The 72,089-nt window shown below is 39.7% G+C and overlaps 1 protein-coding gene across 1 annotated transcript; it reads right to left on the bottom strand.

The window, feature by feature from the left end:
- Positions 1–32,331: 32,331 nt before the first annotated feature.
- On the bottom strand, positions 32,332–40,255 carry CBLN1 (cerebellin 1 precursor). Its single transcript, XM_063438431.1, has 3 exons — positions 39,573–40,255; positions 36,810–36,929; positions 32,332–33,655 (listed from the first exon to the last, which is right to left on the bottom strand). Exons 1-3 carry the CDS (start codon positions 39,828–39,830, stop codon positions 33,458–33,460), a joined length of 576 nt encoding a protein of 191 aa, XP_063294501.1. The 5' UTR covers positions 39,831–40,255; the 3' UTR covers positions 32,332–33,457.
- Between the last annotated feature and the right edge of the window lie 31,834 nt (positions 40,256–72,089).

Below are 72,089 nucleotides of genomic sequence, written 5' to 3'. Positions count from 1 at the left end.
TCAGTGTGTATCAGGGGTTTTGAGGACAGGTGTCAATCCATATCTGCCAAGTGACCCTATGTAGGGGGAACAGTCTCTATTCTGCTCTGTGTCAGTGTGTATCAGGGATCATTAGGATAGGTGTCAATCCATATCTGCCAAGTGACCCTATGTAGGGGGAACAGTCCCTATTCTGCTCTGTGTCAGTGTGTATCAGGGATTTGACTATCTTTATTCAGATTGAAAAATTACAATTCCAGGAAAAATTTAACAAACATTTACAAGAACATGTTATGCACATCATAGAAACAACGTAAACCTCTTTAAAGCCACAAACTTAAGACAAAAAATACGTACACACAATGTGTAAGGGTTTGAAAGAATATTCTGAATCCTTACACGTTTACTTTATCGTTTGTTTGATTTTTGTGAACCATATATAAACTACAAGCAGTGTGAAAACTATAAAAACTCAAGTGGCCATGCTGATCAAATTAAATAGTATGCTTTACACAGCGTATAAGGGTGATGTCACAGCACAACGGGAATCTAACAGGGGAAGAGGTGAAAGTCATCCTCCCCCTCCCACGACCCCGCCATATCTGCCAAGTGACCCTATGTAGGGGTAACAGTCTCTATTCTGCTCTGTGTCAGTGTGTATCATGGTCTCTGAGGACGGGGAACAGTCTCTATTCTGCTCTGTGTCAGTGTGTATCAGGGCAGGGCTTTGAGGACAGGTGTCAATGTTAGGTGATTTCTGCCCTTTATGGATTAAAAGCAGACTCTGCATCAACTGTGCAATTTTCCATGGGAGTTTTGCCATGGATCCCCCTCCGGCATGCCACAGTCCAGGTGTTAGTCCCCTTGAAACAACTTTTCCATCACTTTTGTGGCCAGAAAGAGTCCCTGTTGGTTTTAAAATTCGCCTGCCCATTGAAGTCAATGGCGGTTCGCGCGGTTCGCCGGTTCGCGGACATTTGCGGAAGTTCGCGTTCGCCGTTCGCGAAACGAAAATTCCGGGTTCGCGACAACACTAATAAACACAGGTTACTGGCTATGGTGGGGATAATTTATAATAAACACAGGTTACTGGCTATGGGAGGGATAATGTATAAAAAACCCAGGTTACTGGCTATGGGAGGATAATGTATAATAAACACAGGTTACTGGCTATGGGAGGGATAATGTATAATAAACACAGGTTACTGGCTATGGGAGGGATAATGTATAATAAACATAGGTTACTGGCTATGGGAGGGATAATGTATAATAAACACAGGTTACTGGTTGTGGGGGCATAATGTATAATAAACACAGGTTACTGGTTGTGGGGGGGGATAATGTATAATAAACACAGGTTACTGGCTATGGGAGGATAACGTATAATAAACACAGGTTACTGGCTATGGGAGGATAATGTACAATAAACACAGGTTACTGGCTATGGGAGGATAATGTATAATAAACACAGGTTACTGGCTATGGGGGATAATGTATAATAAACACAGGTTACTGGCTATGGGGAGGATAATGTATAATAAACACAGGTTACTGGCTATGGGAGGATAATGTATAATAAACACAGGTTACTGGCTATGGGGGGATAATGTATAATAAACACAGGTTACTGGCTATGGGGGGATAATGTATAATAAACACAGATTACTGGCTTTGGGGGATAATGTATAATAAACACAAACACAAAAAAAAAGAATGCAGCTTCAGAATTAATCTAAATTGTATGCTGTCTAGGAGGTGGGAGGGTCTGGGAGGGAGAGTCTGCTGCTGATTGGCTGGAGTGTGTCTGCTGACTGTGAGGTACAGGGTCAAAGTTTACTCAATGATGACGAATAGGGGGCGGACCGAACACCGCATATGTTCGCCATCCGTGGCGAACGCGAACAAACTATGTTCGCCAGGAACTTTGTTTTTTCATATATAACCGTTGAATTATGCTTAGTATTGTAAATTACTTTCATGGTACAAAGTGCCCTCAAGCATCCTGTTTTTGTCGCTCAAGTAACAAAGCTATATTATCTTGCTCTTGAATTAAAAAGCAGAAACTTTCTTTGATACACAACTGCTGGTGTCTTCTCTGAGCGTGCTTGAACTGACAATTTGGTTTCCCCTGAACATATCCTTTGATTATTTTTGTCCATAACACACAGGAGCTTAGTGCATCTGCTGTGGAGGCATCAAAGGAGTCGTAGAGACAATTGGTAGAGTGGGGGCTCTGTTAAAACCCTGAGTGGTACTAAAAATTATCAACTAAAACAGTAACCGCTCTAAAACATAATCAAACATAATGAAAACATGGCAATCAGATATGTGATGAATGGGTTCTGGATCAAGTCACTGTGTCTCTCTCTCCTCTTTGCACGAAAGTAGGCAAAGTGTTGACATTCCACTAGTGGGTGGTAAATGGTCTCTTCGCGGTTGTGTCTTGGTTAGGAAGTCCTAAGGTGGTAAACAGTGCCGTGCCTTCTGTGGGGTTGGTTGCCATGTATGTTTTCCCTTCTTTTTTGACCCATAGTGCCCTGGGGGAGGACCATCAGTATGCAAGTCCTACCGTTTGGAGTACTTTAGTAATGGGCTGCATACTCTTGCGCCATAAAGTGTAGAGCAACTTAAATCCTGAAAGAGTGAGATGTTGCAGGATTCATAGTCGTATGGTGTCTTTCTTTTTAACTCTGACATCAGACCCAGCTTGTCTGCTAGTGTTTGACATCTCAGCATTATGTCACGAGGTGCAGCGGTAACTTGGCTATCCTATACACACCATCAAAGGAAAAGTATTTTTCCTGTTTCGGTGGTAAGATGGAGGACGGATAAAGTGTGGGAGTGTCAGGGATCTTACCTGGAGTGGGAGTCCGGCAGGCAGAGTTAAGGCACCCTTTGCAATTCGGCACAGACCGAGGGGACTCAGGACAGAAATCCCCAAGGGTGTGACACAGTGCACTGGGGCTGAAATAACCAGTGCTTCCTGGAACGCAGTACAGACAAGGGAAATCCAGAAGGGTAGTCGGTAACAGAATCAGAAGTCAGGGCTGGCGGCAATCAGGCGAAAACAGTAGACGAGCAGGAGATCAAAACCAGGAGTCAGATAAACAGCAGTGAAACCAAACGGAACAGGAAACACGATCTGACAACGAGGACCAGACTTGCGGGGTTTAAATAGGAAGACTCAGCCAATAATCATGGAACCAGGAACAGGTGTGCAATCCCAGGCAAACAGGCTCAGACTACAGGATACCAAGGACATGTAGAAACAGTCAAAGATGCGTGGAGCCCAATGTAAGGATCCTGACTGGGATGCAGGCAACTCAGGTTTGATCCCAGCCAGACCCAAATACACAATATTGTGTAAAACCCAATGATGATCCTGACAGGGAGTTCTCCCAGTGGCACCAACTCCTGTACGCCCCTGATCTTTATATTTTTCCTCCTGCCTTTATCATTGAGCAGGTCAACGCACTTGTATTGTTTGCATGAGTTGCACTGTTTCACTAAGGACTGTTAGGCCTTTTCTCAGATCTGTTACTTCTAACTCAGTGGCTTGGATGCGTGTGGCCTGCATCTCTGTTTTTAACCCGCTAATTCAGCTGCCATTATTAGTTGTATGTTTTGCTGGGGGTCTGCCAGCATCTGGTGGATATCTTTCCTAGGCAGGAGCTGCATCCTTTGTCAACAGTGGGGCGGTTGTGAGCTGTACCTTGTTGTTGATCTGCTTCCCACTGCTGGGGTGTGTGTTGTGTCTCCTTTTGGGATCTGCTTCCCATCTGATCTGTGGCGTGGGGATTGGGGTTTTGTTCAGCTGCTCTCCGATCTCAGAGCCCTCCGTCCCGCTCAGGAAGCTGTCCTTCCATGCGGTAGGCCTTAAAGCCTCGAGTGCGAGTCCTCGAGTCTATGGCTAAAAAGAAAGGCGTGTGCAGCAGAATGCCCGGCAGTCAATTCTGGTGGTGCTTTGCGCGTGTGAGGGGGGATGCAGCTGATATCAGTGGATTTATAAGGTAGTCGCCTGGAGCTGTAGGAAATGGCGACCACTCCGGTGCTCTGCCAGGTGCAATTATTAGGTGACCAAGCATAACTTTCTTAGTATTGGATACGTTGTTGGGGAATCTTTTAAACAAATCACAGGTGAACAAGTTTCAATAGTGTCTGTAATGGTATTAGTTAAGTTATGCATTGAATCACAGAAAGATGTAATTTTAGGGCAAGTCCAAATGATATGTGTTAGGGAACCTATCTGTCCACAGTCTCTCCAACATAGGTTTGATTGGGATAGTTTTAATATAAAATAATACATTATAATATAATACATGTATTTATAATAATACAATTTTAAAATAATACATTGATGGTATCTAGCAGGTGTGAGATACCATCAATGTATTATTTTTAAATGGTTTTCTAATAAGGTTGTGCATTGGATGATTCCTTTTAGTGATAACGAGAAAGAGAACCATTCTTCTAAAGTGATAATATCTAATTCCCTTTCCCATTTTTGTAGTGTGTCTAAATTATAATTTGTCTCTTCAAAGAAGTTTGAGTAGCACAGAGAGATAAGATGTTTTCTTCCAGGATCTGAATGATAGATTCCCATTTCCAATTTGTTTCGATTCAGATCCTAGTCAGAAAGTCCAAAGTGATTTTTAATTAGACTAACAATTCCATAATATAAAGGAGCATGTGAATAATTTAAATCATATATATTTTGAATTGGGAAAATTAAATAAGATAGTTTTTTTTAAAAAATAAATAAATTATTAATATGAGTAATGGAATGTGTCTTCAAGTAATATATTACATTTGGGAGATCAGAAATCAAGACTGATAAGGAAGTTGCTCTAGGCTAATTGCTATTAGGACAAATGTTTTTGTGTAAAGTGTCCCATGCTTTCAGGGTAATTTTTGTTGGGGGAAATAAATTAGTAATTTGTGGCCTCCGCAAAGTAGGTAACCGAAATACATCGCAAATTGAGTAAGTAAGCATCTTGGTTGCCTCCATCTTTAGCCATTGTGGAAGATCCTTTTGTAAATTAAATTTGAAAGCTGCAGCAGCATTAGCAGCATAGAAATAGTGAGCAAAATTTGGTAAACCCATATTTTGCTCACTACAAAAATACTTATTCTACTAGGTTTCTTATTCGATTCTACCTTCTTAAAGAAAGATCATAGTAAGAGGAATTGCTCTAGAAAGTATCAATTTTTTGGGACAATAGTAATTTTGATTGAATTAAGTCTACCTGCCATGATATTTCTAGACTACACCACTTTTCACCACAATTTCTTCTTAATTTAGGCCAACATGTTTCCAGGTTGTAAGTATGCATCTTAGACATGTTCTTGCACATGTTTATGCCTAAATATGAAATATAGGAGTCTCTCCAATCAAAGGTAAATTTATTTTTAAGGATATGCGGTTCTAACCATGGAATATAAAAAGGGAGGGCTTGGGTTTTGTGTGTGTTTCATTTGTAATAGGACATTTCACCAAATTCATGCAAGATAGACAACAGTGGTGCAACCAAAGTAATCATGTTTTTTAATGAAAGCATGATGTCATCTGCAAAAAAAGGACTATTTCATGTTCTTTATCCCCCAACTGCAATATCTTCAATATCCAGAGATGTTTCATTGTTTCAGCCAAAGGTTCCACTGCCAATGCAAATTAAAAGTGGCGACAATGGGCAACCCTGTCTAGCACCATTGGACAATGTAAAACCATCAGAGACAAAATCAGTTGCAGAAACTTTTGCGGATGGATTACACTATAGTGTAAATACTGATTTAATAAAGGGATCAGGAATATTAAATCACAACATAACGTCTCCCAAATAACCCCAATGTACTCTCTCAAATGCTTTTTCTGCATCTCGTGAAAGAAGCAAGGAAGGCGTTCGAATTAATTTTATTCTGGTTAATCAAATTTATATAATGTCTAGTACTGTCTGGCGCCTGACGATTCATAATAAATCCTACTTGACCATTGTTAATTAAAGAAGGGACATTTTTGAAAAGTCTATTAGCCAATATTTTTTAATACATTTTAGTATCAACATTAATGTTTGACTGTATTTTCTTACCTAGTTTTGTGTAATTTGTTTTGTCATCTGCACACACTGACAAAACTTTCAATGTAAAATATAATCAAATATTACAAAACAAATGACACGTTATAGCATTAGATAAAGTATGAACCGCATATTAATGATACTATGATATGCTGGTATACAATAGAATATAAAAATGGTGCAAGAGTTACAATCTGTACATGATTGTACAGTGAGCTGGAAAAAAGAGTAACTGTTAAACTGACAGATTATTACTCAGGTATGTATGATGTTAGGGCAAATTTACAGCTGGAATTGTCCCTTTGCCACAGCAAGCTTTATGTTTTAATTTTGGACCACTGAAAATATAGTGTTTACTTAGTTAAATTCCTTAGGCTTAGTTCTGTGCCTTCACTGTGTATCTACTTATTGCTAAATAAAATCCCTACTTATTTATTGATGATTTAGGTAACCCTTCATTGAGAGAGGATTTTCATTCAAAGTTTTAAACGCTTCCAGTTGCATACTATTAATACTTAACATGACCTTGGTTCTGGTTGGAGTTTAATTCCTATATTTATATATTAATACATTTTATATAACCATATTTGGTTTGTTTCTCTACTTTGTATAAGTTTTTGGTTCTACTGTTTGTGTTTGTTTTGTAGCTTTCCATTACATTGACATCACATTGTAAAAAATAAAATATTTAAAACCAAAATACAAAATCAATCTGGAGCAAAGTTTTTAATTTTAGATGCTAGCAACAACCATTTTTCTAAGTACAAAAGTCAACAGAAAAATTGGTTTTCGATAAAATTCCTCAACATGATTTAACATATGTGACATTTAAAAACACATTTGACATGTAAGAAAAAGTCAAAGGATTGATACAGCCTGTCTTGTTTTATTAAACTATGTATAAATATTGCAAAGATTAAAAATATCAAACAGTCAAAACTCAAAGAGTATTTCATTTCAAAAATACAAGACAGTCATGTAGTTTTAGGGTTTTTATAACATTTAAAGATAAAGTTAAGAAAAAGGAAAGTCACGATCTGATTATATTCTCATCTCATGGTATCTGTTATTTTATAAATAATAGTGAAAAAAACAAAACCATATTTTTTGGATTTTGACTGCTTAATGGAATTTATAATTTTAGATATCTTGTCTCATTGTTTTAGAACTTGGTACAGTGATCATTAATAATCATGTAGTATAATTTGAGATGTAACCTGCACTCTATTCCACCCTACTCCCTTTCATAATGTTATATGAAATATTTAATACTAATATGACAAGAAGCAGAAATCAGGAATTATAAAATGTAATACTGTAACGTAATATATTATGCTAGCAAATTTGAATATTTTTTACAAGATTCAAAATAACAATGAGAAGATCATTTTAAAGTGACACACTGTAAATACTAAATACCACATTTTTAAGTCAAGTGTATGTAATGTTTATGTAAGGAATAATTGACTCCAGGCCGTTGAATTATTAGAAAAATAATTCAACGGCCTGGAGTCAATTATTCCGCTTATACTACAGTTACCACACCTCAAAACATTGTTCAGATGATATATTTCAAGATGTTTGTCAAGTTTTTGTCATTAAAACACTCTTGTATGTAGGACTAATTTCTTACTCATCAATTCCCATGCCTTCGTTGCTAATTCCAAAACCGTTATTACAGTTGACTACGCAAAGTGATATGGAACTGTAATGCGGTCAAAACCTGTCTGAAACTACTTTAGCCCTGCGTCTCCCTGAAAATAATGCACACCTTTGAACGTCCGTAAACCAATCAGATTCAACAGTCCTGTAGTATAATATGAACTTGTGCACGGCGAGTCCATTCAGATTGCCTACACCATTTATTTTTTCAAATAATAGGACATTTATGAAAGAAGAATCAGAAGAACGAAAAAGGAACAACAAAACGGGGCAATAAGTGTGCGGCAGAATATATACATAATATAATATTATGGATATATCTTGCAGTATCCTGATTGGAGCATTTGCCTGCCATTTGGTTCACAGATTAATAGAGAAAAAGTAACCAATAGAGAGAAAAATAGTAGTTGCAGTAAAATATATATATATATATATAATAAAATATATAAATATAGATTTTTTTTTTAATGCTCCTCTTTTTCCCTCCCTCTATTGCTCACTTCTCACTTGATCTGTGAATTATTATTATTATTATTATTATTATTATTATTGCCATTTATATAGCGCCAACAGATTCCGTAGCGCTTTACAATATTTTGAGAGGGGGGGATGTAACAATAAATAAGACAATTACAAGAAAACTTACAGGAATAATAGGTTGAAGAGGACCCTGCTCAAATGAGCTTACAGTCTATAGGAGGTGGGGTATTAGAAACAGTGACTACCCCCTAGCCATCATATATTTTTTGGCACTGAAATTCAGAATCACGACCCCGAACCAAGCATTTTCAACATTGCACAATTCAGTTCATCCATGATTCGGATACATTTTGAGACAGAATTTGGGAATTCAAACCCGATTGGCCCGAACTTGTAAAAATTGCACTACAGAATGAAATTCAAGTCTAATTATTAATATAATTAATATAATTGTTTAACCTGCGTTGCTATATAATATTGTCTTTTTTTTTAAATACATATTCAATAGAGGCAGGAGAATCGACATTTTTTTGGATGGAGCCTCATTTCTATAGTGTCAAATGATATGTTGCTCTTTGTTCAGTCACATTAATGAAGAGATCACAAATAACTCTTTATATTAGGATTGAGTGTAAAGTGGGTGTGTGTAATCTTGTAAAAAAAATTGTCAAATTTGCTAGTAGAATATATTACATTACAGTATTTAGAAATCCCAAATGAAAAAACCATAAGGTGTAAATGAAGCTTCACTAACAATTGGATGATACTAACAAATAGTCATTATCCAATAAGTCTATTTATTTTATTTAACTGAGTTTAAGCAATAAATAATATCAATAGTGTCACACCAACATCAACTCACCAGGAGAGAGGGATCAAACAACCTAATCACAACTTTTGCTGATTGGTATTTTAGTATCAAGACATGTATTCAGAAAACCGGGTTGGAATTACCAGCAGAGAGGAAGCTTTATATTTCATGGTAGAGACACTGGTTACAATTGTTCCAGACCCTATTAAACTAGCTAGAAAAAAATAATGTGGATAAAAGAGTTGCTGCTGAATGCGGTGTATCAGATAGCAAGTGTGTACTAGGATTTAAATGTGTTGGATAAAATTGTGTTCTGTGACTCCAGAAAGCGGGAAACAGAAAAAGTCTGGCCCGCGCAAAGGGACGACATGGAGAGATGGTGCAATTTAGAAATTTCATGGTTTGGTAGGATCAATTTGGTTAAAATTAATATACTTCCAAAAATATTATAATTTATTAGAGCCATACTGTAACAGCACCCCCAGGCATAAAAGAGTTAAACCGCCGTTTAGGAGATCTTCCCCTTCCAGAGATACAGGCACAGCTACTGCAGAACACCAAACTTTCAAACTGGATACAAAATAGCACTCCAACTCCCGAACTGAAACCTCACTAATAGCTGCTAGCAGACGGACAGGAAAAGCAGACAATCAGCCTACACTCCTGGCAATCAGTCTCTAACAGCATACAGTAAATCCCCCCAAGAACGAGACAGAGCTCCGTGTTGAGGGTCAAGCAGTGGACAGTTTTAATTAACACTCACATACTTTTATGCAAGTCCCCATGCAAGGGGACATCCCACAGAGAGGGACAACATGTAACCAATCCTGTACAGTAAAACATAAAACACACCCAGCACAAACACATAAAACCCTCCCCTCTGCCTGTGATATAATTACTGAACACAATGGGTTAATGTAATTTATCACAGGCAGGAAAAATACAGTTTTTACAGCATATTCATAACTTCTAAAATATACATCACATTCACGTAAAAATTATATATTCACAATCAATCCATTCAGGGGAACATATCAAAAAATGGCATGAATCAGACCAGGGGTTCAGAAGTTAGTAAAGTATCTTTTGGGGCCTGGCTGGCAGCATAGCTATCTGGCCCAAAACGGTTTTACAGAGCCCTCTATCCCGGAGACAATGGGGGAAATAATCCAATTATATCCAGGGATAGAGGCAGACTCCATTGAGCACATGTTACCAGTAAAACACAAAAGGATACAAAAATACACAACTCCTATCATACTGAATTGAACGGGCCAAATCTCCCAGGGTCCATAGTCACAGGGCAAGAGGCGGGCAACCAGGCTCCTCCAATGCAATGTGGCGAGATTGGTCTCGTCACACATACTCCTTACTATTCCTCTGTCATTTTTTAGAAAAGTTCATATTACCCTGTTGACATTTATTTGGAATAGAAAACTGGCAAGAATCAAATTATTTGTATTGCAAAATCCTAGGTTATGTGGGCATATGGGTTTGCCAGAGTCTGCTCATTTTTATCATGCTACCAATGCAGCTGCTGCATTAAAATTTAGCTTAGATACTGGACAGCCCCAATGGCTCAATATGGAGACAACTAAAATTTCCACATCTTATTAAATAAATAGTATGGCTTCCTCCATGTCGACGACCACGTTACATAAATATGTTTCCATCTATAAAAATTACTACAAAATCATGGAACACATTATTAGAAAAAAATGAACCCTTAGTAATTTGGTCTAGGGCAACTCAATTATAAGTTTTAATTTATGACACCCCCAACTTAAATTTAGATTACTGGACATCACATTCCATCACACGCGTTGATAATTTCTTTATAATAAACAAAATTAGCAAATTTGACCAAATGAAAAACAAATTTGATTTCAAAATGTCTGATTAAATAATATACAAAAAAAATTATTATTCTTATTATCGTTAATTGTGGACTTTATGACAGTATATGAACCAAAGTAAACTGGAATGATCAAAATTAGAAAAAATATACTATTCGAATCCTGCTCGGAAATGAGCCATTTCTATATGCTACACTCATTTGGCATGTGGAATTAAATAAAGCATTTGATTCAATGATAAAATGGGAGGGAGAACTGGGTAAAACATTTAACATCACAGAATGGATTAACTTTGTAAATGCATTGAGGGGTATTACACAGAGTGTGGCACGTTTAGAGTCCCATTATAAAATGTCATACAGTTGGTACCTTACACCCTCCAGATTACACAAATTGAATTCATCACATACAAAATACATGCTGGAGGGGGTGTGGAGAAAGGGGATCTTGCTGTAGTCGTGCCCTAAAATTAGACCTTATTGGAATTCGATACATACATTAATTAAAACTGCTGACAATTTATTTGATAATTTGACACCAGAGCTTTGTCTCTTCAAGCAAATTCCTGTAAATGTACCAAATTCTAATAAAATTATACTAGGCCATATTCTAATTTCTGCAACGACAATTATCACCAGACACTGGGAAGCTCTAAAATCAACACACATAAATGAGGTCATTCAGTACATATTTGAAAATAGACGTTGCAAACTAGCTTTCCAACACCAAAAACTGAAATTTTGAAAGAAGAGTGGCTTTTAATGGAAGAAAATATAAGAATCAATTAGTATCTTATTTCGTAGTTCGTCCCTGACCGGATGATGATTGCTAATATTTTTGATTGCAGTGGTGTATTTGTATGTAGTGTTGCCATTTAGAATGCACGGGTATGTTTGTGTGTACGGTTGGTGTTTAAATGCTCAGGTGCAGGGGCGTATTAGCCGCGAGGCAAACAAGGCATTTGCCTTGGGCGGCATTTTTCAGGTGGCGGCAAAAAAAGCCGCCCCCAAATGCCCAAGGCAAATGTCTTGTTAGCCTTGCGGCTAACAAGGCATGCTGGGCTGCCGGCGGGCTGCTGGGCAGTGCGGGTGGGTGGGCGGCCGGCGAGGGAGCACTTCCTCTGAGCGGTCTGCTCAGCTCCCTCGCGCGCCGCAGAGTGAGGCTGGGAGACGGAATATGACGTCATATTCCGGCTCCGCCTCCCAGCCTCACTGTTCGGCGCGCGAGGGAGCTGAGCAGACTGCTCAGAAGAAGTGCTCCCTCGCCGGCCGCCCACCCACCCGCACTGCCCAGCAGCCACTGGACCACCAGGGAGACAGATACCCCCCCCCCAGCATTCCCAAAGGTAAGGAGGCTGGGGGGGGTTAAATTTAAAAAACAAAATATTAAATATGTGAGTGAGTGTGTTTGTATGTCTGTGTATGTCTGTTAGTGTGTTTGTATGTCTGTTAGTGTGTCTGAGTGTGTCTGTGTATGTCTGTTAGTGTGTCTGTGTGTGTCTGTTAGTGAATGTATATGTCTGTAAGTGTGTGTGTGTCTGTTAGTGTGTATGTATGTCTGTTAGTGTGTGTGTATGTCTGTTAGTGTGTCTGTGTGTGTGGGTCTGTGTGTGTGTCTGTTAGTGTGTGTGTGTGTGTGTGTGTATGTCAGTGTGTGTGTGTGTGTGTTAGTGTGTGTGTATGTCTGTTAGTGTGTCTGTTAGTGTGTGTGTCTGTTAGTGTGTGTGTCTGTTAGTGTGTGTGTGTGTGTGTGTATGTCTGTTAGTGTGTATGTCTGTTAGTGTGTGTGTCTGTTAGTGTGTGTGTGTGTATGTCAGTGTGTGTGTGTATGTCTGTTAGTGTGTGTGTATGTCTGTTAGTGTGTGTGTGTATGTCTGTTAGTGTGTGTGTATGTCTGTTAGTGTGTCTGTGTGTGTATGTCTGTTAGTGTGTGTATGGCTGTATGTGTGTGTCTGTTAGTGTGTGTGTATGTCAGTGTATGTGTATGTCAGTGTGTGTGTGTATGTTAGTGTGTTTGTCTGTTAGACTGTGTGTGTGTCTGTTAGTGTGAGTGTGTGTGTGTGTGTGTGTATCTGCTAGTGAGTGTGTGTGTCTGTTAGTGTGTGTGTGTGTTTCTGTTACCTAGTGTATGCGTATTTGTCAGTGAATGTGTGTGTGTGTATTTAGAAGGCGGGGCGGGGGAAGGGTTGGGTGGGGGTGGCGCGGGCGGGGGGAGGGTTGGGTGGGGGTGGCGTGGGCGGGAGGAGGGCGCCTGAGTTTTGTCCTGCCTAGAGCAGCACAAAACCAGGATACACCACTGCTCAGGAGTATGCACATATACACATACACTGCCACACACACAGATATACTAACTTTGCCACACAAACAAGGTTTCTCACACATACTGACACACACAGATACATACAAATACACACATACACAAATGTATATACACATACAGATAGATACACATGCACCTGGATACACAGACACATAGAAACTATATTATTAGCATTTTTAGCCACCCTCCTGTTTCTATACCTTTTAAACGTAGATGAATGGCTTCCCTGGAGCCAGAGGGACTGCTGGGTGAGGAATATTCTTCTTGTGGCCCAGTGGGTCTGCAGGCTGAGGCTGACGCTCTGTGGGGTCCAGTGGGACTGCTGGCTAAGGATGATACTCCATTGTGTCCAGTTGGACTGCTGACTGAGACTGATGCTACCCGGGGACCACTGGGATTGCTGGCTGTAGCTAGTGCAAGCTCTCCTCCCCCCCCCCCCCCATCCTCATCTGTGCCAAGCCTGACCTGAATTCACTTCTTTCCAGCACTGCGAATCTGGAAGAAATTATCAAAAATGTATTTTGGGAGGCACCCAAGTGTAAGGGGATGTTGCTACCAGCACTACATGTGTGGGCATTCCTACATTCAAGATTCCATCCACACAGAAGGGACTGTTCCTCAGCCACTTCTAAGCTGACACTGCTGCTTCTTCTCTCAAATGGAGAAATATGATTGTATCTGGACCATTCACTGATTTACTAATACGTCTCCCTCCCCAGATAAACATATGTTACCCAACTCTATCCATATATGTTAATGAGGTATGTACCATAGGGAAATGGTTCAAGGTATACATGTATGTAGTTGGTGCTACCATTCATTATTGCCTATTTGTTGCTGATTTATTTACCTGGATTGTTTCTCCAAACCTGAGCTTGTCACGGAACCCTATTCCAACATGGACCTTTCTGTGAGCTGTGTACACCCTCTGCCTCCCAGCTGGAAGTATGGACCTCTGGGCATCACCTGGACCCATTCTACACATCAAGCACTATAGAACTGTTTCCCGGATTGGGACTGTGTCCCGCGATCTGGTGAATCTTTGACCCATTATTACTCGGTCCACGACCACCAATTAGGGCACTAGGGGACAATGAGGAAGCTTAGTGACAAGATATCTAGTGACATATAATGTGTTGTTATGTGTGCAGTGCTGCCGAAGGAAACGGGTTTTGGGAGGATTGCCCAGGGAAAGAGGTTTTTAGGGGACATTTTGTAGATATTGGCTCTAGGTCTGGGAAGGCATAGCAGGAAGTATATCTTGTTAGCTGTGAATGATGAAAGCAAGACCACACACATAGTGGAGCGGGTGGGCGAGGTGGAATTTTGTAAGGGTCATTGCACTGCCTCGTGTGCTAATCCACATTTTTATGTATAAATAACTGTATGCTTACAATAAAGCTGCATTCTACTCCCCTATATTCAGTCTTGACTAATGTGTCGGTACAATCTATAATACCTGCTTTAGGAGAGAGGGCCTCCAGAGCTATACCCACTGCAGAGAGCTATAACCCCTGCAGATAACTCTACCCACTGCAAGGGGCTGTTATCACTGCAGGGAGCTATAACCACAGTTGCCTGATCCAGGGCAGAAGTATCCACAGATCCTCAGTCCAGCTTCTGGGTCTGCACCTGGGTTAAATATTTGTGGTTTAATTAATGGTGACATCTAATATTTGATAAATAAATTCCTGTGTGTATGATAATCCTTGAGAATTGTCTATGACAGTCTATGGTGACTTTTGATTAAATTGTCCAAAAATGCACTTATGTTATTTAGATAATTCTAGAAACTGCACCTATGGGAAAAAATATAACAGTATAACAGTAAATTACTCTCATGAAGGAAATTAATTGCCTAAATACACACTGACAAACAGGAGCTGTAAAGGCATTGATTTAAACAAATCCCATTGCAGTTTTCAATCATGGAATGTAATAAATAACTCCATGAAAATAAACTTCCAATTACACCTAAAAAGAAGAGACAAAATAGTAAAGTAGTATAGATTAAACATTATCAGGTTGATTTACTACAGTCTGTTGCCAAAAGACTGACACGTGCGTCTGAAAATTTAAACCAAAATTATATTTACTAGCTTGCCACTATACTATAAAAAACCTCTACATGTGATTGCAAAAATTCTTATATAAAAACATAGAAATATATTAATAAATATTTACAAGAAAGACAAAGGGACTAAGGCACAGAAAATTTAAAAGTTTTGTTTGTTTATGACTGCTCCGGAAAAACAAATTGGTAGGAATAAATGGAAGAGAGGATTTTATAGCTATTTTCAAGGCAAATTTTCAAGTCCTATGGTGTGATAAATATCGATATATTTACACCATAATTACATTTATCAACTAATTAATATCATAACAACTTAACAACAATGTATTAAGTACAGACACTTTATGACACGTTATACATCTTTAAACTAAAGATTATCATATCCTGCAACATGGGAACTATATATCCAACATCCATATGACAGACACAAACAACATGCATCATCCAGTCTACATGTTTATATTTGATCTCATGAAAAAAGAAGGTTGCCTTGAATGATGATGCAAGCATTGAATGATGTCAATGCCAATATTGCTGCTGGTAAGAGTGCTAATGCTGCCAACATTGTTTCTATTGAATCAAGACTGCTATGCCACTACCAACATTCCAGCAAAGGGGAAGGATGTGGGCTAGGAAACCATATATGCCAAACAGATGTCGATAACGGAACAGAAGTTCACAATCTACTGTCATCTTACACCAAACATAATTTTACATTGTAAGACCATATTAAGCATGGCAATGATTCAATTTAAATTATGTGTAAAATCCTGGGATTGGAATCCTTCTAGGCAACCATCAGAATATCCTTTGGCATATTCCAACCCCTAATCTTTAGAATCCTTCCTGGGGTGCTGGAGGAATTAAGAAAATGCCCACCAGCATAAATACATGCCACCATCCCATTCAGCAAACATGGCTTATCATGGAAGCTAATTCCATATCCAAAGAAACTCAAACAAGCGTGATGCCATGGGAGGTATTCTTATTGTGATGGACCAATATATTTCACGTGTTGTCATTGTTCTACTCGTAGGATGAAGAACCACAAATTCTACCAGTCTACAAACTCCCAAATGTGATCCCAAAATGAGGTTAAACAATGTGGTTTGAGGATTCATAGAAATTGCCCGTGATACCTTTATCTTCAAACTTCAAGGATTGCATTTTACTGAGGTGTGATATTTGGTTACGTGACCAATGTAAATGATAAAATGTAAAAAAATAAAATGACGACTTTAAAGGTAGTTCTCTGAAGATTAAACATTTTTTTTGCTCTACAAGTGCTATTGGTTATATATAGAACACTAGAACATGGTTGCTGGCCTCATGTGTTTGCACCATACTGGTGGAAACATTACAAAAATATAAAGGTATTCTTTCCTAAAATGCAGCAATTATCAGTTCACACTCATTTTACCTCAATTCTAACCTGGGCCATGACATTGTAAAAGTTAATGGATCAACAGATATAGCTATAGAATAGCTGTGGCACAGATAGAACTGGACTTACATGCCATTGCTGAACTAGCAGGGTGAGTCTGTCTTTCACTGTCTTTTTTTCAAATATATTCTCTTGTTCAGAACTAGCCATCTGTATTTGTCCACCACTTCCCTTGTGTTTAGGCTCTATGAGGCCTTAAAGTTTGATCCTGGTTCTCCACCTGTCTTGATATACACACAAGGTACCCGAATCAATATTAATTGGATCCCCATTCAGTACACATAGCTATTGGACAAAATACTAAAAAAGAGAAGGCAGACAAGCCGAGATTAGGCATGAACATAGTGGACTTATGGCGGCAGGCAAATGGCGCCTCACAACCTAAGACGCCATCCTTCCTTGACAAAAGCTCCAACTTCTCAGATGATCATACCCTGGGGCCTGAAGACCTCCACATACCTACCCTACAGGTAAGCTGGACTCACCACCAGTAACCAGGGCCGACATGCAAGAACTTTTGGCAGGCCTCCGGTGGGACATCCCCATGGATGTATCTGCACTCCGCAAAGACCTACAAGGCCTGAATGGCCACATGGGCACTCTGGAAACCGACTCCCATGACGCCAAACAGCAAATTACTCACCTGCAAAAGGAGATGCAAATGCTACAAAGACAGTATGTCATGATCATGAAAGATTCCAGATGAAGCCGCAGTGATGGGCGCCCTCAGGGGGGCTGTCTCCTTACAACTTCGAGAACTCTTCACTCTCCTTCTTTGCTGACCTATCGGGAGCACCCTGGTGTGGCGAAAGTCCTTGCAGCCTCTCACGTCACTACTCCGGGCGCACAAACAGACCTGCATCCACACAATTGGGCAACATGGCCCCCTTCGTGCCCCGGAGGCCACCAGTGGACACTTATGTGACGGTCACTACATGACCTCCAACAGCTGGTCTCAAGGGACAGACCGCAAGTTACATATATTTAGCAGTCTGGGCTGTGTCTGCTGCAGCCTACCTTCTCTGATTATGTTTAATGTTTAATGCTGTTATTTACATGTTCTCTCATTTTTATTTTTACTTATTTTTTTCTCTGCTTATGCTCTCTTACCCTCTGTCTCACAGCTGACCATGTGCCCACGTTGGCTCCGCATAGGCTATCAGAGAAAGGTAAAATAATAATTACCAAAAAAACGCGCTAAATAAATCTGTAAACATAAAGAAAACAAATAATAGTGCAGACCATCTGGTAATGGTAATATGAAAGATAGGAGTTACCTATTACCATTACCAGATGGTCTGCACTATTATTTGTTTTCTTTATGTTTACAGATTTATTTAGCGCGTTTTTTTGGTAATTATTATTTTGCTTTTCACATTTCTTGTGCATTGTATTTTCAAACGCTGCCATATTATCTGCATGGGATTTTAGCGCTCACCTATTGGTTATTGTGTATCAGAGAAAGGTGACCATAGACAGAAAGAACAAGTCTTACTCGACACTTCCAACCAGTTCCTCTAGCTGTTTGGCCCCACTTACTTGAGTACCCCTCACGAAGCCCCTTACCAATACTTAAAAAATGGGCCACTCTGGCCACCTCACTAGGTCTTTGCCAGGATCCTTACCGACCACCCCCTATCCCCCCATAAAACACCCCAATTCTGTAACTTTCCCTTAGCTAACTTTTATCATTAGGTCTTACACCCCCTTCAATATTACCACAGCACCCATTTAACGAGAAGCCTACATCTTCAACAGTGGTATAGCACAGAGCATGTAACTTATTTATTTTCAAAGTATTCTCCTGCAGCTTATCATTTGTATATCATTTATATCATAGCTCCTCTTTGTATTCTCTCAATCCATGAAAAATTGTGCAACCGTTATTTCAACACTTACTGTATTCAACACGTTTAATCCATGTTATTCCTTGGGTGCACTTGTTTCACTCATTGTTATTACTGTGCACACAAAAAAAAAGAATTATCTTTCTTGTACATCTTGGATTTGGGGGGGGGGGGTGGGTTCTGAATTCTTTAAATGAGGTTTGTATGGGGAAAAACGTGTGGATGAAAACCCTTTCCACCTGAAGTAAGTGGATAGTTAATACAGTGCTAAACACAAATACACACTACAGTCAAGCCATAAGTGAGAGCACTGTAGTGTGAGCACTGTTAAAGTGCAGTAGTGAGAGCACTGTTAAAGTGAGATTTCTGTGGGAAAAGCAAGTCTTATGGCTTAACTGGTGTGTGTATTTGTGTTTAGCAATGTATTAACTATCCACTTACTTCTGGTTGAAGCGGTTTTCATCCACACCATTTTCCCCACCACAACTCTTTTGATATGTACTTTACAAGTAACGCCAAGCCTCTATAGCAAGCCAGTAACCAACCTCATGCTGATGAGTTGCATTAATAACGAAACAGCTGTCCATAAGTGGTTCACTGGCTTTGCTCCTCTTCCTGAGTTGTGTTTCAAAGGTGTTGTATACAGCAGACACATACTCCAAGGAATTAATGTATAAAGTAGAAGTATGAGGCAAAAATGTGGTTCTTTTTTTAGCTAATTTGCATATGTCTACCCAGAATCCCTTGCAGTAGTGAGAGCACTGTTAAAGTGAGATTTATGTGGGAAAAGCAAGCTTTATGGCTTGACTGGTGTGTATATTTGTGTTTAGCAATGTATTAACTATATCTATATATATATATATATATATATATATATATATATATATATATATACTTTGTTACATGGTTACATACAGGGCCGTCTTTAATGGGGGGAAAACGGTGCAGCTGCCCCGGGCCCAGATGCTCCTGGGGGGCCCAGAGCAGCTGCTCTGTGGGCCCCGCGATTTGCACAGCCCCTATGGACCTAATCATATTATAGACGGCCCTGGTTACATAGTTACATAGCTGAAAAGAGACTTGCTTCCATCGAGTTTAGCCTTCCTCACATATGTTTTTGCTGTTGATCCAAAAGAAGGCAAAAAACCTAGTCTGTAGCGCTTCCAATTTTGCAACAAATTAGGAAAAAGTTACTTCTTGACCCCAAAATAGCAGTCAGATGTCTCCTTGGATCAAGCTATCACCCCACTAATTAGAAATTATATCCCTGTATGTTATGTTTTTGCAAGTATTTATCCAATGTCAGTTTAAACATCTGTATGGACTCTGATAAAACCACCTCTTCAGGCAGAGAATTCCATATCCTTAGTACTGTTACTGTAAAAAAATATTTTCTTTGCCTTAGATGAAATCTCCTTTCTTCCAGCCTAAATGTGTGACCTCGTGTCCTATGTATAGCCCTGTTTATGTCTATATCTAAATGTTGGAATTTGTGTATATACACACACATTTTTTGTGTATGTATATATATATATATATATATATAGACACACACACATCCTTTTTTGTGTCAGAGCTCATTTTTCTATTTGATTTTTAGTCATCCTGACATTTATGTATTCACAGACACTTCTCACCTGTTCTTAATGTTAGCACCTTGTCATGTTGGAACATTGTACATCATTTATCACATTGTTTTTTTTTATATTGACGTGCTTAAAAACTAATGATGTGTATGGTAGAATGAGTGGAAGATGGGGAATACAAGAGAAAGTGTGTGAACTGGTTTCTAAGGAAGGTGGTATGATAACTAACAATTAGGATGAACTTTTTAAACCTTCAGTCAGGGCAATATTTTCAATCAAACTTTACCATTTATGGAAGCTTTCAAATATGTTGTTCCTGCATTTGTTAATGTAAGACACATTTTTCCATAATTTTCAAATGCATAAATCCTTACATTGCAGGGAACTATAGGATATGCAGTCATAAAAACATCATGTGCTCTAATCGACAGCAACATGTTTTCTTAAGGGGTAATGAAGATTAGATATGTGAAAAAATGTGAAATACAAAATCCAATTTACAGAGGTCCTTAATTTGGAAAAGTAGCTTCATTCATGATGTAGTAACTGATCAAAGTTGTGAATGTTGTGTATGAGTATACAACGCTCTCATAGAAAGCTATGGAATCGATAAACACCTTGCACAATATGGTTTTTGGATCTGTGCAGCTGTATTTCTGGTTTAATTCTTCCACTTCGAAAGAGGCAAAGTTAAGGTGCCAGTTCTTTTTTGCAATTCATTTTATGAATCTGACTTCAAATCTAGAAAACTATTTATGTACTTAAAGTGAACCTATTCTGACAAGTATGGTTTTATTTTTGTTGGTTTTTTTTTATAATTTTTTTTTATTGTGCAGTAAATATTGCGAGATTTGGTAAAAATATTTTATACATTGGTAAATGAAGTTTTACATGCTTATACGTTCAAGAGTTGCTGCTCTTTTTGGGTATAAAAGGAAAACAAGAGAGAACAGGCTAGGCATACATATCAAGATAAGGAAAACACAGAAATAACAATTTGGAGTCATGATTGCAATAAAGACGTAAGCTCATGTATGGTTAAGTTGACTGATTATGTATTGCTAAATATGCAAGAGTGGGACCACCGGGGGCGAGGCCTGACCGCCGGTCGGATCAGACATGCTTTGTCTGAGCTCCGGCCTCTGAGCTGGAATACCGGAGCCAACTGCGGTCACAAACAAAAAACCGACCTGAAACCGTGCTCACTGCACCACCAAGACGGCTGTGCCCAAGGGGATACCCAACAGGACCGTCCACGGCGCCAAAGTAACCCGGCCGAGGCCTGAGGCCTACAAGCTTGAGCCGAGAGAGACGGCCGCTCTCCCGGTTCTCTGGCCGGCGGTCTGCTGCTCCCCCCCCTCTGGACCGGGGAGGTCATCCCGGTATCCATGGGCAGTGGCCGCCGCGAACCGTGCCGCCTTCACTCCGGCCACACCAAGCATTGAGGTCCGCACATAGGAACCCAAGATGGCCGACCAGCACCCATCCTGTGCGCGACACGCGGCTCCCGCCTCCAGGCCCTGCCACACAGGCCACTCACCAAGTTCAGCAGGGAATCAGACCTCGGACTCACCTTCCACTCAGCCTGTAACTGCACAACCCCTGCAACGATGACCACGTGCGGCTGACACCAGGCACACCATCGCGGCTCACACCAGCCCCCGGAGGACCACATGAGACAAGCACTCCGGAACTCGGCTGCACCTCCTGAGAAGCCAGCATGAAGCTCTCTGGGTGGTATGGCCGGACTGTAACCTGATGCCTGCTCTGGTGGATGCTCACACGCTACAGCACAGAACGGACAGAGCAGGTATCGGTTAGTAACGGGACTCCCCAGATGCATGAGGCCACAGGACCGCTATGATGAAGACTCCCAGCCGGGGCGGCATGGGATGCACCTCGACCTCAAGAATCTGTATTGAAATCGCCTCCTAGTGACATCTAATTCATAAGGCTGTTTTAGCATTAGTCAAATATGTTTTGCTTACTTTTAAGTTAACCATAACCCAGCTAAAGTATAGCATAAAAAGGCAACTACTCATGTATAGCTCAGGCAGTCAAGAGAAAGACATACCGCATAAGTCAGCTAATATTATTATGTTTAACTCCAGCCTGCATTCTGTTTAGCAGTATAACACATCAACGTCTCATCCACAGGCAGTGACAGCATCACAATGTTTTACCTACACAAAGTTATGCATGTTTCTCTTGTAATCTTTCTCATTATATTTTCTTTCTGCTAACTTCATATCTAGTTAACTTAATCACTAGGCTCCTAAAGCCTATATGTCACACTACAGCCAAGACACACACGCATCACCTAAAGAGCAATTAGTTCTGTTATATGCATGTTTAGCCTAGCAAGTTATACTACAAACATGATGTCTAATCGTATGATATTTTCATGTAGTAAAAAAAAAAAAAAATGTGCCGTCTAACCTGCCACGCTTTGTAATGCTATGGAAAGGCTTGTAGACACTGTTGTGGCTCTACACACTCGTTGTTAAACTATGCACAAGAAAAATAAAGAATTAAAAAAAAAAAAAAAGAGTGGGATCACCAAGTAGTGTCTATGGACACAAGCTGGGAGCCCTGATAGGCTTTGTAAGTGTGATGTAATGATTTGTGGCATTGTGCAACAGACGTGGGTGGTATCAGGGACATGTTCTGGGGAACAGCCGGGCTTTTCTCAGTCCAGACATCCCCGGGACTGTTAACCCACACCAGGCCCAGTCCAGACAGGCATAAAAAGGGGTTTGCACCTCCCATGGCGTCGTTACATGCGGTGACATAACAGTGTTTGACGCTGGTGTCTCTCCCAGAATCGCCCGCATATGGTGTCAACTTTTTGCAGGAAGGCTGCTTCCCAGCTGCTTAAAGTAGCTCCCTCTGCAGGTACAGCGCAGGTACAGTGGTGCTGTCGGCCCTCTTGGAAAGGCCACATGTCAGCTGTCTCCCAGTGTTGTGCCCCGGAGTGATCCAGAGGTAATTGCTCACTTGGTGGGGGGGACCGGGATAGCCCCCACTGGTCAAGATGGGGGGAGTGCAGGGGCTCTGCGTCACTTCAAATAAAGGAGCCAGAACAGTCCACAACGATGCGATTGGCCGCTTTTCCCACCAGGAAACCACCAGGCAATAGGTAGCTGCAGGCCATAATCGCCTTATATCGTGAGAGCTGCTGCAGAAATGTGTGAGATTCCAAAATCTGAGTATTTGAGTCTAGGAAAGCTTTTTTTAAGCATCTGGCAGGAACTCGGGCTCTGTGCAACCTGTCAGCATGGCGTTCAAGCCCCGCCCCCTATGACAGGTTTGTTTTAACAGAAATGTCCCCACAGGCCTTGAATATATAAGTTATCATTGTAAAATTATTACATCCTAACACTATTTACCTTCCGTCCAAAACCACCATATCTGCGGTTCCGTGGGTTTTACGTTTTACACCGGTTCCGTTCGGGTCTTTAGGCGTCTTTTTGGTCGCCTAAATGATACTGGACATCCTCACACTATGCATGAGGACTTCCAACGTCACTGGAATCTCCATAAGAAAGCATCCTATGGGGAAAACCTAATGCGAGCGCGCCCATTGCCATGCATGCACATTAGGTCTCTCCAGCCGGGACGTTGGCGGGGGAGGAGTAAAGGCAGAACCGAGCCAGAGCCGAGGGACATCAGCGCTGGACCCGGGTATATGACAGAAGGGGTTTTTAACCCCTTTGTTCCCTGATATCATCTAAAGTGGCACCAAACTGACAGTGAGTTTATTTCCTCCACAGTGCATTATGCATCTACCTTCTTGCAACCCACTAGTCTCCACACAATGTAGTTATCAAGATGTTTCCTTCATAATCTTTCAATTTTTTTCCTATACTGGGACATGGGTAATATCCCATCCCATTCCCCATACTCCAGTTTAGATAAAATCCATTCACAATTGTCTTTCAGCTTCATTGAGAAGCCAGTCATCGTTAGGCAAATGGCAAACAGGAAACCAAGAAGAGAGTATCGCGATTAAAGTTGTTATCACCAACAGGACAACTTAATGGGGAGTCCGAGGTTACCCCCAAAAATCATATTCAAAATTCTCAACCCTTTAGCAATGGTAGATGCCATCTTAAGCACCTCTCACGAAATAGTACAAGGGTGAATAAAAAATATATATATACTTCTTCTTGTCTTAAAGGCAACCTTAGCATAGTCTTGGCATAGTGTCCAAATCTCATGTGGACAACCCTCTTTATACACATGCATGCTGTTTTTAATTTTTTTTATTTATCCAGTTACATCTAAATCCCACTAAATCTCTCAGTCCTAGTATTCTTGCTTCTAACACTAAGTGTTCTCCACTATTGAGCCTAGTAATACCACCGCAGCCACTAGTTTTCCATAGTAGGGACTGATACTAAGAGTTGCACAATGTTTGCTTTGCTGAGATTGTCATTAGGTAAGGGTAACAATGTAACACACAAAATGCATGCAATAAGAAACTTCAACGGAGTTAACCAAACGCCAAACTCACACAACTACAGGGACCAAGGCAAATGTCCTGGAACATGTACACCAGTTGGACACTCCAGGGGTGTCTCCAGACTCAAAAATAACTAAGCACTTAATCCACAAAATTTCTAAGTGCAACCTGGAATTGGTATAAGTAACCAACAATGTAATAGTCATATGTATCAATATATAGATAAGATTAAAGAGAATCACCATCAAAATTAGTTAACTTTCTATACAAGTGTGAAGCTAGCCTTATAAGGTTACTCCTAAACCCAAACTAAACTACCTGGGCATTGGGCAACATCCAATCAAATGCTTCTCATAACGAAGAGTTGTAGACACATGTGCATATTTGGAAGTGATAGAAACACAGTGAAACATGTTTTAAATAACAATATGTAACATTAAATAATCAAAAAAAGAATATTTTACACATAATAACATTAACTCAAGATGCTCATGACATCTCAGTCCCAGAATGTGGTTCCCTGAAGACAAAATTCTTGTTTCTTCTGTGAAGCTTTGATTTCTTCTTTCTTCATCCAACCTTATCTGATCTAAAAAAGTAAGCAGCTTTACACAATTAGGACATAAACAGAGCAGGAGATAAGAACTTTTAAAGTAAACACTATGCACTGACAGATTGCAAACTGAACATTTCTTTACAGGAAGAGAAAAAAAAACCAAAAACAGGAAGAGTGTAGAGTGAAAGTCACAGACAGGAGAGGGGTGACGAGAGCTGAGGAAATAAATTAATTTAACTCCTAAACAACATATACTAAGCAGTGAGACTGCAGAGACATAATATACACATCACAAATGCTTCATTATACTCTCTGAAGTAGCCTTGAAAAGAAATATTTTTGAAATTACTCTGTTGCCCTTATTTCACCATAGATATATGCATTGCATGTTTCAAATAAATACTACAGTCCTCTTCTAAAAGATTTAAGTCAAGGATCTTAAAGTCAATTTACCTGGGTGCCACTGGTGTTGTCATCGCCTTTCTTGGGAGCCATGGATGCATTTGACCAGAAGCACGTTCGTAAATTCAAATCCTTACTCCCGTTCACACAGACCCACACAAATTCTTACTCACCTTCACAAATACACACAACTCCAGCACACACAGAGCTACATACACTAAATGGAAAAAATAATAATTTAATAATAAGAACACTAAAAGGCATTCAAAAGTGATAAAACAATGGGGAAAAAAAACACTTTTGAATACTGACAATTTTGTAAAAAATCACTATGGTATAGTAAATGTATATATGCAGCTACACACTCAAGTGCCTTACACCCTGGGAGAAAGACCCTAGCACACACAAAGATAGTAGAAATCGGGGCTGGCGCTACCTGCCCCCCTCATGCTGCAGCCGCCCGAGCGCTCTGCAGAGAGCCTCAGGCGGCTGCAGCTTTGCCCAGGCTGGTGCGTCCACACTGAGTGTGCACTTCCTTTTAGTCTGGTCGGGTACAGGAGACAGATGCTCCCTGTACCCGCGGATCATACAGGGCTCGGCCACGCTACAATAGAGGTGGGGGGGGAATGGACAGTGAGGGGGAGGAATTGACAGTGGGGTGGAGAGGAATGGACAGTGAGGGGGGGGAGGAATTGACAGTGGGGGGGAGAGGAATGGACAGTGAGGGGGGGAGGAATTGACAGTGGGGGGTGAGGAATGGAGAGTGAGGGGGGAGGAATTGACAGTGGGGGGAGAGGAATGGACAGTGAGGGGGGAGGAATTGACAGTGGGGGGAGAGGAATGGACAGTGAGGGGGAGGAATTGACAGTGGGGGGATGATTTGACAGTGAGGGGGGGAGAGAAAGAAATTAACAGGGAGGGGGGAGAGAAAGAAATTGACAGGGAGTGGGGAGAGAGAAAGAAATTGAGAGGGCAGGAATTGACGGGGAGAGAAAGAAATTGAAAGGGGGGTGAGAGTGACAGGGTAGGGAGGGTGAATGAGAGTGGGGAGGTGGAGGGGAGAAGAGAGTGACAAGGGAGGGGGAGAGAGAAATTGACAGGGGAGAGAAATAAATTTACAGGGGGTGAAAGTGACAGGGTAGGGAGGGGGAATGACAGTGGAGAGGTGGAGGGGAGAAGAGAGAGCCAATGGAGGGGGGAGAAGAGAGTGACAAGGGAGGGGGGAGTAGAGAGGGACCAGGGGGGAAGAGGGGGGAGAAGAGAGTGACAAGGGGGGGAGAGATTGACATCCATCACACACACACACACACACACAATGCACCCCTTACACACAAAGACAATGCACCCCTTGCACACAGAAAAATACACAATGCATTACACACACAATCCATTACACACACAGACACACACACACAAGCAATGCATCCCTTACACACACAGAAAGACAATGCATTCCTTACACACACTCAATGCACCCCTTACACACACTCAATGCACCCCTCACAGACGCACACACTGCATCCCGTACATACACAAAAACACACCTTGCAGCCCTTACACATACAAAAACAGATTCACACAATGCATTCCTTACACACATATCAGGACATCCCCTACACACTCCAACCCCTGTGAACAAACTCATTGGTGGAACATGAAGGTGGACCCTGGGACCCAGACCTTGAGCTGTGGAAAGGGCCCCCAAAAAATGGAGCTGCTTCCCGTTCTCCCAGAACATTGATTTTTGTGACCACAGTTACAAACAGCCTACAGCGAGCCTGTTCTACACCAGACCAGTGGAGCCAGACTGCAGCTAGAGCCCATCATCATCCTCATCTGGTTGTAAGTAGGCAATCTAGTATATTATTCGTGGCACTAATCTCTAATTTACCTCACATTAAAGAAACACTATAGTCCCCAGAACCACTGCAGCTTAATGTATTGGTTCTGGTGTCTATAGCCTGTCCCTGCAGGCCTTTTAATGTAAACACGGCGGCACTGCAGCACTGGCGTTATATGGGTGGGGCATTGTGATGTCACATGGGGGGGCGTCAAACTTTACTTTTGCCTAGGGCGGCAAAAATCCTTGCACCGGCCCTGGTAGAAATATATGTAGTATAAAGAGGAGCACAAAATATATAATTTGGGATACTTATACAGATGACTCTCATGTAGGGATAGCTGGTGAGCATATGTGTACAAACTTATATTCTATTTTATCTGTTGTTTCAGGTTTTTATTTCAAAGTTTTGGTAATATGCAATATGTATATGTACTGTGAAAATCTATTATTTTATGAAAGATTATTATTTGTACGTGAAATGTGGCCAATTCTATCTCTCTCAAATAAATTAGCTTTATGTTAATGTATATCCCATTTTCCTAATAAACTTCTTAGAACTCAGTTTGTCAAAAGCACTATATGCACACGAACAATATGCCAATACAGGACTTGAAACAGGGGTTCTTCATAAATACCCTCATCAAAGATGGAAGGAACTAAGAAACCACAGGCAAAATGCATAGTCGTGCGTAGTAACGCCACATGGTGGGCAGACATGCGGATTTATAATTGTAGACGGAACAGAGGTCTATGGTAGAAAGCTGCCTGGAGATGGTGATACCAAGCCACTGAAGCAAGTTACGATCTTCTGACTAATCTGAGGTCTGAGATTTTGTGAGTAGTGGCTCGTTTGTCCGCATATGCCCACCATCTATCCCCACAATAGAGTCATCTGTATAAGTATCTTGAATTATACTTTTTATGCTCCACTTTATACTGCATTTATTACTACTATATAGACAAAAATTTAGGGTCAACTGGCCATTACACCAACATGGAGTTTTACGATGTTGCATTCTAAATACATAGACGATAATATGTAATTGGTCGCCTCTGTAAAAGCTCCCACTCTTCTGGGAAAGCTTTCCACAAGATTTGGGAATGTTTCTGTGGGAGAATTCATGCTGTAATAGAAAAGGGCCTTCCCTAAACTGTTACCACAAAGTTGGAAGCATAGCATTTTTCAAAATGTCTTATTATGCTGAAGCACTAAGATTCCCCTTCACTGGACGTATGGGGCATGCCAACCCCTGCAAAACAGCCCAATAAAATGATCCCTCCTGCACCAAACAGTTTACAGTTGGCACAAAGCAGTCAGGCAAGTAACGTTCTCACACTCACCCATCAGATTGCCAAATAGAGAAGCATCATTTGTCACTCCACAGAACACTTTTCCTTTGCTTTAGAGTTCAGTGGTGGCATTCTTTACACCACTCGATCAAACGCTTGACTTTGTATTTGGTGATGGAGGCTTGCATGCAGCTGCTTAGCCATGGAAATCCATTCCATAAAGGTATCACCACACAGATGTTGTGCTGAAATTAATGTCAGTGGATGTTTGGAACTCTTCAGCTATGGAATCAGCTTTCTGGCTGAGTTGCTGCTGTTCCCAAACTCTTCCACTTTCCAATAATACCACTTACAGTTGACCGTGGAATATCTAGCAGTGATGAAATTTACAAACTGACTTATTGCATCCATTGACAGTACCCCGCTTGAATTCACTGAGCTCTTCAGAGCCATTTTTTTCACAAATATTTGTAAACGCAGACTATATGGCTAAGTACATATTGTATACACCTGTGGCAATGGGTTTGATTGAAACACTTTTTTTCCAATAATCAAGACATGTATTTTAAAACGTTCGTCCATATAATGCATGCCCCTCCAACTGTATTGTGGCCATTCTATCAATGGATGCTGCTTCCCTAAGCTTTTTGCACCTGCCAACCTCATCACTGAAGTTCCATCATGCAAAAAGGGATATCAGCACAGAACATAACTACTGAGGCTGGCAACACACAGCTTCCTAAACAACAGCAAACGATGGTGTAATTGTGACCTTGATGTGTACCAGGCCACCAGCAAACTGGACATAAAGAGCTATACCCGGGACTCCGATATACCTCGCTATTCTGAAATGGGTGGCCACGGGCCACATTAAACTATTAATTAGTCAGGAAATGGTACTTTGAGATCTAAGTAGTGAAAGTGCTAATGGTAAATTAAGGCACTTACAAGCAACCTATTGTTCCCTTACAGAACACTAAGAGATGGGTAAAGATATAGGTAAGTGTACAGCCAAGACAAAATAACTGTTATTTTATGTAAGTTTCAGTTTACACATGGATGTTACATAATTGTTGTACCAGTAATTAGGCAACATAATTTTGAGCTATTATTTATCTGGTATTAATGATATATGCAGCATTTTATATTTTAACTCAAATATCCTCAATATATCTTTGTTATGATTTACATACATTTTCAGCCAAATATTAGTTGACTAAATAGCAAATTGCATTAAAGTCCTTTCTCCTAAGTGAGCAATGTATATGATTGAGCAAGCTATACATGTCTAGCGGATGCGGTTGAGAATCAGATGGCCGTCATTCTACTATGGAGACAAAAAAAGACATAACAAGCATTTCGGATAAACTAAAAAAAAATACCTGGAAAAAAAAAACTGGAAAAAAATTGTTGATATATTTCCTTTTAAACTAGTAATAATTACATTTAATGAAAAGTCAAAAGAAAAACGCTACATTAACAAAAATCTGATTTTAAGTTTAGTATAACATTATTAATCATGGCTATTTTCTTGTAGCGTCATTAAACATTTTCAGTATAGGCATGATATAAATAAAATAGATCCATAAAATTGCTTATTAGTTATTACCCATTAGCACTAGTATGTCAAAGCGGAGATGAAATCAATACTACAAAACATTTTTATATCTGAATTATTGTAATTACCAATACTTTATTTATTTATGACTAATGAATAGTTAGCCTTTTCATAGTCTGACAGCTTGTAAATGTCCCATTAATGGTTCTGTTTGAACATTGAACATCGAAGGCATGGTTAAAGCACAAATTAACAAGAACACCAACAGCAAAATATACAGGGGTTAAATGATATTACACAGAAAAAAAGAAAAACACAACACAATAAACTAACATTACAAAGAAGGTGGATGGGTTGGGGGATGGCAGATGATTGCAAAGAAAAGTGTGTTCCTTTATTAACCTCTTCATAAATTGTAATTGGTTTGAGCTGCAGCCCCCCAGCCAGCTGCTTGCTGAAGTATCTGGATGTGTTTATAATGAAGACTATGTGGCAGGTCCTGTGTATCAGCAGATGAGAAGCAGACAGATTCTTTTTTTTGTCTTCTAGACAAGAGTTGTTCATCAACTGAAGAGCACATGGGGGACAAAGTATATAAGAGCACCCGGAGGTCCAAGAGAAAAATCTGCAATGAAAGACTTCAACAATGACTACATTTACCCCTTCTCTGCCAAGTCAGCCCACAATAGTTTGCCTTACTGCCTAATGAATAAGTAAAAGCTAAAATTCTGTGACACATAGTAAAAGACAATATTTGGAAATAAAAAATGAAAGGCTTCAACACTGGCTACATTTACACCTAATTTGTCAAGCCAGCCTGCAATAGTTTGCGTGGCTGCCATAAAACTGCCGAATGAAAAAAGTATAGCTACGATTTGTGAAAAGGAGTAAAAGAAATTAGTTTACAAGTAAAAAATGTCTTTATAAAAAAAAAAAATTATATAGTATAAAATATTATAAATTAAATACAGGGTGGATGTGTGAAAAGACAATACGGTTTTATTTGCCATGCTATAGTATAGCCCATTGTACAGCTCTATGGAATTTGCTGGTGCTATATAAATAATAAAATGAATATAATAATAATATTAAGAACTCTTTTTTTTATTAAATAACATTTGTAATGATATTATTTGTATTAATTAGCATTGATTTTTAAATGTATGTTTTGCAAGTTAAATTTTATTATATTTTTTTAATATGGATTTAGTCATTTAGACACATTATTACAAATGTGCTACATGGAGTCCATTAATGAGTCAAGACTCATGAAAGTATATGACAGTATATAAGACAGTATAAAAAATGGTATTGTTAAACCTGCTTTACTTGAATGCATATGGGACATGCAGTAGTGAAGTGTAGAGTCAACTATTGAAGGGTCTTTCTATGTTTTAGAGTGTTCCAATTATTTAGGACAACATGGTCAATTAGTATGGGGATTACTTCTTGATATGACATATGACAGTCACCTGGTGTGTTAGAAAACTTGCAGTGTCCTCACCAGATCCTCAAAACTATTACTAAGACAAAACTGAGGATAAATAAGGAGACTTTGCTTATTATGCTGGTATTAATTTTCCCCTTAGGAGCTAATTAAATTCCTTCTTGCAGCCAGAGCCTTGAAATACAGCCATGGCGTATTAACTCTGCAGTATCTACTCTTAAACTGCAGTTCATCTGGAGAAAAGAAAAAAAAATAGGCTTTTAAGATATGACCACAATATATATCGTTGCATTGTTTAGAAATCTGACTGTCGAAAAACGGATATAATAAGAAAATAGTCAGATTTGTTACATTTTTATTTCACTGTTAATTGAAGGTACAATCAAAATTGCTTCCATGATCATTTTCATAAAAGTATTGATCTCTGAGTACTGCAAAATTATAGCATTTACACTTTGTCAAAGAACATTAAAAATAATATCAGCAAACCAATTAAATTAGTATGGAATTATAAAGTGACATAAGCATCTGTATATAACATCTGCATAAAAAAAACTCTTCACACATCAGCATATTAAATTTCACACATGTTCAATCTGTGTGTATAGTGTATGAATATATATAATAATCATTTATATTTTATAAATGACACTCAGAGCTCTTTAGCATATGTTCCCCGATTTCAACCGAATTGTCAGTTGATTCATAGATGTGTGCTATCCATTCTATGGGCCTCAAAAGGAAGGACAGTGGAGTTCAGTCTGCCGGGGAGTAAACCTGCAATACCGAAGTTTGAACAGATTTTACTCCTGGTCCTTCAAACAACTGAGATCTCTTGTTTTATGCATAAAACACGTGTGTATACTATATGTTTATTCCAACTCACAGATACATTTCCATAAAATGTAAATTGTGCATTTGTGGTGAGAAAGACTTGGACTTAAATTCTAACATTAACAAAAATACAAAATTATTACGAAAAAATCCAAAATAATCTATTTCGAAAACAAAAAAAAATTATATTTTACATAATCATCTTTAAAATATTCACAGGATTGTTCATTTGGCATATGACTAGGAAAAACAGGATAATTTTAATTACAAATTCTTGTTCTATTTAACAAAAATATAAGCCTTGGAGATTATTGGCTTGAAGCAAAATGACATTCCAGCATTCACACCTATAGTACAGAGTATAATATTTAAGGTTTGCTATACTTGATCGCATGGAATTGGGCCACATTTAACAAGAGCAAAACAAGCATCAGACAATTAGCAGCCTTTATTTCCACAACCACTCAGAATTACAGAGAAATATTGATATACACCATTCCATCACTGTGCCTTTAGATAGTCCTGGTGTTAACTGGAAATTAAGCAGCCAATATACGTGATAGTTGTATGGCATCTTCTATTGGTTTTCCAAGTGAAGGAAATGTTTTATTTTTTGAAATTTTGAAATTTTGAATTTTTTTTTTTTTAAAGAAAATGGACATGTTCATTACAATGAAAAAAATAAATAAATAAATCTGACGTGATATATAGACAAAACATGGCTGTTTCTAATGAAATGAGAACGGATCTCACCAGTTCCTTTTCCTTTACAAATAGTTTCCAAAGCAGGTGCACACACAATTAGATATGCAGGGTCTCGTATATCTCAAAATACAACGTGTCCTGTTGAGGTCTCTAAGTGCAGCTATTTGGGGTTAATAGCAATTCATTTCCATTCCATGTCACTCGCTGTCGAAGGACAAAGTTATTTTATAGAGGAAACACCAGAAATCCAGAAAACGTTGAAAACTTCCATCCCCCCATCAGGTTCCCCTTCTCCAGTTTAAGGTAGGCTCTGTCCCCTTTCTCCATCTGAATAAGAACTCCGTTGCTTGCGGCTTCTCTTGTGACATCTTGGTCACCAGCAAACGCTGAAATAACTGGCCATCCATTCAACATCAAGCTCACCTGGAGAAAAACAGCCATGTGAATTTTGCACGTAATCAACATTGCATATTAAATTTTTTCCTGAAAAAAAAAATATTTGAAAGGCAGATCCAGAAAATGACAGAAAATGGAGAAGTGGACATACCAGCAGACAGATTAAGAGATACTAAGCTACATGGTATGTGTATGTATATATATATCTGTGTAGGATAGGTATAAAACATAATAAGAAAGGCATTATAGAAAGCAACGTCTAAATTGAGAGTGGCTAAAACTAACAGGAAGGTCTTAGAATTGTACATTTGTTTCATTGCTTGTAAGCTCATTTGAGCAGATCCTTTTTTCCCCTCTTGTCACTGTCAATATTCTGTATGTCAATTATTTGTAGTCAAATATCCTCATTCTATAATTATAAAGTGCTTTGAATATGTTAGTGGTATATAAATGCTAATAATGCACAATTATTTCTAGTTTACTTGCTTTTATCTATGCCTGCTAACAGACAGCCTTAGATAACAAACATTATATATAGATAACACCATTTCGTGAAGATTTTATCTCTCTGTACTTATTTTAATTAATAATTAGACAAGAACTGGAAGAGGATTGCAAACTTTAGGCCAAATAGCCCCATTATTAAAAATCTACAACCGGGTTTGTTTCTGTTTATTTTTAAAGTACTGCTTTTTTTTTTCAATGTGTCACAAATCACGTCTCAGTGGAAAACAAAAATTGGAAAAAAATCCCAGCATCACAACTTTGTAAAACCACTGATCATAGAGATATTACCAAAGGCTTTTTATGCCTTGTATGTATTATTAGAACCAATCAACTATCCATTTGTGTTGACATGCAAGCATCGTATTGGAAATTTGCTAAGAACCGATCTAATTTTAAAAAAGGCACAAGTTACTCACACATTGTAAGGGAAGTAATTACTTATTCTTACGATAATTATACAGAGCAGATAAAGCACATTTTTGTTTTCTAGACACTAAATTCAAGGTTCGGTATGCAAAAATATAAGGGACCATGGTTTTCAAGCCTCTTCACAAAATATCCTCAGTTCAGCATGTTGCAAAAAGGTGCATGTTATTTTGGTATTAAAGCAGTTAGGTGTCCTGGGACTATTCAATAAATGGGGAGATTTTGCAAGCTAAAAACTGACATTAAAATGTCAGGCTAGCATCACTGCGCTTAAAACAAAATCTCTAATTCAGCACACCTGGAAAAAAATGCATTTATTTTTTTACAGTTCTGCAAGTTTGGCCTTGATGATACATAATGCAAAATATCCTTTTTCATGTACACAATTCTCAGAGGACTTTTATTGTGTGTATGTTTTAAGTCGGCACATTATGTCACACACGGTTTTCCTCTAATGTAGAAATTCAAAGTGAATTTCAGATTTAATGTCAAATTATCTGAAAATGAAAAAAAAAATAGGTGTGCTTTCAGTTTTGCTACTATGGCCTTAACTGTGGGATTCATTTTGAATATTTACTTTAGGAAATAATGCTGTTATAGCTGCACTTCTGAGGAATATACAATAAGCTTTGAAATAAAGAAAATGAAGAAGAGAGAGTACAGACCGATATTAGATCATATATTGTGAAATGGTTCATGTGAGTGCCATCATTTAGGCAGTTTTTGCACATTTTTCCTTTGCGAGCAGGTAAAATGTTGATATTATATATATATATATATATATATATATATATATATATATATATATATAATGTTATAATGTTGTTGTTTTTTTTTTTGCTTAATTAACCATTTTGCTGAAAAAAAAATCACAACCAGTAATTGGTTAACCCAAACTCAAGATCTGCAAGTGTTTTGGAATCGTGGTAGGTAAAGGTCATGTGGGAGTGGGTCATCTGCGGAGTCTAACAATGATACTTGAGTCATTACGCCCCCACTACTTTTCACACCACCAACACAGCTAGATGATTCAGGCCATGTCTTGTGGTATGAGTCATAAAAAACAAAATGGCACCTTCTTGCAAACGACCCTGAATTTTCTACGTAGCACAAAACATATGAAACAATATGGCTCCTCATCTCTTACGTTTTTCGATGTAAATGTACCTTTACTGACAATTTGTCAACTGGCTGGAGCTGTGCACGTCAACTTAACAATAGGTTACAGAGAATTGTGTTTACATTTAATTCATTGTTTAGTGAAACAATCAATCAGCTTTGGTAAATATAAACCTAAAATAAAGGTTATTTTATGTATACGTTTATGTCAAGAGAATATTTAAAATAGTAAAAACCCTAATTTATCAACCAATCAATCAAGCTTTAAAGTATACTTTACAAACAAGTATTATCAGCAAATGATATATAATAAAAAAAATAAAAAAAATACATGCAAGAATGTTAATTGGTTGTTTGGTAAGTAGCATTGTAAACAACGGGTTTTATTTTTTATTTCGAAAAGCACACCAACATGTTATAACTTTATTATTTTAAAACAAATATACAAAGATGTGTGATACATAAATTGCACAGTTACGTATGAAGGATAGTAGAAGTAATAAGACATTAAATTGGAGGAAATAAAAAAAGCACTTTATTACAAAAGTCACAGTATACAACGTAACTGTCAATGTGATGCAAAAACAACTTAGATGATGTGAAGATGATGATCTAAAGCAATAAAATATTTCGCTCCTGATTCATGATTTTCACACCAGGTTGCTGAATATAGTGTTAGTGATATGTTGAGGCCTATTTACTAAAAAGCAGTTAGTGGTGACATTAGAAAAAATTTATACAAATGCATTATTTACAAATGATAAGATTTGACCTATTCTGACCGAGTTTTTACAGAGTAAACCACATGTAACCATAACTTGTTGTTTAGTGAACAGACCCAATAATTGTTAATAACCCTTTAAGAGTCAGGGGCAGTCCAATCCCCAAATGGATTAAACTGACTGCTATTTAAATTATAATTTGAAATTTGTACACTTGAATAAACATAGATGGCTCTATTTATTCTATAGCACTATGCATATTTCATAACATGTAAGCTCTTCTATGTGAAGAAAGGTTTGAACATTTGTGATTAAACGTTTGTTGTGTGTGTTGCATTTGAAACAAATCTAAATATTTTAATATATTATAAAATATATAAAGATAGGGAAATGTTTCACAAACTAACCTGAATGGTTTGCCGGTTATACACTTTCACCACGTGGAAATTAAAACTGTAAATCCCTTTTCTTGGTGCAATAAATGTGCTCCGTTCTAAGTCGAAATTGCCTCCAACATTCACCAAGATCTAAATAAAAAAAAAATAATAATAATTATTCAGTATGAAGCAGCATTATAGTTTAGCAAGTACAAACTGATTTTTTTTTAAACCTTTGCGTGTGATAGAGGATCATTTTTTTAAGTTTTTCAACAAAATTACTCAAATTACACAAAAACTAATATTTCTTGCAGTGTCCTTTAAAAACTAACAGAAAGAGTTACACACAAACCTGTATTTCATTGAAGTGACAAAACATTTTGAAAATCTCAAACAATCCTATCTGGAAATATATTTATATACATTCAAGTACAGTTAAAGAGTTCTACAATTAATAGCTTAATATAGCTAACTATATTAAAGCAGGTCTTTCTTTTTGAACTTGTAAACTACTAACGTGATTAGTTTCATTTTATTTACCATAAAAATAGTATTTTATGATATATTAATGTTATGATCTGTTTGTGTTTTTTTTTTTTTTAAGTTATCTCAAGGGTTAGTGTGTTTAAAAAAAAAAAAAAAATGTTATGCTCTACTTTGCAATAAGAGTTCACCTAATGATTCTGAATACTTCATTATCCTGTCCATTTATTTTTCAGCATGGAAGCATGAATATTAATTCTTGGAGAGAACAACTAGGCAGAGTATTGTGTGGGTTATCTAGGATCAACCAAGGCATAGGGAAATCACTTTATAAATCTGGTTTTGAACGGCAGTTTTTGATTTATATAGTTTACTACATCTAAAATCCCAGAGATCGAATTGTTCTGCATATATTTTATTTATCACCATTAACTTTGTCAGCAACAGTTCAATGTTATAATAATAATAGAATGATAAATGATCACTATAATATATTGAATCTTTAGATATCCCCTTAAGAAACAAGGATGATTTTAAAAGATGCAAAAAGATATTTTCACCATCCATATTTTTCAGTCCATATTATTATTATTATCGGCATTTATATAGCGCCAACAGATTCCGTAGCGCTTTACAATATTATTCACAATACAAAAACAGCATGTTTCAAAATTGTACACTGTTATCTAGTCAGCCAGTTGATTATCTGTATAGCCTATTGGCCAAAATGATCAAGATGCTTCCAATAAAGTTCAGTATCAGTGTTGTTTGTGATATAAAGCAAATATATTTGTGAAGTCTTGGTTGAATTATAAATTTGGCAGGTGTGTGGTTTTTGAGAGTGATTAATAATAATTCACGAAGATATAGGAATAAATGCATACACTAATAAACCACCTGTATCTCTAAATTCTTGTTTTTAGTGCTTCAATTAAATGAAAACAAACCCTTAATCTTGTCTGTGGCATTCACAAACACACATTCCACTGTAGAAGAGCATAGACATTTGAATTTCATTTGTGGGCAATCAGTGATTGGCAAAAAAATTAAGTGATATTATGGGTCATGTGCGTAACCAGCAATTGTGTTATAAAGTGCTAAATTGGAGCAGTTATCATTGAAACCAATAACATATCCCTGATGACTGATTTTACCACTGTCCCACAATTGCCCTCTATACCACACGTCCATATCGATACACACACACACACACACACACACATTTCTGGTCCCAAACCACCTGCCAAATATTCATATATGTTCCAGTTTGCCCCAAAACATAATTCAAATATCAGAGTTTTTATCACTTCATATAAAAAACATTTCCATGCAAATTAGAATAATGTATTCTTCTTATGTTTGCACACTATATTGAGAATGCAGAATTACAGGGGAGGATTTAGGCCTCAGTTAAATATTTTTGGATGAGTTTTTCAAATGAGTTGATATTTATTGATCAACCTTTAAAATAATTTAATATTTAAAAAATAATTTAGTATTTCGAGTATATATATATATATATATATATATATATATATATATATATATATATATATATATATATATATATATATATATATGTTTATTAATGTCTTGTTATTTTAAAACAAAATTTAAAAGTGTATCCAAACATATGAAGCCATTTAAAAAAAGGTTATCCAAAAATAGTAAAGTGGTGCCTGAATTATAACTATTTGTCCTTGGCAGAAAGACAAATCATCAAAAATCATTGTCAATATTTTTTTACTCTTCACAATGAATGGCTGAGATGAGTTTGAATTTCTTTCATCTTTTCTAGAGAATCTACAGTAATTCTATATTGCCTTGATCAGCAGTGCATATCTAAAACAAAAACTGATTTTGGAGTTTAAAAGACAAACTAGCATGTAATAACAATGACCCATCCTTAAACAGTATTTTTCTATTATGGACAATTCAGAAAAGATGAGAGTGTCTAAATTGTACCATGTGGTAACACAACCATGGATGTATGTCTACACAACTTATTTCTAGAACAATTTTTGCTGCGGCTTCGCCAACTCTAATATGATGCTTTGCCAGTCATTCCTACACTCACTGCCCACATATCTACACACATTCACCTCTCAAACCAGCATTCACACCTTACACTCTCCAGTGGGAGCCAAGGAACAACTTGTGCTATTATGGGGCAAATCACTAAATGTTGAGATACACTGTATGGGTTTCCATAGTGATTGCTCCTTATGTCTCAGAATAGCAGCTGTTTTTGCCTTGATAACTCCCCCCAGGTCTCACTGCATCAGCTCCCATGGCCCACTGGTAACTTACATGATCAAAGTAGATGATCATAGTTCTATTGCTCATCTCAGAAGGTTCGTGGTTGGTGTTCCTGATGGCTGAGAAAGCCGCCTTGGCACTGCCGGAGCGCACGGAGATGCCCAGTGCGGTACCCGTGGGGTCAGACGTAGGGTTGGAGTCACAAACCACCAGGCACTTGCCCTCCAGCAGGATGGGCTCGGTCTCGTTCTGACCACTGGCCAGCCCTGCCAGCCATGACACCCCCATCAAAAGCTCCAAGACCCACATCTCTAGAACCTGTGTGGGTACTGACAGAGAACTGGGGGGACTTAGAGATCCAGAAGCAATCTAGAAGCACCTCAATGTCCTGCTATGCTAGTACCCTTCTCCCAGGTCTGCTGATGGACAAAAAATAAAAATGACAAGAATAAGACCAACAATGTCTTCTGCCCAGGTGGCTCTGTGTCCAGAGATATCTGCTGCTTGGAGAGGACTTTACCCACTTCACAGAGCTTTCCACCTGCTCCCTTCAATGTACAGGCTCCGGAGTGGAGCTCCAGCTTCCTGGCCTGACTTCAATTCTCCTCTGGAGTCTTCCTCAGTGTCGCAGCCCTGCCAGGTCTAGCTGCATCCCGCGCTACGCAGCTGGACAGCCAGAAGAACAGGATACATAGCGAGAGCAAGGTGCTGTCTCCCTGCCGACGTTCCCAGGACTAGGAACACAGCGCAAAGACGCGCAAGAGAGAACGAGGAGAGTGGGGGCTCTTTTAACACACGCCCACTTCGAACGATGCCAATCCGCAGGCACAGAGCGCAGCCCGCCAGCCAATCGGAAGCCGTTCTGCCACGTTCCATGTGACAGCTCTGCTATTGTTACAGAAGTCAAAGGCAGGTGGCGGCGAGTTACATTGTATCACTCTTACCTAGTATTGAGCTTGGCATCTGGACCGGTGCTGCTTTCCCTCTACCAGTATCCTTCCTATATCAATGGTTTGTCAGGTAAGTAAGGGGTATGGAGAGTCAATGCAGCCTCTCATAACAACACGTTATGAAAGTAAGTACACCATATTAGGATTGGTTTTGTTTGTGTGTAGTTTGTTTTGTTAGCAGATACATAAGTTGTACAGAACCTCAGCTACTTTGGTTTTACCCCCATCAGCACAGATGAGCTGCCAGGACTATGCTGCAATAATTGAATTGTGCTTGATTCCTTAACCTGAAGAGGGTAATAAAGACTGGTTAAAGGGCTGTTTTGATTTTCTTAGGGGGGGGGGGGGGGGGGGAGGGAGGGCATTTCAGAAATGGGTTTGATAGTTTTGCAAAATATATAACATATTTCTAAAGCTTTATAGCTAGTTGTGCTTACATATTTGTTATATCTAGTATATATGTAAGGCTACTGTATGTTTGCTGGTATGAACATTTCTTAGATCTATGTCTGTATCTGCATTAAAAACATTTAGTTAAAAAAAACAAACACAATAAACAAAAAAACAGGATTTTGTTTCCAGTGTGGAGGTTGTACAGTAGTTATGGCAGACACTCGTTTTACTATGTAATGGAAACAGGATCATTCTAGAATATTAGTAAAAAGGGACATTTACTAACTTGACTGCAAACTTGTAGCAATTGGCAACATCACTTAATTTGAGTAATCTAAGTAAACAGTAGGTGAGATGCAATGGTTTTCTACATACTCCTGATATTACTTTAACATTTAGTTAGTATAGACATAGTTATGTAATATGGTATTTTACAATAATAAATATTGTACCACTTAAACCACCTAGCAAATAGCCTTGACAAGCACTATAGGCACCCAGGCCACTTCACATTATTGAAGTGGTCTGTGTGCAGTGTCCCTGTCCCTTTAACCCTGCAATGCAAAACACTGAAGTTTTAGAGAATCTGCCATGTTTGCATTGCAGTGTTAAGAGGCAGTGCCTCATCTCCCACACATCCACTAGAAGTGCTTCCTGCCGTTTCATGGAGTTTGACTCAGTGAAATGACGCTGGACGTCCTCACGCTTGCATGAGGACGTCCAGTATGTTTAAAAACCCCAATAAGGCAATGCTTTCCTATGGGGAAGACCTCCCTATCTGCTGACATCAACAGAGGAGGATCCCAGCACAATATGACATTGACACTGGATCAGGTTTGCATTAAAAGGGTTTTTTTAATCCTTGACATGGCTGGGTAGGATAGGGGTGGGGTACGGTGGCAGAGGCACACTATAATGTTAGGAATACAGCTTTGTATTCCTTTCATTATAGTGTTCCTTTAGCAGAAGTGGTAGCAGAGATTTGCACAAGGGTGTGCTGGGTACTTCTTTTTAAAAGAGCCACATTGTTCTTCATGACCCCTGTTATATCTGGCCAGGCACGTGTGTGTGAGTTTGGGTTATCTTGTTATGTTTCTGGCCATTACAAGCTTCATTTTCTTATTTTATTTTTTACCAGAGTGTACACCTTAACATAACGTGTTGCATGTGGATATGTGTGTTTTATGAGCTTTTTAACATATGGAAGAATAGTTATTTCCTGTAGATGGGCTTAGTATGGAAACCAATATCATTTAGAACAGGGGTTGCCAAAAGATAGATCTTCACATCCACCCCAGGCTGTTGCATATCTACAACTTCTTTGATGCCTGAAGAGCTTCAGCATGCTGCAAAGCATCAATGGGGGTTGTAGCTTTAAAACAGCTGGGGTGTACAGTTGGATAATTTCTGCTCAAGAACAATTAAATCTGATGTTCCTAGGTAGAAAAATGACAAAACTGAACAGAAAAGTTGGTTAACTATTTTATTCATTGTTTATATAAAAGGCAAGGGAATGCCCATGAGCAATATCATTTTTTTTATGTCTTGGGGCATTGCTTGGTAATTATTAACCATATAACTGTTTTAGAAGTCGGCATCACACTGCAGATTAATACCTTTTAGGCTGGGAATGGGTTAAGCTGTGCTTTGGATGGAATAAAGCTTCACAGGATCTGTTTTATTTTTGCAATAACTCTTTGGTTTATGTGACAGATACCCGGCTTTTCAAGGACATAAACAACTGGCCTGGGGCTAAATACTTTTATAGTGGCAGTTGTTTTTTTTATCATCAGCTGAAAGATTTCAAATATCCACTGAACTGCCTCCATTAAAAGTAACATCACATACAAGAGCTGCAGATTATTTGTAACTCTCTCATATTGGTAACTTTACTGAGCAAAGACGGATGAAAATGAAATACAGCTATGGGATTTATTTTTCCTGAATCACTCCCAGCTCTCCCACTCCTAGTTCTATCTTACAAGTCATTGTTGGACAATTTGGCAAGTACAACCAAAATGCAGTTCGTCTTTGGTTAAATGTCTATAGATTTTTTTTTAACAGCTAATTTACATTATTTTTTTTCTTTTTTATAAGTCATAAAAGGAACGTAAAGTATCATGGGCAATTCAAGTGTCTGGTCAGGTGACCCAAGAGGAGCTAAACCTTTGCAACCAAATCAGGAAAAGCTAAGATCATGGAGTGTTTTAGGATCTGTTGCCCTGGTTTTTAGGCTGAAGCAAGTTTGAAATGGACTGAAGTATTAGGGCATGTTGACCTAGGTTGGATATTGAGAGTTGCAGTCATTTTGTAGAAGTGGTTATTTTACCTAGACTGTCCTGGCACTACCCCCTTGTCTAATATTAGACTGTCTAGAAATTATTTGATTTAAAAAAAAACAGGGTTCTTTTTGGTGCCCAGGGACTACTGCAACCACTTCCACATTATCACTCCACTTAAACTTCCACATTATTACTGTCAATTATGTCCAACTTGGACTACATTGATTGGTTGAGAGTGATTGGGGCATTAGCCCAGTGCTCTCAGGTAATCAGTGGGATCTAAGTTAGATGATATTGGCAATGATAATGTGGAAGTGTTAAAGAAACCCTAGTGGCACTATGCCAACTTCATCGGAATGAAGTTGGCATAGTGTGAGGAAGTCCCGCGCATAAGCTTACCTCAAAGCATAACAAATGGTTTAACCCCAAGACTTTAAGCCCATTGGCTCTGATGTTCCAGTTCAATTTCTGCCCGAGGACTGCGCATCGCAGATATGCGGAGATCATCACTTGATGCTCTTAGCCTATCAGTAGCTCTGTTTTGTTTACAAATTATTAAATTATTATTATTCAATCCCTTGAGGTCAGCTGGCACCACAGATCTCCTATAATAATTTAAATTCACTTAAATCGTTATGGGGGATAGAATAACTGGGGATCCTCTTACATTGAGATATAATCCAGTTTTATAACTCTTTAACACAAAAAATGGACCCTCAATGCCTATCTGGGCTGCTTTCCATCTCAGCTGCTGGACTAATGCACAGTATACAAATTGGGCACCAGTGATATGCAGAGAGTGTCAGCCAATGCTCCAGCCTATCATTGTTCACCTAACAGTAAATAATAATCGCACATTGTGTACTTGCAATGGGTTGTAGGATACATAGTTACATAGCTGAAAAGAGACTTGCATCCATCAAGTTCAGCCTTCCTCACATATGTTGTTGCTGTTGATCCAAAAGAAGGCAAAAAACCTAGTCTGAAGCGCTTCCAATTTTGCCACAAACTAGGTAAAAATTCCTTCTTAAATATAAGAAAGAAAGCGACTACAGAGTTAGAACGAACTAGCTCTGGAGTCCAGAGGACTAAATGGGCACCATACATGGGCATAACCCAGAACAATATAAACTAAGGAAAAAGAGGATCCCAAGAATTAGGGTAGATGGAAGGGAGAGCATGGGTCCTGCTTCCAAAGACCACTAATCGAGGGTGTGCCCATACAGGGTGGTACGTAACTCACTAGAGTCCCATGGCTGAGTACATGAAGTACACCCAAAAAATAATAATGGAAAATAAAAAAGTCTTTATTAAGTTAAATTACTAAAAACCAAGAATTGGTAACCCAAGAAGGTACAAACAAACTGTGCATAAAAAAGGAAAAAAAGGGGAGGGGGGAGGGGAAACAGGGGGTATGTATGTAGGAAAAACGTGCTACACACACTAGGTCTCAATCGTAAATTAAGATAAATAAAGGTCACATAGGTATACCCTTCAGAGAAAATATACTAAGTGTAAAGTATATTCTAGGGGGACCATACAGTAGCCAAAGGCTCAATAGGCAAAAAATAAGAGAATCAGCGGTGGGCTAGCAATGGTATGAACAGGTAGAGATATCTATATGCTTAACCAAGCTCCACTATGTTAGCACATCCCAATGGCGTGCCGCAGTCACTTCTGTGAGTCCTGGGATGGGCAGACCCGTGGTATGAGCTGCACTCCTAGTAAAGGTAACGGTGGTAGTGTATATATTAACTGGGGACAGCAAACAGCCAGTGGGTGCCCTCTGCTAGGAGATATAAAAATTTCGGTAGAGCTAAAAAAAGCAGTAGAGAAAATGAGAACAGCTGTAGAGGTGCCTCTAGATAACCCCCATATAATAATGCGTATAGGAAGACAGGCTCCACTTGTTTAAAGCTACAGGGCCCCTCTTCAGTTAGAGTGTGAGGGGTAGATAACCTAAACTCCTATCTGTATCAAATATTCAGAGCGCTCGGTAGCCCTATCAAAAGAGATAATGAGTTCCAGGTTATTACAATAGGAGGTGTAGGTAGAGGATTTCCTAGAAGACTAAATCCTAGGAGGTAGGTAGATAAAGCAAAGCTATACTAGTGCTGTTCGGCATACAAGCCGGGCAGAGTCCAGCCCTAAATCTAGTAACCGCTATAAATCAACATGATGGCTAAAGGAGAGACCTAGAGTGGTAAATAAAAACCCCCAAAGCCCCCAGCGTCTTGCTCGACGCGCGTTTCGGCGCTATGTGGCGCCTTTATCAAAAGCAGTGAAGGCTACTCGTAACCCGGCGTGGTTTTTATGAGTGAAAAACCGCCCCTCGTGATACGTCACGCGGCCAATCGAGTTCCGTCGCGTCACGGAGGGGGGGGGGGCCAGGTGTAGGGCGGGCAGGGAGCGTGTTGCCGACCGAGATAGACAAGGGGCGGCAACTCGCTAAATGCCACGTCACAGAAGGGGAGGGGCTACTATTGCCTGTAACTAAAGCGTATTGCTAATGTAACAAATTAAGGCAAAATAGTGAGCCCCAAGAAACACTATGTTGCTTACAAAGTTACTCAGTGTGATCACTGAGTTTGCCGATGAACACTAGAACGGCAAATAGGCAGCATGTGTTAAACTAGAGTAGAACAAATCACAAAAAACACGAAAAAATTCCCAGAATATTGTAGACACACATGTAGGAGCACAACGTATTATGATAGTGTATCGTGAAACAGGGAGTGAAATCCCCCGTACAGTAAACATATGTCCTTCCTGGGTGATAATTATATTAAGAGCGATGAGAGAATAAATGTGAGTTAATAAGAAATTACCAGTAAAGAAATATGATAGTATATCATAAAAGTCCTAGTCTAGAGGGGAGAGCACGTCTAATAGGGAATAGGGATTCAGAGAAAGGGGGAGAAGGAAAACCCTTCATTCAGACCCCTGGGGCTTAGGGTGTTGAGCTGATAGATCCAAAAACATTCCCTTTGTCTAAGGAATCTGTCATAATCTCCCCGTCTTGGATTCTTTTTGACTAGTTCCAAACCGCAAAAACGTAGTTCCTTGGGATCGCTGTTATGGTGTTCGCGGAGATGTCTTGGAATGGGGTTGTCAGTCAGATTTCTACAGGATCTAATATGTTCCTGTATCCGTTTCTTAAACGGGCGAAATGTTTTGCCCACATACTTCTTATTGCATCCGCAGGTCAAGAGGTACACAAGGCCAGCCGTGTTGCAGTTGAAAAATGAGGTTATTGGGAATTCTTTTTTCCCTGAAGTGTCTTTCACTTTTTTGGAGTTCCTTTGTATGAACTTACACGAGATACATCTCCCGCATCCAAAAGTACCAACCAAAGGGGTCTGAAGCCATGTTGTAGGGGGAGGTCCTGTTTTCAAATGGCTAGGAGCAAGTAAATCCCTAAGGTTTTTGCCCCTCCGGGCCGTGATGGTCACGTTTGGTGCTAGTACCTCTTGGAGATGTGAGTCGTTGGTCAGAAGAGGCCAGAAGCGTCTGAGAGAGTTTTTGACACTCTCCCAGCCTGCATCATAGGTTGCAATGAGACGTATAGTCCCCTTAGTGTCTTCAAAATTCTTACGTGTGTTGTCTGTAATCAGATCGTTACGGTCTGAATTAAGGGCTCTCTTGTATGCCCTCTTCAGGCATCTGTTTGGGTACCCTTTCGCTTTGAAGAAACTCCTTAGTTCACTTGCCTTGGCTCTATATTCTGAGATGGAGCTACAGTTACGTCTCATCCTTAGGTATTGCCCTGTTGGAATGCCTCGTTTAAGAGGGATTGGATGGAAACTGTCCCATCTCAGTAAGTTGTTAGACGCGGACGGCTTACGGTAAAGAGTAGTTTCTATTTTATTATTGCTTGTAATGGAGATTGTAAGATCTAAAAAGTTTAGGTTCTGATCACCAAACTCACTTGTAAATTTTAAATTTTCATCATTGATGTTTAGAATTCCTACAAACTCCTTGAACTCCTCACAAGTCCCTAACCACACCAAAAACACATCGTCGATGTAGCGACGCCATAGATAGATAAGGGGAAGGTATTGTGAAATTCCTGTCTGTTTGGACAGGCTTTCCTCCCACCATCCTAGGTGGAGGTTAGCGTACGATGGGGCACAAGCTGTCCCCATCGCAGTCCCCCTGATTTGGTGGTAATATTTATTTTTGAAGGTGAAATAGTTGTGTGTGAGGATATATTCGAGGAGTTCCAAGCAAAAAGCCGTGTGTGCTGCGTCTGTCTCCCCTCTTTGTTCTAAGAAGTGGCGTATGTGTCTGATACCATTTGAATGCGGGATTGAAGAGTATAAAGCCTCAATGTCAAGGCTGCAGAGTTTGGCAGAGGGTGGTACTACAAGATTAGATAAAAGAGCCAGGGTCTGCTTGGTGTCTTGCAGGTAGGATGGAAGTTTTTCCACCAGAGGTCTTAAGATTTTGTCTAAATACAAACTCCCATTTTGAGTTAGATTCTCAATGCCCGAGACGATCGGGCGTCCCGGGGGTGATGTCAGACTCTTATGTACTTTGGGCAGGCAGTAGAAGGTTGCTATCTTCGGAAAACGGTTGAGGATGAACCCATATTCATCCTCTGATAGCAACCCTCCACTGCGGCCTTTGTCCAAAATTTCCTTGTATTTATTAAGGAAAGCATTAGTGGGGTCCGAGCCTAAAACTTTGTAAGTATTCCCATCCTCTAAGACGTTGAGTACCATTTCCACATATTTTGGAAGGTCCAGGAGGACAATATTGCCGCCTTTGTCTGCGGGTTTCAGGATAATTTTGGTATTGTTTTTTAGGGATTTTAGTGCTGATTGTTCATTTCTCGACAAGTTCATGTTAGGATGGAAATCTAGGGATCTGGTGTCTAGTTTGTCAATCTCATCTTTCATGGTTTCTAGGAACAGATCGATATTGCGGTAATTTCCTAGATATGGGGTAAATTTACTCTTTTGTTTGAGATCAGTATATTTTAGTTGACTAGTCTCATTGTTTTCTTCCCATAGATCCATGAGAGTCATGAGGCATTCGTATTCCCTGGTTGACATGCCATGGGATTGAGCCTTTTTTTCTTTATTAATTACATGAAATTTGTGGAGGGCGAGTTTCCGAGCGAACAGATGGAGATCTTTGACCCACATGAATTTGTTAAACGGAGGTACTGGTACAAAAGATAAACCTTTCTCTAATAGTGAAAGGTGATCTTTGTTGAGGACCTGTGTAGATAAGTTAATAACTCTTAGGTCCAGGTTCAAGGTCTTACTGGGGGTCAAAATCTTCTCCTGCCATTTCCCCTTCCTCTGCTCCCTTCTCTGTTCCGTGTGGAATACCTGTTTCGGCGGGTTTGTATGCCATCTGCGTGGCCCATCTCTAAAAAATTAACCCCTTTCTTGAGTATCCCTTTAGGGTTAGTGTAAATGGGGGTATTCTCACTTAGGGGCTGTGAGCCGGATGGGACACTATTAGTTAGATCACTATCCGTATCAGAGGACTCGTAATCTGATGTCAGATAGTTGTCAGAATTGGTCCTTACTCTCCGGTTAAACTGACCATACACATTGTTGGTTTGATAGTCTTTAGTGTCCCTAATGAATTTTTGATGTTTGCGGATTTTGATGTTGTTTTGGAACTTGTCTAGATTGTTTTTAAGTCTAGACTCAAACTGCGTAAATTCAGGGTTAGATTGGTATTGTCGAACTATAGCAATCTCTTTCTCCAGGTTGGAATTGACTTCTAATACTTTTACTTTCTCAAATTTTATTAGAATTTCCATAAAGTGTTTAGAGCAAGTCCCCGCTGCAGCCTCCCACTCTTTCATCAACTCAGCATTCTCTGTATGAGATGATGGTACATTGCGAACTCTCAAACCCCTGGGGATCATCTCCTTTTTGTTATAGTTCTCAAGTGAAGAGATCTCCCAGCTAGATTTGATTTGTTTTTTGTAGAGATTCTGTAAGGTATTGAAAGACTGGTTTATGTCGGGGGCAGAGGAGGAGTATTCTAGTTGTTCTACTGAAAACACATTCTCTGAATCCTTACACCATAGGTTGCTATCGGGTTTATTTGACAGGAATCCTGCCATAGTGTATCCGATATGTATGAGGAGACGTGCTCAGTGCAATTTTATTAACTGGTAAGTAGGGTTAGTCCTGGTACTAAAACCACGAAGTTAAGTAAATATAAGAAAGAAAGCGACTACAGAGTTAGAACGAACTAGCTCTGGAGTCCAGAGGACTAAATGGGCACCATACATGGGCATAACCCAGAACAATATAAACTAAGGAAAAAGAGGATCCCAAGAATTAGGGTAGATGGAAGGGAGAGCATGGGTCCTGCTTCCAAAGACCACTAATCGAGGGTGTGCCCATACAGGGGGGTACGTAACTCACTAGAGTCCCATGGCTGAGTACATGAAGTACACCCAAAAAATAATAATGAAAAATAAAAAAGTCTTTATTAAGTTAAATTACTAAAAACCAAGAATTGGTAACCCAAGAAGGTACAAACAAACTGTGCATAAAAAAGGAAAAAAAGGGGAGGGGGGAGGGGAAACAGGGGGTATGTATGTAGGAAAAACGTGCTACACACACTAGGTCTCAATCGTAAATTAAGATAAATAAAGGTCACATAGGTATACCCTTCAGAGAAAATATACTAAGTGTAAAGTATATTCTAGGGGGACCATACAGTAGCCAAAGGCTCAATAGGCAAAAAATAAGAGAATCAGCGGTGGGCTAGCAATGGTATGAACAGGTAGAGATATCTATATGCTTAACCAAGCTCCACTATGTTAGCACACCCCAATGGCGTGCCGCAGTCACTTCTGTGAGTCCTGGGATGGGCAGACCCGTGGTATGAGCTGCACTCCTAGTAAAGGTAACGGTGGTAGTGTATATATTAACTGGGGACAGCAAACAGCCAGTGGGTGCCCTCTGCTAGGAGATATAAAAATTTCGGTAGAGCTAAAAAAAGCAGTAGAGAAAATGAGAACAGCTGTAGAGGTGCCTCTAGATAACCCCCATATAATAATGCGTATAGGAAGACAGGCTCCACTTGTTTAAAGCTACAGGGCCCCTCTTCAGTTAGAGTGTGAGGGGTAGATAACCTAAACTCCTATCTGTATCAAATATTCAGAGCGCTCGGTAGCCCTATCAAAAGAGATAATGAGTTCCAGGTTATTACAATAGGAGGTGTAGGTAGAGGATTTCCTAGAAGACTAAATCCTAGGAGGTAGGTAGATAAAGCAAAGCTATACTAGTGCTGTTCGGCATACAAGCCGGGCAGAGTCCAGCCCTAAATCTAGTAACCGCTATAAATCAACATGATGGCTAAAGGAGAGACCTAGAGTGGTAAATAAAAACCCCCAAAGCCCCCAGCGTCTTGCTCGACGCGCGTTTCGGCGCTATGTGGCGCCTTTATCAAAACCGCCCCTCGTGATAGGGCTACCGAGCGCTCTGAATATTTGATACAGATAGGAGTTTAGGTTATCTACCCCTCACACTCTAACTGAAGAGGGGCCCTGTAGCTTTAAACAAGTGGAGCCTGTCTTCCTATACGCATTATTATATGGGGGTTATCTAGAGGCACCTCTACAGCTGTTCTCATTTTCTCTACTGCTTTTTTTAGCTCTACCGAAATTTTTATATCTCCTAGCAGAGGGCACCCACTGGCTGTTTGCTGTCCCCAGTTAATATATACACTACCACCGTTACCTTTACTAGGAGTGCAGCTCATACCACGGGTCTGCCCATCCCAGGACTCACAGAAGTGACTGCGGCACGCCATTGGGGTGTGCTAACATAGTGGAGCTTGGTTAAGCATATAGATATCTCTACCTGTTCATACCATTGCTAGCCCACCGCTGATTCTCTTATTTTTTGCCTATTGAGCCTTTGGCTACTGTATGGTCCCCCTAGAATATACTTTACACTTAGTATATTTTCTCTGAAGGGTATACCTATGTGACCTTTATTTATCTTAATTTACGATTGAGACCTAGTGTGTGTAGCACGTTTTTCCTACATACATACCCCCTGTTTCCCCTCCCCCCTCCCCTTTTTTTCCTTTTTTATGCACAGTTTGTTTGTACCTTCTTGGGTTACCAATTCTTGGTTTTTAGTAATTTAACTTAATAAAGACTTTTTTATTTTTCATTATTATTTTTTGGGTGTACTTCATGTACTCAGCCATGGGACTCTAGTGAGTTACGTACCCCCCTGTATGGGCACACCCTCGATTAGTGGTCTTTGGAAGCAGGACCCATGCTCTCCCTTCCATCTACCCTAATTCTTGGGATCCTCTTTTTCCTTAGTAAAAATTCCTTCTTGACCCCAAAATAGCAGTCAGATGTCTCCTTGGATCAAGCAGCTATTACCCCACGAATTAGAAATGATATCCCTGTATGTTATGTTTTTGTAAGTATTTATCCAATTGCAGTTTAAAAATCTGTAGTGACTCTGACAAAACCACCTATTCAGGCAGAGAGATCCATATCCTTATTGCTCTTACTGTAAAAAAAAACTTTTCTTTGCCTTAGATGAAATCTCCTTTCTTCCAGCCTAAATGTGTGACCTCATGTCCTATGTATAGCCCTGTTTATGAATAGATTTCCAGATAAAGGTTTGTACTGGCCCCGAATATATTTGTATAAAGTTATCATATCCCCTCTCAGGCGCCGTTTTTCCAAACTAAACAGATTTAATTTTTTTAACCTTTCTTCATAACTAAAATGCTCCATTCCTTTTATCAATTTTGTAGCTCGTCTCTGGCATTTTTCTAGTGCCATGATATCTTTCTTTAGAACAGGTGCCCAAAATTGCACAGCATATTCAAGGTGTGGTCTTACCAGTGATTTATAAAGAGGCAAAATTATATTTTCATCCCGAGAATTTATGCCCCTATTTATACATGACAAAACCTTACTGGCCTTAGCAACTGCAGATTGACATTGCATATTGCTGCCTAATTTTTGTCTATAACAATTCCCAAATCCTTCTCGTGTGTGGTTATCCCTAATTCACTACCATTTAGTGTGTAAGTAGCTTGTGCATTCTTAACCCCGAAGTGCATAACTTTGCATTTCTCTACGTTAAATTGAATCTGCCATTTTAGTGCCCAGTGCCCCAATCTATCCAAATCCCTCTGCAGCAAAGCAATATCCTGCTCACATTTTATTACTTTACAAAGTTTTGTGTCATCTGCAAACACTGATACATGGCTTTCAATGCCTATTCCAAGATAATTTATAAATATGTTAAATAGAAGTGGTCCCAAAACAGAACCCTGATGGTCACCACTTACCACTTTAGTCCAGCCTGAAAATTTACCATTAATGACAACTCGTTGTACTCTATCCTTAAGCCAATGTTCTACCCAAGAACAAGAATATTCATCTGGACCAATTTATTTTAGTTTGAAGACTAACCTATTGTGAGGAACCGTATCAAGAGCCTTGGCAATATCCAAGTAGATCACATCCACTGCAACACCCTGATCTATACTTCTACTTACTTCTTCGTAGAATGCAATTAGGTTAGTTTGATAGGTGATAGGCTGATCTGATGCTCTCACCCGATCAACAGCACTCAAGACAACAATTCCTGGACGTTGGTCCAGCAGAGGAAAGGAGAGGCAGTGCAGATGAGCGTTGGGGTAACCAGCACAGTGTTAAACGGTTTGAAAACAGTTAAACACCTTCAGGGGACACTATAGTCACCAGAACAACTGCAACTTAATGTAATTGTTCTGGTTTGTATAGACTGTCCCTGCAGGCTTTTTAATGTAAACACTGTGTTTACATTGCTGCCTAATAAAACCTATAGTAACAATCACTCAGACTTCCACAAGAGGTGCCTCTCGCTGAGCACTCCCCATAGAGATGCACTGACTCAATGAGCGATAGTCTTTCAATGCTTTCCTATGGGAAAGCATTGGATTGGCTGAGATAATCAAATTTGATGCCAAGGGGTGGTGCTAGCTGTGAACAGACCAAAGCAGTGCTGGAAAAAGGTGAGTAAAATCATATTTTAAGCGTCTGACAGGAGGGGGGTCAATCACTTGAACGGCTATTTAGACCTATAGTGTCTGGAATACATGTTTGTATTCTTGATACTATAGTGGTCTTTTAAAGTAAGACAGTGCCCAGCAGCTTTTTCACACAAAAGGTGTGTTTGCATGGAAAGGTAGATGTATGTGTAGTCTGATAATGTAAAAATGAATGTGTGTGGAATAACTGTGTATCAATGCAGTAGTGTATTTGTGTGCAAAGTTTATTCAGCAGTAAAATATAAAAAAACAAATCAGCTAGATATAAATAATCAAAATGCAGGTGCCAACAAATGTAACAAAATAACAGTAAGAATACAAATGTTCCTATTTGCTTGTTGCACATAACATAGCATAAAAGAAGATACCATGTAAAATACAAATATAACAGAAGCATGACATGAAGAATTCAGGCGACCAGGATGCATCCAGGAGTTTAAAAAAATGTAGCTAATAAAGCCAGATTTCCTCAAATAAAAAGGATACGGTAGCTTTAAATTAAAGAATAAAATATTCTAATAAATTAAATGACATTTAAGTGTAGTTACAGTCATTCTGTTAGATTACAGTTAATGGCTATTGTCTGGAAATATTAATTAAGGGGATAACTATATAACATATTTAATATAAAAAAGTTTGGGAGAAACAGACGATATGGAAAAGAGAGGGGGTAAAATGCAAAGAAAGAATGGAAACAGAGAGTAGGATTTTGGTCTAGTAGGAAAAAAGGAGGATCCAAGAATTGTAGTCCCAAATTTTCTTTAATGTTTTGAGGCATTGCAAATTAAAGCAGAGTGCTTGTCTACCTCCTTCCCTACTTTACGTATTGATTGAGATGGATGGTCTGAAGAAAGGATTGTTGGGTTACCTGATTGGTAAATTTGAGCCTTGCAAGTTACCAATCGGAGCACTCATATTGGTTGGCTTAAACCAACCAATCAGAGTGCTCTGAGTCAAATCGCAGGGCATGGGAAGGCCCTGCGGAGCTCAGTCTGTGTGGTGCCCTCACTGGGTGAAGATGGATTATTATTTTTAGCGTCGGGTTTTTATTTTATAAGTTCGACGCGAATAATGGATTTTTATTTGGCCTTTTTGGGGGCTAAAAAAAGGTTTAAGAAAAAAGAAGACATCTAATGGTAAGCATGATTTTTTTTTCATTTACAAGTATTTAGTTTTTTGTTCCCCCCTCACTATTTTTAGGGTAGGTAGTGTTTAATTTCATTGGGGTGGGGATAACCGCTTTGGGACCCCTAGTCACCTGTAGAGGGGGGATATTTACATTTAGTCCCAGCCCGTCAGCAATGGGTTGGGGCTGGGGGGGGACAATAGGTCCCCCCCGTTTTGTTACTGAGGGACTGAGGGCCCCCACCCACCGTGCATGGGTGGGGGCTGGGAGGAGAGAAGACAATAGGTCCCGCCTCCTCTTTTTACTTAGGTGCCCCCCTCGCCACTCATAGGTGGGGGCCGGGGGGGGGGATAATAGGTGCCCCACATCCTTTTGTTACATAGGGCACCCACCCGCCGCTCATGAGTAGGGGCCAGAGGGGGTGAAGGAAATAGGTCTCACCCTCCTTTTGCTACTTTGAGCCCCCACCTGCCACTCATGGGTGGGGGCCCGGAGGGGGGGAGACAATAGGTCCCCCTCTCCTTTTGTTACTTAGGGCCCCACCCGCCGCTCATGGGTGGGGTACAGGGGGAGGCAGTATGCCCCTTACCCTTCTGTTATTACAGCCCTCACCCGCCACTCATGGGTGAGTGCCGCGGGTAAGGGAACCGTTCCTTTGCATAGCCCCCACTCGCGGGGCACGGGTGGGGGCTGTGGGAGGACACTATGTCCTCGCCTGTTAATTATTTTTCTAGATTCTTCTAGAAACTCCCTTATTCACTAATACTTAGTAATCTTTACTTAGTATTAGTAAATATGGCTGAAAGACCAATTTAGGTCTTTCAGCCTTTTGGTAGATAGCTCCCAAAAACCGTGGGAATTAGGGAGCTATCTCACGGCACGAATACAATCATTGTTTAGTAGACATGCTCTGACATTTTAATCTCCCTTATACTAATATGGGTGTCATATTGACCCCCATAGAGTAAGGGAGGACATGGGGGCTACATACACAGACACACAGTCACACACAGATACACAGATACACTGACACACATGCAGACACAGTGGTGACTCTAGGATCAATACATAGGGGGGAGGGGCACATAAGATACCACAGTCAAAACTGGGGAGGACTTTAGAATGTTTCACTAGGGGATGGGGTCAACATATTTGCATATAATTCACATTAGCCTCCCAGATTTCTTGTTGTGGGCTGGCTGACACCTCTTAACTTCGATCTTTGTTTATCAGATAACTCCCCTTTTTGCTATCCTTATGTGGGATTGCCATATTTAAGGAGTGTTAAATTTGGTGTTATCTCTCTCACACTCTCTCATACTGGTCACTGGAAGTTCAACTTGGCACCTCATGGCAAAGAACTCTCTGAGCAGGGTCGCCATCAGGGGGTGACAACCATGATGGTTATCACAGGCCCAGCGGCCCTGGGGGGCCTGGCAACCCGGGCCCCACGTATAGCAGCGGAACTGCCGCTAGTGCAGTTGCACCAGGGCCCGTACGCTGATGGGGCCTATTGGGTGGCCACGCACTTGTGGGCACCCGATGGGCCCTATATCTTCAGGGGCTCGGTCAGCGCTGTGGCCGTGCAATAGCGCGACTGGACCCCTTTAAAAAAAATAAAATACGCAGCCGCAGCACAAGTGCTGCTGGGAGGAAGTGGTCACTTCCTTTTAGCTCACTCCGCGCGGGAGGAGAGCCAGCCAGCCAGCCAGCCAGGCAGCAAAGAGGGAGTGCAGACTCCCCTCAACTCTAGCCACCCTCCTGCAAAGAAAAGGTAAGAAACAGGAGGGTGGCTGGAAAATGAGCTATGTGTGTGTATGCATGCCAGTATCAATGTATGTCATTATGAATGTATGTCTATATGTTTACATGTACGTCTGTATGTATATATGCATGTCTGTATGTATATATGTATGTATGCCAGCATCAATGTATGTCTGTATGTCATTATGTATGTCTGTATGCAAGTATGTCAGTATGAATGTATGTCTGCATGTCATTATGAACATATGTCTGTATGGATGTATGTATGCATGCATGTATGTCTGTATGTATGTCTGTATGCATGCCAGTATCAATGTATGTCTGTATGTCATTATGTATGTCAGTATGTATGTCTGTATGTCATTATGAACATATGTCTGTGTGTATGTGTGTATGGATGTCAGTATGTATGTATGTCCGTAATAATCATATCCACTTTTTAGATTTGGAGATTTTTGTACAAAACCAGAAAATTGGCACTCACACTTTTTTTAAAACTGTGGATGTTAATAGTTACATCCACAGGCATAGTTGTCACTTCCGACCATGGCTGGATAATATACCTAAAAGCCAATTTGTCCCTTTAAGACGGAACTGTACGGACATGGATTCTTTTTAGGATCAAGCTGATATTCTAAAGAAAAATTTTTTAGATCGAGGCTATCAGCCTGAAAAATTGGAGGAGGAAATTAATACTGTGAAGGATGTGGACAGGGAATCATTATTAGTTTACAAATCTAAGGATAAGAGTAACAAAATGATAAAATTCCTATAGTTTTTAATTATAATAAGGAACATAAAGAACTAAGGAAGGTTCTTAGTAAAAATTGGCATATCCTACAACAGGACTCGTAAATCCTACCATATATTGGAAATAAACCCCAAATAGTGTTTAGAGGTGCAAAAAACCTTGGGCAAATTCTAACATCAAGTTATTTAGAAGTGCCTAAAGAGAAGAATTTTTTAAATATGTATAGGGATTCAAATAAAGGTTTTTATTACTGTGGAGATTGTATGGGACGCAAGAATCTTAAGGATAAACTAAAGAAAATAGACAACTTTAAACCGAGAGTAGGATCCACGATCTTTAAGATTGATTCGCTAATTACCTGCCACTCGAAAAATGTGGTGTATATGCTCACGTGTCCTTGTGGACTCCAATATGTTGGAAAAACCTCAAGATCTCTTAAAAGGATACGTGAGCATATATATAATATTAAAAAAGGCTTCCTAAAACATAATGTTTCTCTGCATTTCTTGAAGGTCCATGGAGGAGATCCTATAGGACTTGTCTTCCATGGCATTCAATTGATCAGAACCCACTGGAGAGGAGGCCATACTGAGTCCGCGTTGAGCCGTTGTGAGATGAGGTGGATCTTTAACTTAGATACCTTGTCTCCTGGTGGTCTCAACGTGGACTTTGAGATGGCAGCCCTTATATAGACTTTTTATTATTATTTTTTTTTTATGTAAATTAAATTTTTTAATTTTTATTAACATGTGTATTGTTCCTTTAAGATTGGGGTATATTTTGTTGTCCGAATTATTATATGACTTAGTACCCCTCATGATATATTGATGTTATTGTTTGCCTCATTATGTATGCTTCTTTCTTAGCTTCTTTAGTTTCTATGTATTAATATATATACTTTTCTATTATTGTTGCTTTTCTAAAATTATGGACTATTTGCCCACAACTAAAATGGTGCCCTTCGAGCTGTTCCGGAACATTATAATTGCACATAGAGGAAATGACGCAAGGACGGTATATGCGTCATGACGTCAGAATACGGAACTAGTACGGGGAAGAACACCGGGCGGGAAATTGAACTTCCGGAAAGATGAATTTAAAAACATGCCGGGAGAAGTTGAGTTCATGCACTTTGATAAAGACTGATAGTCGAAACGCGTTAGTGCTTTTTATGTGTTATTTTATGTACTGCGGCTTTTTTAAGATTGTTATCTGTTTTTTGGAGTAAAATACTTTTTATCCTCATTTATCCTTGCTTGGCATCTATCCTTTAGGCATTGGGGAGAGGACAACATATACATCAGGAAGATCGTGTGTGTATAGCCTGAAAAAGCAGATTTTTCAAAAGTGACAGCTAGAGCCTGCTATCTTTGGCTCTATTTACCGTGAGTGACCCGTTACTTCTGATACATATATATCTATGCACATACAGTATTATACTATGTATATGCTGTTATATTTTTCAGATTAATTTCAAGACGCACGGGTTACCAAATATAAGTATTTATTTGGTTTTCTCTCACTTGCACCCCCCACATTGTGTATTGTATGTATGTATGTCTGTATATACGTATGTATGCCACAGTATGAATGTATCTCTGTATGTATGTATGTCTGTATGCCATTATAAATGTATGTATGTGTGTAAGGTGTCAGTGTCAGTATGCATTTATGTCTGTCTGTATGAATGTATGTATGTCTGTCAGTATGTCTGTATGTATATATGTATGTATGCCAGTATGAATGTATGTATGTCTGTATGTCATTATGAACGTATGTCTGTGTGTATGTATGTATGTGTGTATGTATGTCGGTGTCTGTGTGTATGTATGTTAGTATGTGTTTGTCTGTCAATATATATATGCCTGTGTGTCTGTATATGTGTGTGCCAGTATGTATGCCTATATGCGTGTATGTCTATTTCAGTATGTGTGTGTGTGTATCGGTTTCCTTTTGTATCAGTGTGTGTGTCTGTGTCTGTGTGTGTGTATTCCTGTGGGCGGGATTTGGAGGCGGTCCCTATTGGTGGGCTTGGAGGGGGCTCCCAGGGGGCACAGACCCTGAGCTGAGTTAGGGGCCCCAAAATTTCTGGTGGCGGCCCTGTCTCTGAGTATCTGAAAAAAACGAATTGTTGCTCTACATAAAGATGGCCTAGGCTATAAGAATATCGCAAGGACCCTGAAACTGAGTTGCAGCACAGTGTGCTCAGCTCACGGCAGGTTCCACTCAGAACAGGCTTCGCCATGGTCGACCAAAGAACTTGAGTGCACAGAATTATATCCAGAGGTTGTCTTTGGGAAAAAGACGTATGAGTGCTGACAGCATTGCTGCAGAGATTGAAGGGATGGAGGATCAGCCTGTCCGTGCTCAGACCATAAACCGCACACTGCATCAAATTGGTCTGCATGGCTGTCGTCCCAGAAGGAAGCCTCTTCTAAAGATGATGCACAAGAAGGCCCGCAAACAGTTTGCTGAAGACAAGCACTAAGAACATGGATTACTGGAACCATGTCCTGTGGTCCAATGAGACCAAGATAAACTTATTTGGTTCAGATGGTGTCAAGCGTGTGTGGTGGCAACCAGGTGAGGAGTACAAAGACAAATGTGTCTTGCCCTCAGTCAAGCATGGTGGTGGGAGTGTCATGGTGTGGGCCTGCATGAGTGCTGCTGGCACTGGGGAGCAACAGTTCATTAAGGGAACCATGAACACCAACGTGTACTGTGACAAACTGAAGCAGAGCATAATCCCCTCCCTTTCGAAGACTTCCTTTGCAGGGCAGTATTCCAATATGATAATGACCCCAAACACACCTCCAAGATGACCACTGCCTTGCCAAAGAAGCTGAAGGTAAAGGTGATGGACTGAGCTAAACCTTTTAAGCATCTGTGTGGCATCCTCAAACGGAAGGTGGGGGAGGGCAAGGTCTCTACCATCCACCAGCTCCGTGATGTCGTCATGGAGGAGTGGAAGAGGACTCCAGTGGCAACCTGTGAAGCTCTGGTGAACTCCATGCCCATGATGGTTAAGGCAGTATTGGAAAATAATGGTGGCCACACAAAATATTGACTCTTTGGGCCCAAATTGGACATTTTCACTTAGGGGTGTACTCGCTTTTGTTGCCAACGGTTTAGACATTAATGTCTGTGTGTTGAGTTATTTTGAGGGGACAGCAATTAAAGGCACTTTGGGCATGGTCACAGGTCATCATGGGCACTGTAACGGGTCTGTGGCTATGCAGCACCATATGCAGCAAACTATGATGCACTGTGTGTTATGACACCTTTCTATCATGGCCAGCATTAAGTTTTTCAGAAATTTGAGCTACAGTAGCTCTTCTATATGACTGGACCAGGCAGGCTAGCCTTTGATCCACATGAGCATCATTGAGCCTCGGGTGTTCATGACCCTGATGCCGATTCATCTGTTGTCCTTCCTTGCACCACTTGTAGTAGGTACTAACCACTGCACATCGGGAATATCCCACAAAACTTGTCATTTTGGAGATGCTCTGGCCCATATATCTAGCTATCACTATATGTTCTTGATCTTTTTGCTTGCTCCTTTTTCCTGCTCTCAACACATGAAGTTCAAGAACTGACTGTTCACTTGCTGCCTAATATATCCCACCCCTTGACATGCACCATTGTAACATTATAATCAATGTTATTCATTTCACCTGCCAGTGGTTTTAATGTTGTGGCTGATCAGTGTATATGCAGGGTTAATACAAACCATTGTCTGGAAATCTGCTTATATATAGGACTGTACATAAGATACAAGTCCACATATTTAGACTAGAAGAAAAGAGATTTAGTCTAAAGCAAAGGAAATAGTTCACTAAGAATAATAATTTGGAATGTGGAATTCTCTGCCTGAAGAGATGATTTTATCAAAGTCTGTAAAAAATGTTTAAACAGTAACTGGTTAAATTATTACTAAAATATAGTATTTAGGGATATAATTTTTAGTATTCAGTAGATTTTTGTAAAATAAGGAAGCGCTTCAAACTGGGTGGGGGGAGGGGTTGCATTTTTTTGTATAAGTAGCAGAAACAGAGTGAAAGGCTGTATATCAATTAAACAAATTGAAGCACCATCTCACCCCTACACACACACACACACAACATTTCCTACATATACATAATAATTCACCAACAAACATTGCATCCCCAGCATAGACACACAGACATTAACTCTCAACCCAGCACAGACACTGCATCACCAGCATACAGACAATATGTGTCCTACACACAATGTATCACTTCTCATACACCATCCCCTACACACACACATACCGAATCCCCTACCAACACGGCATCACCAGCAAACACACAAGACAGGAAGTAAAGAGATTTATTCTAAGGCAAAGGAAAGGTTCTTTACAGTAAGAACAAAAATGTGGCATTTTCTGCCTGAAAGGATGGTTTTATAAAAGGCTGTACAGATATTTAACCCCTTAAGGACACATGACATGTATGACATGTCATGATTCCCTTTTAATCCAGAAGTTTGGTCCTTAAGGGGTTAAGCAGCAACCGAATTCCTGCGAAAACAATATACTCAGGGATATCATTTTTAACATGTGGGATAACAGCTACTAGGGTTGAGAAATCATTTTTGTCCTAGTTTGTTGAAAAATTAGAAAGTGTTTCAAACTGTGTTTTTTTGCTATTAATGGCAGAAACAGAGAGAAAGGCTGAACTTGGTAGATGCAAGTCTTTTTTCGCCTTTTCTTTAATTAACAATAGTATGTAGAGGTGGAGAAACAGAAGCCATGTCTGACCTGGATGTGCCTCCACTGAACCAACCAGATTGAGAGGTCAGCTGCTATATCTTTAATATACATTAGAAAGAAAATGAAGCATCACATGAAAATATTATTTAATGGTCCAAGAAACTTCTGCTCTGCCCATGAAACCTTCGGATTTATATTATTCACTTGACAGGGCACCTCGAGGAGTAAGGGATGATAAAAATCTTATACATGTAGATATGCATAAAAATTCAACAAACAAGAAAACTTGCCTATCTAAAATGAAAAGTAAGTATTTAGTATACAATAGCTATATCGTTCATATCCATCCACTGCTCGAAATCACATTTTAGTAACTCCTAACCTAATTTTAAAGGGACACTCTAGGCATCCAGACCACTTCAACTCACTGAAATGGTCTGAGTGCAGTGTCCCTGTCCCATTAACCCTGCAATGTAAAACATTGCAGTTTTAGAGAAACTGCAATATTTACATTGCAGTGTTTAAGACTGCCTCTAAATGGCTGCCTTCCAAGCAGCCACTGGAGGGGCTTCCTGCTGTTCACAGAGTTTAAATCTGTGAAATGACAGTGGACGTCCTCGTGCTTTGCAGGAGGATGTTCTGCATCTTCCAAATTCCCATAGGAAAGCATTGGTTCAATGCTTTCCTATAGGGAAGGCCTAATGCGTAGTGCTATGCACACGCATGCACATTCGCCTCCCTCTCGCAATGATGTCATAGGAGGCAGAGGCACAGCCAGCATTAAGAAACATCACTATTGGAATAAGATTAGGGAAAATAAGTTTTTTTTAAAAACACTTTCATCGCAGTGGGGGAGGTGGGCGTGGGGGAAGAGGGACACTATAGTGTTCCTTTAAATATGGGATGTTGAAATATGCATGTCCCAGGTAGTATTTTTTATACATTGTGTATAAATAACCAAATCTGTAACTTGGCACCTTATCTATCGCACACAGGTTCACTGCCATTCATAACTACAGGGGAAAATAATTTTGTTCACTGCAGTTAACGTTTTTGTCCCTAGAGTCCCTATAGTTATCTTGCGCTTTTATAGCTTACATGGTGGCCATGTGCGCTCATACCCACTGTGTATTTGACAATTTGGCTTTATTTAGCTTTATCTTGGAAAATAATACTGGTGATATTTCAACCGCCGATAAATTGATTGCACAGTTCCCCAATGGAATCTTGTTTACAAGAAAAAAAAAAAAATCTGTAAATCCGTTAACAAGCAAGATGTTTTTGTTTTTTTTTCCTTTTGTTTTTTGTCCATCAGTGAAAAAAAAAATCTAGTTATACACAATATATTGGAGATTGTATTTATATAGTGTTATCTAGCAAATAACAATGCTTGTTATCAAAATGTACCAACAATAATGATTTTATTTATGGCAACATACAAATTGTATGCTAGTGCTAGGTTATAGTTAAATCAAAATTAAATCTGTTCTTTTCAACCTTTTCATGATAGACTACTACCCAAGACTGTCATAAAAGGATTTCCCTTACCTCGTTGTCTGGAAGAGGACAAAGGCCAAATACTAAGTGCACATACATAGTAAAGAGCAATGTTTTAGAAGGCCAAAGAGTGGCTGTTCAGGGACATATTATCTGACTTTTAACCATATATAATGCAATATAGAACAAAACCTAAATATCTGGTTTTCTACAGACTTGTAAATAAGAAACATTGCTGAGTTTTATCACTGTGAAGCTCCTTTTTATATATAATTATACATAGTGGCATTAGGATAGAAAAAAGGGACAGTAAAAGGGACACATGTCAAAATAGACATTTGAGATGTATGGCTTGGATTCCATGATTTGGTCAAGCATGAAAAACAAATGTTCTATCTATAAATGGCCAAGTAAAATTAAAGGGACACTCCACTGCCCAAATACAAATAAATTAAACATTGTTGTTTAGTAAATATACCCCAAAAGACAACATGCATGCATTTTTTTTTATTGCAATTGTCATTGGGTGTGTGCCTAAAAACAGCTTGTAAAAGCTGCAGATCTCTTGTCTGAAGCCTTTGCAAGCCATTCCCTTTTAATCTAGCCAAGACGTTCTGTGGCTGTCCAATTACCGACTTGCTAAAGCAACTCAATGTGAAGTCTTTACAAGGCAGATGCTCTGAGCAATTGCCTTGTTCTCAACCAGGAAGTAACAGGACTGGTTGTCTGATTGATTGTCAGGGGGGTGACAATGTTAATTTATAAAGGTGTCAATTTCTTAGAAGCACTCCAAGCACCATAACTACTACAGCATACTTCTTCATGCCTTTCACAAGGAAAAAGAGAAAATTGAAACCTTCTTGCAAAACTTTGTGAAAAAGTGTAGAGTACAGTATATTGGATCATGGAAGTTGACTGGGTGCCGCTCCAATTTACTCTGATGTGGAAAGATGCAGAAGAGGCCCTTGATTATACTGCTGTAAAAAAAGATATTCCTGGAAAGTTTGCTCTGATACTAACCCTGAGTTATCCATCAGGATAGAGCAGTCCTACAAACAGTGGCTGCTAATGACGGGAATCACCACCTTTAATGAGATTCAGAAACTACACCTGCTAGAACAGACCTAGTAGTATAGCAAGGAAGAAGTATGTTGTTGAGTGCAAGATATGGATATTTACATCGTGACAGAGGCTTCCAGGTTGGTGGATAAGTACATAGCCAGCCCCACTCCTATGACACTGGACAGATTTGGGCTGTTCCCAGTCAGGCAACAGGTTTGCCAGGCAGCTTTAGGCCAGAGCTTTGGCTGCTACCCAAAAGTGAACTTCAGAGGGCAGTGCAGAGGGCGGTCCCACTGTATCATGCTGGTTGTAGTAAGGCTTATCCAGAATAATATTTGTAACCCCCACCCTCCAAATGAATCAATCCAGCTGGTGTACAAGGCATACAAAGCACATCTAAAAGTCAAGACATAGTCACTATTTGACAGTTATTATATGAGTGGTTGCCCATTTATAGGACTTCGAGACTTGGGAACTCTCATTGCTTCAAAGTAGTCCAAGTGGGTCCCACATTGCCATGTGTCACCCAATGTGGTGACCATCAATACCAAACATCTCTGTGGATCAGGTATACATGAATTGGAATCTCACAGTTGATGTTATGAACCAGTTACCTGCTCGGGATAACCTAGGGTTGCTTGTGAACCAGTATGTTCTCATGACAAAGTTGTTGTAATCAACTCCAGCCAGACCGAGAGAGCTGTTGTAATTGGTTCCTCTCCCCAGCCCCAGAATTGACTTTGGGAGTCAGTGCAGTTGTCTCTACTCCTGTCCAGCAGAATAAGTTTCTGATTCACTCTACAGTAAAAAACATCTCACAGTGGCAGTGTCTCTAGTGAGGATAACACCTGCTCCCCCTATATGGCCTCTATGATGAACGAGATATCAAGCCCACCATAGTATTTTGTGGGGAAGGGTTAACAGCACCCACTTACCAAACATATATTGATTTACATGTAAATAAGCAAAGTAATGCAGGGAAATAAGCATTTCCATCTGTTTATCTTTGCTTTGGTATCTTTAAATTTATTTATTTTATTTATTTAGAAAATATTTCACCAGGATGGATACATTGAGATTTCTCTCGTTTTCAAGTATGTCCTGGGACAACAGGACAAGCCCTCGTAAGGGTAGCAAATTATGGGAACTATCTACTAAATATCACCATAATTTGCTATCCTAAGAAGTGCAATTCCACATAAGAGTAACACATTATGGGTGCTATCTACTAAACAGCCAAAAGAGAAATGTGCTATTTCAGTTTCTTAGTATACAAGCCCCTAATGTAGTACACTTAATTATGGAAATCCCACATAAAGATATTACTTATATATTACTTAATAAATTGAAAAAGCAAAATAAGAAGAGCCATTTTCTTAAATTTGCTCTATCAGTTGCTTACTAGACATGTCCTTAATTGTTTATCCATAAATATGGCAATCCCTCATAAGGTCACCAAATTAATTAGTTATCTGCTAAACAGGTGAAAGAGGAAAGATAAGAAGAACCCTTTTTCCTATATTTGCTTTTTCAGTTGATTAATACATTAGTCCATAATTTGGTATCCCTATTAGTGATGTCGCGAACATAAAATGTTCCGTTCGCAAACAGCGAACGCGAACTTCCACAAATGTTCGCGACCGGGCGAACCGCCATAGACTTCAATGGGCAGGTGAATTTTAAAACCCACAGGAACTCTTTCTGGCCACAATAGTGATGGGAAAGTTGTTTCAAGGGGACTAACACCTGGACTGTGGCATGCCGGAGGGGGATCCATGGCAAAACTCCCATGGAAAATTACATAGTTGATGCAGAGTCTGGTTTTAATCCATAAAGGGCATAAATCACCTAACATTCCTAAATTGTTTGGAATAACCTGCTTTAAAACATCAGGTATGATGTTGTATCGATCAGGTAGTGTAAGGGTTACGCCCGCTTCACAGTGACAGACCAAACTCCCCGTTTAACGCACCGCAAACAACCGCAAACAGTCCATTTGCACAACCGCAAACTCCCCATTTGCACAAGGTTGGATACCAAGCTAGCCATGTCCCGTTCCTTGTCCTCACTGATGTCATTGAAGGTCTCTTCCTCCACCCAGCCACGTACAACACCAAGGGTCCCTGAAAGGTGACAACAAGCCCCCTGTATTTTTTTTAAATGTACACTACTGTTACACCAGATATGAGTTGCACTGGTGTGACACTGTGCCCTGACAGGCCCTGAAATGCACAGGCGTGAAGGAAACTGGCTGCTATTATTTCACAGTCAAAAGTTTTTTGTTTTTTTTTTAAATGCAAGCTATTGTGACACCAGATATGAGTGGTGGCACTGGGCAAGTGGGCACAGTATACGCTGTGAGCCTGACACACACGCTGGCAGGCAGGCAACTGCAATTAGATTACAAAGGGGAAAAAAAAAAGCAGACTGATGTTCTAGCCCTAAAAAGGGCTTTTTGGGGTGCTGTCCTTACAGCAGAGATCATATGAGTCCTTCAGGACTGTAGTGGACACTGAATACATTAGTCTAGCTATCAATTTCCCTATTAAATCAGCAGCAGCACACTGTCCCTCCTCTCACTAAGAATGCAGCTTCAGAATGAATCTAAAATGGATGCTGTCCAGGAGGTGGGAGTGTCTGGGAGGGAGGGTCTGCTGCTGATTGGCTGGAATGTGTCTGCTGACTGTGAGGTACAGGGTCAAAGTTTAGTCAATGATGACGAATAGGGGGCGGACCGAACATCGCATATGTTCACCATCCGTGGCGAACAAGCTATGTTCGCCAGGAACTATTTGCCAGCGAACCGTTCGGGACATCACTAATCCCTATCCTTTTATTTTTGAATGAAATTTGATTTGACTGCATTCAAATGCACATGCCTAATTTTTATTGAACAGTAGAACATATCAATGTAAGTGGTAAGCGAAGCATTTGACATACAAGGCTATTTCAAACTATCTCCATAATTCTATTGGTTGTATGGATACATAGTGGGAATGATGGTGTACCTGTTGTGTTGATGTTCTCCTGTCTTCTTAAACTGCTTCCTGTACAGCACATATTTAGCCACACTGCCATACAATGAAGTTAGTCCCAGTCAATCAAATCCTGACTTTGTGTCCATCACCTTTGGGTAGACAACATGCCTCACGGGCACCAGAAAGCCGTTTGTTTTCACTGTTATTCACAGAATGACAGGTCCCAGCTTTCATTGTGACCTTTTCAGGGCAAAGGCTGTGTATGTCATTGAAAAAATATTGTCCTTGTTATAATTTTGGTTGCTGTCATTTTTAAAAGATTGAGCCTGACTTTGGTCTGGATTTCAAAGCAAGCAAACAATAATTTGTGTATGCGCATCATACCAGACGCATTTGTTCCAGATCTTATTTAAAACTGGTGTTTGATTCAGATGCAGAAAACACTGATTTTAAACCAGACATCACATGTATACGTACAAATGATGCAGAGTCAGTAGGTTTGACCAAATTCTGACTGGAACTGGCATTAGTAATTCTAGGAATTGCCATTCTGGATGGAATTCTGCACTTTTCCACTAAATTATGTCCACCATTCTTTAGTAAATAAACACCTCTGCTTTAATTAAAAACTTGCTCTAGATGCGAAACGGGATATTCGGTTTGATCTCATTATCCTTAGCCAAAGATATCAAATCAAACAAATTCAAAGGTCTTTTTAAAATATTTATTGAACTAGTCCTAAGAAATTAGCATCCTTCATATTCAATGATAATGAATATGAATATGAATATGAAAAATATAATGTTTGTCTTATAAAGTCCTTTTAATTCTTAAAGGATCACTATAGTGTCAGGAAAACAAACCTGTTTTCCTGACACTATAGTGCCCTAAGGATGCCCCCAGCTTAAGGGTCTCCCCCTTGGCGCTGAAGGGGATAAAACCAGGAAGACAGCCACTAAAGGTTGGATTAATCCTGCTCTGAAACTGCTATGTTTACATCTGAAGGGTTAAAACCTGAGGGACATGGCACCCAGACCACTTCATTGAGCTGAAGTGGTCTGGGTGACTATAGTGTCCCTTTAAATAATTCCAGTTAATTGGGGGCTGCTGTAGGGGGGCAAAAAAAACATTTATTCCTATGTTATATAAGACATCACTTCAAATGAGATGAATAAAAGGTTAAAATCCTTTTCATCGTAGACAGGTTATTTTGTATATTCAATTTCCCCACCTCACTAACCTAGAATGTCTGTATCTAAATTACTTTTTAAAAGTATATGTGTTTGTTGTACAATGGATACATTTTGTCTGTTGCTCTAGAAATTCCAAATAATGATCTCAGAAATTAACTGAATAATTGTTGTTTTGACTATTACAACAGTACACCTAGTTTTGGGAATAGCCAACAATACAGTAAGGAAAGGGTCAGGTACAGTCTCATTCAGAGTTAGAGGTTTAAAATGATTTTTGTGAAGAGGTGTATTGTTGGGGTTTTCTCTTTCAGGAGCTGGAGTATTTTGCTCATTATTTTCACCAGATTTTTTTGTTATAATTTCTATATTTTTAAAGGGTTTGTCACAGTTTTATAGTTACCTAATCTCTAGCTATGCATTTTACCCTGGTTAGTTCTAGTGTCTCTGCATTCAGATTCCAACTACTTATGATGTGTCTGAGTTTTGGGTGATCTGTTTCTTCTAAATGCAGTAACCCCAGAATGCTTTATGAATGTATATCTAATCAAATGAAGCACTAATCAAACAGAGCATGTAAAAGAACGGACAGTTTTGTTTGCTTCTTGATTCTGAGTCCTGTCCCCAGTACCAAAAATCGTTTTGGGATTAAACGACTTGCTGAACTAATTTTGTTTTAAGTTAACAAGTCTAGTATTTGTTTCCATCATCTCATAAGAAACATGTTTCTGCAAAAATTCTTCTAATCACACATTTCTTTTTGTCTGCTAACTGTATTGCTGTCATAACTTAACGTGTCCCTTTTAGACTTTCGATTAATAATTAATTTCCTTCTCAAATGCTGTTACTGTTTGATTCACCATAGAATCTAAAGCATTATCTATTCTGTGTCAGACAATGCTTGAATACTATTCTATATATTTTCTATTTCTTTGTCTGCAATTTGAGTCGTACATTCACACATTTAATAAAATCCACAACAATAACTAAACATTGGTATAAAGCTTCCCTTCACTATTCGTCTTTGGCACAGCAAAGGTTTTTTTTTTTTTGTTTTTTTTTTACAGTAAGAGCAGTAAGAATAAATAGTTGTTTTGTCAGTGTCAGTATCGGGACAGGGATCCAACACGCAGAATACAAACAGGAGCTAGGTACGTATACCGGACCTTAGAATGGCCGGACTAACGTAAGGAGAAAGCAAAGAATGGTCAGAGACAAGCCGAGGTCGAGGGAACGAGAGAACAGGTAAGCGAGAGACGAGCCGAGGTCAAAGGACACGGGAGATAAGCAGGAACGAAAGTACAAGCCGAGTCAGAACCAAAGAGACAATAGTAATAAGAGCACTGAGTGACCAGACAAGCTAGAACCACGACAGGGCAATGAACCATTACACACATCCCTATTTTATACCTAGCTCTTAGATTGATGACTCTGCCCCTGCCGAGCCCTGATTCGTTGTTCGGAACTAGATTGACAGGTCGGGACGTGATTGCCGTCATGACGTCGGCTCCTGAGCGCCGCGTCATAAAAGGAAGCGGGGCTATCGCGGCCGGCGTGTAAACGGTTATGAGAGCTGTGAGGATTGGGTGAATCAGTCCCCCTGAGAGGACGGCCGTTAGAAAGTCTAACCTCCTCCGAGGTAGAGACTTCAGGTACCCTGACAGTCAGATTTTGTACAGATTTTTAAACAATGTCTTAATGCTTCTAGTAAATACAGAATATTAAAGCATATAATAATATGTGAGTGTGTTAAGCTATATTGATATCTGACATTTTGAAGCCAAGAAGTATTTTTTCTAAATTTTAAGCAAAATTAAAATTAGTATTTTTTAGCTAATATCATTTTATAATCTTGACTTTTGACCTCACCTTAACTGCAGAGTGACGTTCATATATTTTGATGTATTTTTGTTCTGTACAAGTAATGAGTCTCCCATATATGGCTGTTTATTCTCACAAAAGTGAGTACACCCCTAATATTTTTGTAAATATGTTATTATATCTTTTCATGTGAAACCACTGAAGAAATGACATTCTGCTACAATGTAAAGTAGTAAGGGTACAGCCTGTATAACAGTGTAATTTTACTGTCCCCTCAAAATAACTCAACACACAGCCATTAATGTCTAAACCGTTGGCAATAAAAGTGAGTATACCCCTAAGTGGAAATTTCCAAATTGGGCCCAAAGTGTCAATATTTTCCAGCACTGTCTTAACCCTCATGAGCATGGAGTTCACCAGAGCTTCACAGGTTGCCACTGGAGTCCTCTTTCACTCCTCCATGACGACAACGTGGAGCTGGTGGCTGGTAGAGACCTTGCGCTCCCCCACCTTCCATTTGAGGATGCCCCACAGATGCTCAATAGGGTTAAGGTCTGGAGTAGAGATGTCGCGAACATAAAATTTTCCGTTCGCGTATGGCGAACGCGAACTTCCCGCAAATGTTCGCGAACGGGCGAACCGGGCGAACCGCAATAGACTTCAATAGGCAGGTGAATTTTAAAACCCACAGGGACTCTTTCTGGCCACAATAGTGATGGAAAAGTTGTTTCAAGGGGACTAACACCTGGGCTGTGGCATGCCGGAGGGGGATCCATTGCAAAACTCCCATGGAAAATTACATAGTTGATGTAGAGTCTGGTTTTAATCCATAAAGGGCATAAATCACCTAACATTCCTAAATTGTTTGGAATAACGTGCTTTAATACATCAGGTATGATGTTGTATCGATCAGGTAGTGTAAGGGTTATGCCCGCTTCACAGTGACAGACCAAACTCCCCGTTTAACGCACCGCAAACAACCGCAAACAGTCCATTTGCACAACCGCAAACTCCCCATTTGCACAAGGTTGGATACCAAGCTAGCCATGTCCCGTTCCTTGTCCTCACTGATGTCATTGAAGGTCTCTTCCTCCACCCAGCCACGTACAACACCAAGGGTCCCCGAAAGGTGACAACAAGCCCCCTGGGACGCCTGCTGTGTTTGGCCTCAAAGCCACCTTCCTCCTCTGACTCCTCTTCTTCAGACTCCTCTCTCTCTGCGTTGCATCTCTCTGCGTTATTATAAGGTGTGTTACGTAGTACTATTAATATCAGTTTAATCCCTGTTACATCCCCTGGAAGGGGACGTGTATATGGCATCGATTTTAGGAACCGGGAGATGGAAAAAGATGCTTGGTCGGTCCTCCTACTTCAAATTTAGGGCACTGCGCGTGCAATCTAATGTGCCACAAGATAGGAGTGGTGTGTAAAGTAGTACTATTCTTATCAGTTTAATCCCTGTTACGTCCCCCTCATCAGGCCTTTTTGGTCGAATGTATCGCCCACTGTCAGTCCCTTTGGGATCTATCCCTCATTCATCTTAATAAAGGTGAGGTAATCTAGACTTTTTTGACCTAGGCGACTTGTCTTCTCAGTGACAATACCTCCTGCTGCACTGAAGGTCCTTTCTGACAGGACACTTGAAGCGGGGCAGGCCAGAAGTTCTATCGCAAATTGGTATAGCTCAGGCCACAGGTCAAGCCTGCACACCCAGTAGTCAAGGGGTTCATCGCTCCTCAGAGTGTCGATATCTGCAGTTAAGGCGAGGTAGTCTGCTATCTGTCGGTCGAGTCGTTCTCTGAGGGGGGACCCCGAAAGGCTGTGGCGATGCATAGGACTTAAAAAGCTCCGCATGTCCTCCATCAACAACACGTCTGTAAAGCGTCCTGTCCTTGCCGGCGTGGTCGGGGGAGGAGGAGGATTACTTTCACCTCTTCCCCTGTTAGATTCCCGTTGTGCTGTGACA

The sequence above is a fragment of the Pelobates fuscus genome, chromosome 12 (assembly GCF_036172605.1).
Source record: "Pelobates fuscus isolate aPelFus1 chromosome 12, aPelFus1.pri, whole genome shotgun sequence".
NCBI classification, from domain to species: domain Eukaryota; kingdom Metazoa; phylum Chordata; class Amphibia; order Anura; family Pelobatidae; genus Pelobates; species Pelobates fuscus.
This window is presented reverse-complemented; position numbering and strand designations above follow the sequence as displayed.

What these genes read in the sequence shown, in the direction of transcription:
- CBLN1 (XM_063438431.1), bottom strand. Translation starts at nt 39,830, where the DNA reads ATGTGGGTCTTGGAGCTTTTGATGGGGGTGTCATGGCTGGCAGGGCTG. An exon ending in TGATCATCTACTTTGATCAT is followed by an intron (nt 36,930 to 39,572) that starts GTAAGTTACCAG and finishes TTTTTTATTTAG; the next exon opens with ATCTTGGTGAATGTTGGAGG. An exon ending in ATAACCGGCAAACCATTCAG is followed by an intron (nt 33,656 to 36,809) that starts GTTAGTTTGTGA and finishes GTTTTTCTCCAG; the next exon opens with GTGAGCTTGATGTTGAATGG.